Source organism: Ipomoea triloba, chromosome 2 (assembly GCF_003576645.1).
Source record: "Ipomoea triloba cultivar NCNSP0323 chromosome 2, ASM357664v1".
Taxonomy (NCBI): Eukaryota; Viridiplantae; Streptophyta; class Magnoliopsida; order Solanales; family Convolvulaceae; genus Ipomoea; species Ipomoea triloba.
The window spans coordinates 6,225,420-6,286,882 of NC_044917.1; the positions used below are offsets into that span (position 1 = coordinate 6,225,420).

The 61,463-nt window shown below is 35.1% G+C and overlaps 10 protein-coding genes, 1 long non-coding RNA gene and 1 other non-coding gene across 20 annotated transcripts; 7 read left to right on the forward strand and 5 right to left on the reverse strand.

The window, feature by feature from the left end:
• Window positions 1-7,343: 7,343 nt before the first annotated feature.
• Window positions 7,344-11,169, forward strand: LOC116006509 (cytochrome P450 CYP72A219-like). Its single transcript, XM_031246921.1, has 5 exons — window positions 7,344-7,785; window positions 9,263-9,480; window positions 9,553-9,800; window positions 9,979-10,339; window positions 10,511-11,169. The coding sequence occupies exons 1-5, from the start codon at window positions 7,500-7,502 to the stop codon at window positions 10,934-10,936; spliced, it is 1,539 nt and encodes a 512-aa protein (XP_031102781.1). The 5' UTR covers window positions 7,344-7,499; the 3' UTR covers window positions 10,937-11,169.
• Window positions 11,170-12,638: 1,469 nt separating this feature from the next.
• LOC116005373 (cytochrome P450 CYP72A219-like) lies at window positions 12,639-15,514 on the forward strand. Its single transcript, XM_031245657.1, has 4 exons — window positions 12,639-13,035; window positions 13,127-13,350; window positions 13,579-14,211; window positions 14,828-15,514. Exons 1-4 carry the CDS (start codon window positions 12,741-12,743, stop codon window positions 15,251-15,253), a joined length of 1,578 nt encoding a protein of 525 aa, XP_031101517.1. The 5' UTR covers window positions 12,639-12,740; the 3' UTR covers window positions 15,254-15,514.
• A 3,314-nt stretch (window positions 15,515-18,828) lies between these two features.
• LOC116010451 (cytochrome P450 CYP72A219-like) lies at window positions 18,829-22,033 on the forward strand. The gene is made up of 4 exons (XM_031249867.1): window positions 18,829-19,215; window positions 19,378-19,598; window positions 19,860-20,492; window positions 21,385-22,033. The coding sequence occupies exons 1-4, from the start codon at window positions 18,930-18,932 to the stop codon at window positions 21,808-21,810; spliced, it is 1,566 nt and encodes a 521-aa protein (XP_031105727.1). The 5' UTR covers window positions 18,829-18,929; the 3' UTR covers window positions 21,811-22,033.
• Window positions 22,034-22,843: 810 nt separating this feature from the next.
• On the forward strand, window positions 22,844-25,066 carry LOC116009669 (fatty-acid-binding protein 3, chloroplastic). Its single transcript, XM_031248787.1, has 5 exons — window positions 22,844-23,214; window positions 23,915-24,016; window positions 24,150-24,305; window positions 24,394-24,608; window positions 24,737-25,066. Exons 1-5 carry the CDS (start codon window positions 22,989-22,991, stop codon window positions 24,893-24,895), a joined length of 858 nt encoding a protein of 285 aa, XP_031104647.1. The 5' UTR covers window positions 22,844-22,988; the 3' UTR covers window positions 24,896-25,066.
• A 738-nt stretch (window positions 25,067-25,804) lies between these two features.
• Window positions 25,805-28,297, reverse strand: LOC116010155 (peptide methionine sulfoxide reductase B1, chloroplastic). The gene is made up of 6 exons (XM_031249429.1): window positions 28,253-28,297; window positions 27,854-28,106; window positions 27,655-27,766; window positions 26,764-26,829; window positions 26,458-26,655; window positions 25,805-26,068 (listed from the first exon to the last, which is right to left on the reverse strand). Exons 1-6 carry the CDS (start codon window positions 28,295-28,297, stop codon window positions 26,041-26,043), a joined length of 702 nt encoding a protein of 233 aa, XP_031105289.1. The 3' UTR covers window positions 25,805-26,040.
• Window positions 28,298-29,315: 1,018 nt separating this feature from the next.
• On the forward strand, window positions 29,316-33,893 carry LOC116009900 (ribokinase). Of its 2 annotated transcripts, XR_004096864.1 has the most exons (6): window positions 29,316-30,053; window positions 30,842-31,027; window positions 31,337-31,532; window positions 31,607-31,728; window positions 33,442-33,601; window positions 33,689-33,893. XR_004096864.1 is itself a non-coding variant. In XM_031249083.1 (5 exons), exons 1-4 carry the CDS (start codon window positions 29,403-29,405, stop codon window positions 31,696-31,698), a joined length of 1,125 nt encoding a protein of 374 aa, XP_031104943.1. In that variant the 5' UTR covers window positions 29,316-29,402; the 3' UTR covers window positions 31,699-31,728; window positions 33,442-33,855. The 2 variants fall into 2 exon arrangements, 1 of the variants encoding a protein (XP_031104943.1); XM_031249083.1 differs by having other exon boundaries at window positions 33,442-33,855.
• Window positions 33,845-35,773, reverse strand: LOC116009897. Its single transcript, XM_031249081.1, has 4 exons — window positions 35,505-35,773; window positions 34,823-35,409; window positions 34,237-34,752; window positions 33,845-34,101 (listed from the first exon to the last, which is right to left on the reverse strand). The coding sequence occupies exons 1-4, from the start codon at window positions 35,737-35,739 to the stop codon at window positions 33,967-33,969; spliced, it is 1,473 nt and encodes a 490-aa protein (XP_031104941.1). The 5' UTR covers window positions 35,740-35,773; the 3' UTR covers window positions 33,845-33,966.
• LOC116009901 lies at window positions 34,562-35,855 on the forward strand. The gene is made up of 2 exons (XR_004096865.1): window positions 34,562-34,674; window positions 35,640-35,855. It is a non-coding gene; the product is annotated as an uncharacterized LOC116009901 (long non-coding RNA).
• A 223-nt stretch (window positions 35,856-36,078) lies between these two features.
• LOC116009899 (probable sodium/metabolite cotransporter BASS1, chloroplastic) lies at window positions 36,079-39,248 on the reverse strand. The gene is made up of 7 exons (XM_031249082.1): window positions 38,567-39,248; window positions 38,309-38,402; window positions 38,196-38,229; window positions 38,061-38,115; window positions 37,712-37,795; window positions 37,219-37,506; window positions 36,079-36,382 (listed from the first exon to the last, which is right to left on the reverse strand). The coding sequence occupies exons 1-7, from the start codon at window positions 39,092-39,094 to the stop codon at window positions 36,230-36,232; spliced, it is 1,236 nt and encodes a 411-aa protein (XP_031104942.1). The 5' UTR covers window positions 39,095-39,248; the 3' UTR covers window positions 36,079-36,229.
• A 2,353-nt stretch (window positions 39,249-41,601) lies between these two features.
• Window positions 41,602-41,682, reverse strand: TRNAL-CAG. The gene has a single exon. It is a non-coding gene; the product is annotated as a tRNA-Leu (tRNA).
• A 4,058-nt stretch (window positions 41,683-45,740) lies between these two features.
• LOC116011462 (trifunctional UDP-glucose 4,6-dehydratase/UDP-4-keto-6-deoxy-D-glucose 3,5-epimerase/UDP-4-keto-L-rhamnose-reductase RHM1-like) lies at window positions 45,741-49,123 on the forward strand. Of its 3 annotated transcripts, none has more exons than XM_031251035.1 (4): window positions 45,741-45,921; window positions 46,008-46,062; window positions 46,665-48,252; window positions 48,350-49,123. In XM_031251035.1, the coding sequence occupies exons 3-4, from the start codon at window positions 46,678-46,680 to the stop codon at window positions 48,797-48,799; spliced, it is 2,025 nt and encodes a 674-aa protein (XP_031106895.1). In that variant the 5' UTR covers window positions 45,741-45,921; window positions 46,008-46,062; window positions 46,665-46,677; the 3' UTR covers window positions 48,800-49,123. The 3 variants fall into 3 exon arrangements, with proteins under 3 accessions (XP_031106895.1, XP_031106894.1, XP_031106896.1); XM_031251034.1 differs by having other exon boundaries at window positions 46,008-46,083; window positions 48,350-48,799; XM_031251036.1 differs by lacking the exon at window positions 46,008-46,062 and having other exon boundaries at window positions 48,350-48,799.
• A 12-nt stretch (window positions 49,124-49,135) lies between these two features.
• LOC116011461 (alpha,alpha-trehalose-phosphate synthase [UDP-forming] 1) lies at window positions 49,136-60,333 on the reverse strand. Of its 6 annotated transcripts, none has more exons than XM_031251028.1 (18): window positions 60,029-60,332; window positions 56,903-57,335; window positions 56,716-56,813; window positions 56,174-56,562; window positions 55,338-55,452; window positions 55,079-55,180; window positions 54,225-54,375; window positions 53,289-53,377; window positions 52,432-52,480; window positions 51,979-52,079; window positions 51,592-51,779; window positions 51,236-51,353; window positions 50,927-51,106; window positions 50,704-50,826; window positions 50,540-50,627; window positions 50,322-50,452; window positions 50,139-50,249; window positions 49,136-49,912 (listed from the first exon to the last, which is right to left on the reverse strand). In XM_031251028.1, the coding sequence occupies exons 2-18, from the start codon at window positions 57,276-57,278 to the stop codon at window positions 49,508-49,510; spliced, it is 2,814 nt and encodes a 937-aa protein (XP_031106888.1). In that variant the 5' UTR covers window positions 57,279-57,335; window positions 60,029-60,332; the 3' UTR covers window positions 49,136-49,507. The 6 variants fall into 6 exon arrangements, with proteins under 6 accessions (XP_031106888.1, XP_031106890.1, XP_031106892.1 ...); XM_031251030.1 differs by having other exon boundaries at window positions 56,903-57,339; XM_031251032.1 differs by having other exon boundaries at window positions 50,139-50,237; window positions 60,029-60,329.
• Window positions 60,334-61,463: the final 1,130 nt, after the last annotated feature.

Below are 61,463 nucleotides of genomic sequence, written 5' to 3' on the forward strand. Positions count from 1 at the left end.
GTTAGAAATTGGCTAAAAATGCTAGATGAAAAATAATTAGGAGTATAATGACTTAGATGGACGATATTTTAGTTCATGGTGCTGGATGAACAATCAGTGTTAGTACATGGGTCTATTTGACCCTTTTGCCTTCTTTTTTTTTTTTTTTTCTATTAAAATTGGTAGAAAATTATGTTTGTCAAGTATCATTTTCCACATTATGTTTAAAATAAAAAAAATACGAAGTTATTTAAACCTACGTGTTTATCGATTATTTTTCTTCATTTGAACCTACAAATAATGCTATTGGTAGGTGACAATAATATCGAGTAGTGTGGTTATGTTTGTCCATTAGATTGAGTTGGTTATATCTAAATTTTATTTCAAATATTCAAAAATTTGAGTGCTACTTTTCAAGTTTTATTTTGGACGATATGAATACTATTCATGGATGACAATAGATAAAATAATACCGAGGTTGAATAGTTGATAGTCGACTTTAAAATGAGTTTTAATAGTGAAATCTCCGTATCCAATTGTGTGTGTATGCTTTGTGTGTGATAGGATTTGGATTGATTTCAAGTAATATAATGGCACTTTCAATTGGATTTGGAATGAGTACATGTAACATTCATTCATATTTGGGTAGTTCTAAATGTATTCATATTCAAATTTGAAAATGACTAAATAGATAAATACCTACATATTGTTGTCGGGTAGAGTAAAAAAAAAAACAAGAGATACATAATATTATAGGCAGTTATAGTAGTGGATATGTAGATAGTATGAATAATGGCGATGATGGTAAGATAAGTAGATATGAGTGGTGATAGGATAGCTAGGTAGGTGGTGGTAGCTAGAGGTATAACGTAGTATTATATACAATCATAGTACTGAATATGTAGATAGTATGAATAATGATGGTGATGGTAAGATAAGCAGATAGGAGTGATGATAGGGTAAGTAAATGGTGATCTACAATCACTTTATTCACTTTTTTGAAGAAAGAAAGTTCATTACTCTATCTTGCAACATACCGATTATCAAATTGTATATTCTTAAACCTTATTTTAAAAAACAAATCATATAAGAATTGTTAATTACCTCTTGCACTTATGCAGTATGAAAATCTTCAATTACATCATTCTAGCGTGTTGGTGACTAGGTGGTACTTTATATCTCTGTTTATTAAGTGCCACACTTTCTACGGTTTGCATCAAAAGAAAGAAAATAACTTTATTGACACATTTATCACAATACTTTATATATAATAAGTAATTTTTTTGTCTGTTAATTTTATGGCTTTTTCTACAATAAATTTGTAATTATGTCCATATTCGTTTCTTCGAAAAAGATATTCATGTTTCATTTTTAATACTTTACAAATTTTGATTGGAGGAATACAAAATTAGGGAATACAATGGTCCCCCTAGGCACTAGGTGGTAGGGCTAACATGATGCTCCACTCATTCCATTGACCAAAGCAGATTCTTAAACTACATCTAATGTATATTATAATTCACAATTGTACCCAAAAAAATTATAATTCACAATACATTTATTTTGTAGGAATAGGATGCTAAATGTTAGGGATAGGCAATGAATATAATTAAGGAAAATGATAAGGGAAAATATTACTTCGACTTTTAAGTTTTACTCTCTAATTTTTATTTTTATTTTTTTTCATTCAAAATTTTGATTTTTTTTTTTAGCATTTATAGAATGAAAAACGTATAATCTCTTGTCACATTAGATAGTAAAAGTGAAAGAGTGAAGATGGAATCCATGCGAAAGAACTCAACGATAAGTGTATTTCTACAGGGTATGAATCTCTCCGTCTTGATTTTTTTTTTTAAACTTTTTTATTGTTAGTTAAAGCCTTTGAATGGGTACCTTAAAATTTCATGTGGTTCTAATTGACTAGTGGTTAGACCCATAAAACATTATTAGTTTGTCACATATTTTGATTTTAGATGAAAAAAATGAAAGAAGTAAAAATTCTGACTCTTTTTTTTTTTAATCAATCATAACATGCCACGTTAGTGATGAGTGTAAAAAAATGAGTATTTATAGAATCATTTTGAAGTAATGTGCTTTTATATATATAGGGGCGCGCTCATGTGCGAACTTTCGCCCAGGAAATAAATGAGAACGCTTCGCAGCCGTCCACGTGTCCAGATCAACGAATCAGATGTAATTTTTAGAACACGACGCGGTGATATTTTCGTAAATAACTTGAATTTTGGTGCAAGCAATTGTGTTATAAGTGTAAGTAGTTGGTGCACATTTACAATCACTTACAAGTGCAAGTAATTTATCTTGTTAACATTCGTGTACCTAAGTGCACCTAATTATAACGTTAGGTGCAACTAGTTATAACATTAGGTGCACTTAGTATTGATGCTCAGTTTACCTTTTACTTGCACATGTAATACATTTTACTTGCACTTTGATGTTCAATTATTTACGAAAATGCCACCGCAATTTTTTTTATAAAAAAAAATCAGTGTTTCTGATCCGTTAGATCTGAACATGTGAACGGATGACATGCGTTCTCATTTCTTTCCTGGGCGAGTGGTTATATATATATATTAGTGTGCCAATAGAAACAAAAAGATGCCTATGCAAAGTTATTTAATTTGCTTCTTCTTTTTAAATTTTATTTTAAAGAAATGTGCTTCAAGAAAAGAATATAATATAATATAATGGAACTTTAATTTAATTGATGAATGATGATAGATTTAGATCTGCACATATGTATATGTTTCTTCTCTCCTTCCTGCCCCCACCCTTTAATTATTTAATGTGTGATACTGTTTTGATCAGAGAGTTAAGGTATTTATGCAGATAGATATCAATGATTTTTTTAAACAAAAAAAAAATATTTTTTTTTTGTTTTTTTTTTTTTGGTCATCAATTGAAATGGTGAATGTATAGTACTACCATATAAATTTCATTTAGATTACTTCTAGTAAAGCTAAAATTTGTGACTGAATGGGCTTCCTAAGTTGGCATAAGTGTGAAAATGGATCACTTGTGCACAAAGTTAATGACATGGAGTGACTGAGAGGTTGTTTAAGCGACTGGTAAGTGTATATTTGTTCATATTTACACTCCATATTTAAGCTAATATTACCACTAAGTGTTAAAATTATGCTAAAAATAATCTTGATTTTCTTCATTTGTATTAATATTTACAAATTATTATATTATGAAGAAAGTTGAGAAAATTAGGTAAAATTAAACGTAATTGGATGATGCATGTGAAACAAATCTTATTTGTTTTCATCATGTTGAGTCATCCTACACTTCAATTCCTTAGTGGTAAATGGTAATAATTAAATTCCTTAGTGGTAATAATGGAAGATATAAAAGATTTGGGAAGATATTGGAAGATGATGTAGAAGGCCATTTTGCAAGTGGAAGGCAAAAGAGAATGGATTGTGAAGATATCAAAATCAGGCATTGAAGAATTATGGAGCAAGATGTGTTGCCTTTGCCTTTGCCTGCTTAGCTTCTCACTTCTCAGAGAATATTATGTTGGACACTTTACCTATAATCAGTGCCTTTTGTTTGTTGTTTTGTTATTTTACCTTTTAACTTGGCTAATGCAATGCCTAGTTATGTTTAAGGGACAATGAATAAAATAAATCAATTGGATTGAATTTGCCAGATTATTAAACTCTTAAAAATGTAGGATAAATGTTCAAATTTCAGTAAAAAAAATTTCTTTAACTTCGTAAATAACCTTATTGAACAACATAACATCATGCACCAACAACAATAATAACATAGTATGTACTATAACTTCAAGGCTTTGTCCGAGATCACTACTAACAAAAAATTTTCTAATGATGAGTGCTTGAAAGGGTCATATTTTGCCACGGCAATCATACACTCTCACATGGAAGTCAACATATTAAAATGCACAATTTGGTACCTAAAACAACTATAATAAAAACAATTGTATATCCTAGTCAACCATATGTCTGTTCTATGCATCTAGCCCCCCAACAACCAACGGATATATAAACATTAAAAACCCCCAAGTAGTGTACTGTAAAAGGAAATTAAAATTCCCAAAAAGTGGTTTGATTCTTAGTACATCAACTTTGCTAGTTTTAATTTCAAGTCAACCATAACCTTAAGGGGCGTTTGGTTTAAGGAATTTCAGATTACTGTACTCTTAATTACGTTAATTAGATTATCTTCACATACTTCCTAGTACATATTTTTGAAAAAGTGCACAATGTTTGTTTGGTTTAAATTTCAGTAATATATTATTGAAATGTTTGGTTGATGGGTATCTTTATGCCAATTTAAATATTTTATTTTGGTTATGTTTGGCAAATTTAGCAGAAAAGATTGCTGAAAGCTAAAAGTTGAAATCTGAAAAGCTGTTATGCTTAAAAGTATTTGGTAAAATTATTTTTTTGATAAGCTGATAAATGTAAAAAGATTAAAAATGACATCTTTATAAAATTTAAATAGTTTTAATTTAAATAGATTTGTTTACATATTAAAATATAAAATAATGAAACCAATATATTTTAGTAAAATATAAAGTAAGAACATATATTTGAAAATATATATATATATATATATATATATATATATATATATATATATATATATATATATATATAAAGTAAAACAAAATGTTTATAGTTCATAAAATTAGTTAATACAAAAATTAATGTTCAAACACACAAATGTCAAATTGAAATTACAACCAAACATATTGAAGAGAAAAATTCAAAAGGGTTTTAATTGGGAGTGTTAAAGGATGACATTTATTTAAATAATAAGGATAAAGATGACAAAAAAAAGTTAGGAAGCTACTAGATTTTTGAAACATAGTGTTTCAAAATAAGCTCTTAGTTTAAGCTACTAACTTATTTTGGGAACATTACCCAACAGAACTTATACCTTATTAGTAGTTTAAAATAAGTTATAAGCAGTGAGCTCCTAAATAAGCTCTGTTAGTATTTTCCACTCTCAATTATTTAAGCTAGGAACAAATCTCACTTTTAGTCACTATTGTGCCATTGTTACATTTAGTTTTATTCTTTTAATTTTGTCACATTAATTACATCATTGACTTTTATTTGCTTGTCACAATTAGTCTTTCGTTTAAATGTTCGTCATTTCACCATTTAATAAAGATAACTAAAATGTAATTTTATCATTCAAGCCTCTTGCCCTAACATGTAACTTCTCTCACTCTCTTGTAAACTTCTTAAATTACATATTAGTCATATTTATTAAATGATGAAATAACAAAATTTTAAAAGGATGACTAATTATAGCAAACAAATGAAAGAAAACACTGCAATGTGATAAAATTGAAAGGGAATGACTAAATGTGGTAATATACTAATGTCACAATAATCATTATCCTGGTCTAAAAAAGTGAAATTTGCTCTTAGATTATAAACTATTGTTCATTGACATACTTTGACCGATACTTTGTTATTGACTTAACATTATACTTACAATTTATAAGATATTTTAATTTTAGTGATTCATGATTTTTATTCAATTTATTGACGTAATTTTGTAAAAGATGTCAAATAAATTGCTTCATGAGAAATTATTTGAGTATATCTTTAGCTCATATTTTATATATAACACATTTACAATTATAAATAATAATAAGAAAATAAATAAATGAAATTTTAAAAAACCAAAATCCAATTAGTTGGTACTGTATTGTATATATAGAGTGAAAGGAACATACAAGGAAATATGATTAAAGGGAAAAATAAGAAAATATGCTTGAGAATATCATATTACCTGCCAATGACCTTGTGGTCTAGTGGCACTTGGTGTCCCGGTTAACACTCCCACATGGATGATGGGAGTGGGTTCGAGCCTCAGTGGAGTCAACTGTTGACTTCTTGTGCTTCAGTAATAGCTACGTTATAACAGAGTCAGTAGTACACAACGTGACATGCGTTTAACATTTTCGAGGAATAATATATGACGAGAACCAAATATAAGAGTATATTATTCCAAAGTCTATATCATATAATATGAAATTCCTTGATCAGCCAAACACTCCTAAAGTTTGAATACAATTAAATGTTGTGTTTAAAGAATTCCAAATTGGTAATTTAGTTTCTTTGAGAGTTTAATAAATGTTGTTTTGCTTAGGAACCTGAAAACATGCAATTGAGAGGAGTACAACAACATGGTACATTTCCTAATGTAATATATTATCAACATGGACAACTTTTTAATATTATATATAGTTTCATCAACAAGCTAAGTGATTTATGATGAGGTGGTTTTATATTTGAATTCTACGGGCCGGGGAATCTTGAATTTTACTCCATCAATTCTACTACTTGATGTGGCAAACATAGACATGACATTTTCATTTAGTGAGTTCAGGAAAAGTTGTCTACATTCAAACTTTGTGAATGGAATAAAAGTTATTAGGAGTAGAATTTGAGAGTACAAGTAGTATTTTCATTTTTTTAATTAAAGTAAGCTACTTGTTTCAGATCTTTCAAATAGTACCAGTTGGTGTCATTGATGATGTAATTTGAGTCATGTATAAAATGCGAAAAAAAATTAATAGTCAAATAACAAATGTATAAAATGTAGTAGAATAGTTTAGTGACCAAAAATGAGAATTTTTTTTTTTTTTTTAGTTAAGTGTTCAAAGAATGAAAATTTCCATTGTGATATATTATATTAATTTTTAGGTAACTGATAGTATGAAATTTGAGGTAAAAGATTTGGAAAATAAACATTTTCAGTTAAATTATCTGAAATATTTTCTCTTTCCAAGTGGGAGAAAGAAATGCTTATTTTCTATCCAAAAGATGCAGTCAATTAAGGATGGGAATAATTCCTAATTAAAATAGTGACATATTTGTTGCACCACACAGATAAATTAAATGACATTTTTCTCACTCCTGCTCATCTAATCTTATATAGCTAGCTACTACTATACCCTACAAAGAGTGGTCCATAAAAGATAAAGATTCCTAAATCCTAATAAATACTTAACTCCTCAAAAATCATCACTATATTCTCAAACTTTTAGTCTAATTAACATAATCGGAAAGGTGGATTCAAGTCTCAGTACTGAAAGCAATATTGACTGTTTATGTTTTAGAAAGTTAAGAAAGTAATTATAAATATTCTACGTACCAAGTCAGTAGTACTCAAAAAACAAACACACACATCATCCACTAAAAATTAAATGTGGCAAAAGATCATCCACTAAAAATGTGGCAAAAATCAACTAGTGTTCAGATGCATGTGCATTTACAAATTAAACCCATTAAGATATGTCATTATCATGGCTATATAATCAACACTGAAGGGCTCATATCTCTCTCTCACCCTTACCCTTTAGAGATTGAGATAGGTCATTATCATGGCCATATATAATCAACCATGAAGGGCTCATCTCTCTCTCTCTCTTTCTCTGAACTTATTGAGTTTCCTTCAACAGCGCAGCCTTACACCACATAATAAACCTCTCTCATCTCTCTAACCAAACCATGGATAGAATACAATTCTGGGTTTCAATACTATTCTTGTTTGTAAGTGTAGCTGCGGTGGTGATATGGGCATGCAGGGTGGTGCAATGGGTGTGGTTGAAGCCAAGAAAGCTGGAGAAATGGTTAAGGCAACAAGGGCTGAATGGGAGTTCGTACAGAGTATTCTATGGTGATACCAAGGAGATGGCAAACTTGAGCGCTAAAGCTAAGTCTAAGCCTATTAACCTCTCTGACGATATTCTCCCTCGCGTTCTTCCTTTCTACCATCTCGCTGTCACCAAGTATGGTGCGTATGTATGTAAATGCTCATATATAGAACTCCTCAATTCATTATATTCTTCAATAATTCATTCTCATTTTCCACTTTGCTCTCTAATTTTATTTTTGGATTTTAGTACACAATTAATATGCATGCACAAACACAATAAAGTGATAACAAATAATATATGGGCATCCACTAGATTTGGATTAGATTTTCCTAAAAAATTCTAAGGTGTTGATTTACATTGAGTGCTCGATAGTTGATATAACCAAGCATGCACCTAATTAAACATCATATTTTTCATTTTTACCAAAATATATAAATGCCAAACAAGGTAAAAATGTCTTATAATCAGTTATATATAGTGATAATTTGTACATTGTGATTACTTTGTTGTACACTTAGAAATTATTTCCAATTTTACCCTTCTCATTCTTTCTTTACTTGTATGTACACTTACAAGTTTTTTCATAATTTTATATATATATATATTCTTGATATATTGAGTACTCATATTATTTTTATTTTGCTATAATTTTACTATGTATTTCATCGAACATTTATTTAATAGTGTAATATGCAATAACTTAACTAGTAAAATATATAAATGCCAATAAGGGTAGAGCTCTAATGAAAATAAAAACTGTGTTGGTGAACTTATTAGTTGTAATGATAATTTGTGTATTGTACATACTTTTTGTACACTTAAAAATTATTTCTGATTTTACTATTTTTTTTCTCTAAGTTAGTAATGCCGTCAAATACTCAAATGTATTAACTTGTCTTTATTATTATTTCTATTTTTTTAATCTCTTTAAATTTTATTATATTTTTTATTAAACATTTATTCAATGGCATAATATGTGATAACTTGACCTAGTATGTGTGTGAACCACAGAGAAATGAATGTAGTAATTGAATTGGCTTCTTTTGAAGTTCGAAATAAGCAGACTAAAATTAATTAATTATAGAGTTATGATAAGTTGATTGGTTATTAATTTTATAAATAATTTAAATTTTCCTACTTTAAAAAAAAAATTCTTCTACTTTCTATCCAATTAACACGAGCGATCTCTCAGGACCATTAGTAGTTTTGGAACTAAAAATATGATTGGGTTTTGCATGTTTCCTGGCGGGTTGATTGGGGGTGTTCACTGTTCACTAATCAGGATTCAGGACCATAATTTTTGTTAGTGGTCCCACCCAATAATTTTTGTTAGTGGTCCCAACCAATTACTTGTGGGCCACTAATTTTTGTTTCCACTAACGTTAACACTGCAAAAGGAATTGAACGATGTGTTATACTATCAACCAGATTCATATTATTACATTGTGAATACTAATCCAAAAATGACATATTTGTAGTTAATATATGTTGTATATCGTTAGCAATTTATGTATCTGTAAACAAATTAATCATTTAATTACCATATAATTTATTTTCCTATCATTCCATAATTCCATGCCTCTTATATTAAATGGGAACCATGCATGCATGCAGGTAAAAATTGCTTCGTGTGGTCAGGTCCAGCGCCAAGGGTGATTATATCGGAACCGGAACTAATGCAAGAGGTTTTTATGAACAACACCATATTCAAGCGCCCTAAACCTCATCCTCTCGTCAAGTTCCTTGTTTCCGGCTTGGGCCGCTACGAAGACCAGCAATGGGCTCGCCATCGGAAAATTATTAGCCCTGCTTTCTATCCCGACAAGATCAAAGTATTTTTTTAATACTATGACTCTATTACAATGCAATATCTGTTCATAATCTCAGATATTTTTTTCTTTTAGTGTATGGTGCCTTCAGTGACATTGAGTTGCGAAGAAATGATCATAAAGAAGTGGGAATTGTTGACCTCGGAGAAGAATTGGTGCGATTTTGATGTGCAGCCGTACTTGGATCGATTTACCAGCGACGTGATTTCAAGAACTGCTTTCGGATGCAGCTACGTTGAAGGAAACAAAATTTTTAGTCTGCAAACTGAACAAGCAGAACTCACGCGTCAAGTCCTTCACTCTGTTTATTCTCCAGATTGGTGGTAATTAAACTTCCGATTCAAAATCTAAATTTTTTATTTAATTAATCTCAATCAAATTGGTCAGATTGATTGCTTGATAACCACAAAGTGACAAGTTCAGTTTACTGACAGTACACATCATCTGGTAGTTACTGTGAGTTTTCTGGTGACAAACTCAAAATTATTATTTATCTGATAGGTTATTGTCATCGAAGAGAAGCAGAAGAATGCATGAGATCGACAATGAGATTCGAGGCATGATGAAGGGTATGATTGGGAAGAGAGAGAGAGGCATGAAGGAGAAGGTGGGAGATGATGATGAGGAGGAGGACTTAGACTTGTTGGGAGTTCTGCTGAAATCTGGATTTAGCACTGATGAAGTGATTGAAGAATGCCAACATTTCTACTTTGCTGGCCAAGAAAGCGGCTCCGATTTTCTCGTGTGGATCATGATTTTGTTAAGCATTCACCAAACATGGCAGGACCGCGCTAGGCAAGAGGTTCAATCAGTCTTCCGTAACAATAAACCGGATTTTGATGGACTCAACCGTCTCAAGATTGTAAGTGATAGACTGACTTACCTCATTGTAGTCAGTTAATATAAACTTATAAATTCGACTAATTACATGAAATTGGTTAGTTTAGAATTCAATTGCATATTTTTTAAGTTCAATGACCTAATTGCATTTTGGTGTGTAGTTTAATGGCCTATTTGACATTTATTTGTACAGTTGACGATGATTCTGAACGAGGTTTTGAGGTTGTACCCTCCATCGCCCTATACAATTCGAACCATGTACGAGGAAACAAAGCTAGGCGAAATGAAGCTGCCGCCAAATATTATCCTTGTATTGTCGTCGCTCCTTGTCCAGCGAGATCCCGACGTGTGGGGGGCCGACGCCGGGGAGTTCAAGCCGGAAAGATTTGCAGAGGGGGTGGCGAAAGCAACGAAGAACCGGCTGGCTTTCCTGCCTTTCGGGTGGGGTCCACGTACATGCATTGGGAATAATTTTGCGATGATGGAAGCAAAGATCGCCATTGCAACCATACTTCAACGCTTCTCTTTTCAGCTGTCTCCTTCCTATGCTCATTCGCCTTGCTTTGTGGTCACTCTTAAACCCCAGTTTGGTGCCCCTCTCGTCCTCCACAAAATCTGATAGATTCGCCCTAGCTACCTAGCTAGCCTTCATCAACATATATAATAATTCTTTGATCTCTTTCATCTTAGTGGTTTCATTGCTTTAATTTTGCATGTCTGATCTCCGATCCGGCCCCAAATAATCCTTTGTTGATCTGATCTTTCGGAGCGAATTGAAGCAGTGAGATTTTTTGTTTCTTTCTTTTGGGTACTACTCTGCAAGTTATTAAAATCGAGAATTTTAGCCCCCTACCCACTCTGGGGTGCAATTGGGTGTCATTAAAACGCAAGATCTTTAACAACTGAGGTCATATCGGTCACAAAGTGGATCATGAAAAAATGTTTATTTTTAATTTATTTTTTGTGTTATTATTTATTATTTGGTAATATATCAAATAATAAATCTTCCATACACAAAAATAAATAGAACTTCAAAAAATAAGTTTTTTTTTTAGTACTACCCCCTGTTAGAATGTAGTATCTGTTCATAACTACTCCCATCATCCATGTGAAAGTGTTAACCGGGATACCGGATGCCACTAGACTATAAGGTCTTTGGCAAAAAATAAGTATTTAATAACATTAAAATTAAATTTTTATGTTTGTTGGTTTATCTTGATTGTTGATCCATGGTTGATTGTATAATGATTGGTGGCTCACTTCGATCTCTCCCATTTCAGCCCAATTTTACTGATTTTCAAGCCCACTAGACCATCTTGGACCCATTTCTACACTCAATCCAACAATGTGAAAATATGGAGTATATCACCAATCATGGCAAATTATACCGTGCACCACGGTGCACATAGCAATGTACACCACGTACGCAAACGACGTCGTTTTGAGCATTGTAAATTAATTGTCCGTTTTTTTTGAAAATCACGTTTCCCGGTTCGATCGGTGTCTGTATTTATGTTAATATTCTGTGTATTCCAGGCAATCATTCTGTGTATTCTAAGCAACCGTTCTGTGTATTCTAGACAACTGTTATGTGTATTCATGTTAGTAACACATGTTGTGATGTGTTTGTGCATTCAAATGTTTAGGATGATGAATTCTGTGTATTTTGTGTCAATATTGTGTGTATTCATGTTATTAACACAGGTTGTGATGTGTTTGTGCATTTGAATGTTAGAAGGATGAATTTTGTGTATTTTGTGTCAATATTCTGTGTATTATCGGCAACCATTCTGTGTATTCTAGGCAAACGTTCTGTGTATTATAGATAATGATTATGTGTATTATAGATAATGAATTTTCTGGAGTCATTCGCGTCCGCGTTCGCGTCCACTAACATCTGTGTATTTTGTGTCAATATTCTGTGTATTTTGGGCTCTGTGTAGGCAAACGTTCTGTGTATTCTAGATAATGATTATGTGTATTATAGATAATGAATTCCCTGGAGTCATTCACGTCCGCGTCCACTAACATCGAAACGACGTCGTTTACGTTCATGGTGCACATTGCTATGTGCACCGTGGTGCAGGGTATAACGATTGACCAATCATTAGTGTAGATCACGGTCCAAAACGACGCTAATGGCACTATTAGGTTGTTCAATTTTTTTTCTTCACGCGATCTATATTTTCCTCTCAACTGCTGCAAGTCTGCAACATATATTTTTATAACTCACAAAATACATTATTCTAAAACAAGAAATACAATGCATTATTATGTAGTATAACTTTTATACTATTAAATTGGTTCGAGGCAGTAACCGTCCTTGCTTATCCGATCTGATCCGATCCGATCTACACACACTCATCTCACCTTCAGGTCCATTATCCGATCCCCTCCAAAAAACAAACGAACAGACACAGAAAATGGAAGTAGTAGTGGAACACATCAACTCAGTTGTGTTATCACTGGCTCTGCTCATAGCCGGTGCCCTGACATGGGCGGCATGGAGGTTAATAAACTACGTCTGGTTCACTCCAAAGAAGGTGGAAAAATGGCTGAGAGAGCAAGGCTTCAGCGGCAATCCTTACAGGCTATGGCATGGAGACTTGAAAGATATAAAGAAGATGACCGCCCAAGAATACTCCAAACCCATCAGCCTATCCGACGACATCTTGCCTAGAGCTTTCCCCTTCCACCATCAAATCCTTCACAAATATGGTTAGTACCTACAATACGTTTTCTAATTTCATTTCCGTTGTATTATATATACTAAACAATATAATGACACAATATATGATGTATGTTGCAGGAAAGAAATCGTATTTTTGGCAAGGGCCAGTTGCGAGGGTGTTGATCATGGATCCAGAAATGTTAAGAGAGATATTGTATAAGTACACCATATTTCAAAAGCCGCCAGTGTCCGAAAATCCAATCTTTAAGTTGCTTGTTACTGGACTCGTATCTCAAGAGGGTGAGGGTTGGGCCAAGCATAGAACACTCCTCAACCCTGCTTTCAAACTACATAACTTAAAGGTAGGTAACATTATTCTAACTAGTTACACTACCTGTACGGTTAACCAACATGGTTTGCTTGGTAGTTCAGCACCTTAGAGGTTGGGGGTTCAATTCTCACCCATGTAAATGGGTCCCATTTGACCAATCTCCTACCATTTAGTATAAGGACTAGTTTGGGCTAAACATTATAAATTCTTAAGCCTCTCGATCTCACTGTCTATATATGTATCATTTTGCTTGTTATAGCAAATGTTGCCAGCTATGCATGCGTGTTGCAGCAGCATGGTAAGAAAATTGGAGAATTTGGTGAAAGAGAAAGGGACGGTCGAAATGGACCTGTGGCCTCATCTGGGCAGCCTATCTGCAGATGTAATTTCAAGAACAGCATTTGGGAGCAGCTATGAAGAAGGGAAGAGAATATTCCAACTCCAAACAGAGCAAGCTAAGCTGGCTTTTTCTTATACACAATCAATTTATATCCCGGGATGGAGGTTTTTGCCCACTAAAACCAACAGGAGAATGGTTGAAATCTACAAGGAAGTTCGCGGTCTCATGCTGGGAATCATCAATAAAAGAATAAAAGCGATGAGAATGGGAGAAGCTGAAAACGATGACTTGTTGGGGATACTAATGGACTCCAATTTCAAAGCGATTAGGACAGGGAGAAGAAACAACGTTGGACTCACGATTGATGAAGTGATGGAGGAATGCAAGCTGTTCTACTTTGCCGGTCAAGAAACCACTACCAACTTGCTGGCCTTCACCATTGTTATGCTGTGCAAGCATCAAGATTGGCAAGCCCGGGCACGCCAAGAGGTTTTCCAAGTTTTTGGAAACACAATTGAGCCAGATTTCGAGCGGCTGAATCGCCTCAAAATAGTAAGCAAACATCATCCCATCTATTAGGCCTCATCAAACACTTACCACATACTATACCAAAAGTTATACGGAGTAACTACTTCCTAGTAACCTCCTAACCTAATTAGTCATTTAGACCTCTGCCCAACAATTCCGAATACCCATAGCACCTGCCAATCTTAATTGCAAATTTACTTTTGTTAGGGTACTTGTTAGGATCAGGTGTCTTACTACTACACTAAAAGTTATAGCGAGTAACGAATTAAACACATAATTTTATTTCTTTACACATGCATAGCATCCAACGTCACATTTTTGAAATAAATGGTGCTAGACTTAGCCATTCAGGGCCTCCGCCCAACAATTTCCCTAGCCACCAGGGTCTCGACTTACCCTTCAAGCCTCCGTCCAACACTATCTAACCCGTACAATAATAATGTTGCACGATAAAATAGATATAGTATTAAGATTAAGTGCTTATCAGGATAAAAATTATAGATACAATTTTTTTTTTTTATACATGCTTAGTAGTAAACACTTTTCAATGCGCCAAAAATTATAGCTTGTTGGACTCAGCTTTCCAAGTCAGCCGCCTAACAAAATCTAAGAATGAATGAGAATTGAATATGATTTGCAGGTAACAATGATTCTGTACGAGGTTCTGAGGTTGTATCCTCCGGCAGCTATGTTGTTCCGGAAGACGACTGGGAAGACAGAGCTAAGAGGGGTAGCAATACCTAATGGAATGGAATTGGTGTTGCCAATAATCTTTGTGCATCACGACACTGATCTTTGGGGCGATGACGCTAAAGAATTCAAACCAGACAGGTTTTCAGAAGGGCTAGAGAAAGCAACGAAGGGGCAGGCTTCGTTCTTCCCGTTCAGCTCGGGTCCAAGAGTGTGCATCGGCCAACATCTTGCAATGGCGGAGGTTAAATTGGCTATGGCCATGATTCTCCACCATTTCTCCTTAGACCTGCCTCCTTCCTATGTGCATGCTCCATTTTCCCTTCTCACTCTTCAACCCCAGTACGGTGTTAAGATCATCCTCACCAAAGCTTAGGCCTGGAACCCTAAGGCTCTCCTTTAAACTTCGGGGATTGAAGGGAAATTATACATTTATTTTATACATCAAGTGATAAGCATGGTAAGTAGACAATATACTTGCATTGCAATAATAGATTTGGCATGTCCTAGATTTTATTCTCTGTCGGTGTATTAATGTTCATATGTAACAATGTTGGTATTGCCTCTAGTATTCTAAAATGTCCAATAAGGTATACTACTTCTCTTATTGTATAGAATATTATCGGCACTTGTACTAGTAATATTCATACAATTAGGTATATGTCATACATAATTATACCTAATACAATCGACATTGATATATATATATATATATATATATAAAAGTTTTTAAAAAATGTTACAAATTCGACTCCTAAAGAAAGCGGCTTATTGACATTCTTGGTTTGAGTCAATCAGTTATAAACTAAGCAAGTAACCTAGACTGATTTATCTTCTAGCTTGTAGTCATTTGTCGGCTAGGGTTACAAGACGAGGTAGTTTATCCAATACAACTCTTGGTTAGTGGCTGTTATTTTCCCGTCACTCAAAAAAATGCTTTAAAAAGTTAAATTTACATTATAATTATATGTGAGGAAAGAATAAAATTGATAACATATTTTTTTTTTGAAGGTAAACGTAGCTATTCCATTAATTCATAACATAAAACGTTTACATCAACGATCAATGAAATGGTAAACCATTCCTTACAGTCAGACATAGAAACAACTTTTCTAACTATGCTATAGAAAACTTGAATCGCAGACTGTTTCATAACTAGGAAGCTATGTTCCTTCAAGGAGCTTAAAGCTTCATCAAAGATCTGGAGGTCTTCATCATTATTCTTTTTTGCTCGCCCATGATAAGATCAACGCTTGCCGAAACCAAACTAAACGATTTATGCTAATGATAATGAAAAGCTCGTGAAAGTAACGAGAGGAAAAAGCCCGTGAAAGTAACAAGAGAAAAACACAATAATAGAGAAAATAAAAAGTGGTAAAGCCAAAGTAGGGTTGGGAGTGAGACTACCAACACAAACCCCAATACCTACCTACTATTATTTTATTCAAAGGGAAAGAAAACGGAAGAAGAAGATCTATGGCGGTGGTCGGAGGCGGACGGAGCTGCAACGGTGATCGGGGCGGAAGAAGAGCGAGAGTAAACGTAGAAGGTGACCAAAACCACCGGCTCAAAGCTCCATTAGAGCTCCGGCCGGAGGCCGGCGGTGGAAACCGAAGTTGAGCAGCAGAGAAAAGCTTTTTGTTTTAGAGAGAAAAGGGAGGGCAGCAATTGATAACATATATAGTTCCCCTCATTCACCACATAAGCCCTAAGAAAATCACCAACACCCTAGATGCGGGCATGATCAGTTGAGAATTTACTTAATTTCGACACTCATAACAAATACTAAGATAAGATAATGAGATCAAGAAAGCTAAAATTTCTCATTCAATAAAACTCTTCAATTTGTATGAAATAAGTAATTGAATGTGGATCATGGTTCAAGATATAATGAGTTTTATGTTAATGATTGTGTTAACATGCAGGTTTAGCATTCAAAATTCCATGCTTACTAAAACCGTAAAACGGATAAGTTCGATTAAGTAAATGAAGTAAGCTACTAATATACATGTTGCATGGGATGAGAACTGAATTCTGGGAATCATATTAACAATTGAACTGTAGAAGATATAAATACAATACATAACAAGAATAACTTAATGGGGTAGTTTAAGTGGTAAGTAAGTTTTTTTTTTTTTTGTGAGGAAAAGTTTTGGAAGAGCCCGGGTTCGATTCCTACAAGTGTACGTAATGAGAGTGCAATCAGCTGTATAACTACAGGACTCCTGATACATGGATCACAAATTAAATTATTTTGATTTTGACACGCCCTGAAATCCCAAATTCAATTATTTTGAATTATAATAAGACAAATATGCATACGTATGTAGTGACCTGTTTAGCTGTTTAATCATATAACGTCGCTTTCTGTGATATTAAGGCTATACCCATTGAGAGCTTTTTCATAAGTTTTTAGGTAAAAGATGTCAACTTGGAAGAAAGAGAGTGACGAGAGAGAGAGAGCATTGATACCTGCTGTAAATATGAAGTTTTATCAGATATAAAGGGTCCCACTATTTGAATGGAGAGTTGCGCCTCGCGTCTTCTTTTTTTTTTTTTTCACTCTCATTTTCTCTTTCCTAATCACACTCACAAAAATTCCTCTAAAGCAACACCCAAATTTAACTATTGAGGAAAGCCTTATGTATTTTAATTTTTTAAACACTTGCTAAGAAATTAGAAAGAAACTAGACGTCTAGACGTATTAACGTCATTTCAAATTTTAATCATATTATTGTTAAGTAAGGCTACATTAACCTCTTGATTTTCACTTCTTTATATAGCAATATTAGTATCAAATTACTATTTTATTCACACACACATATATAGGTTTGTTGAGATCGGATTTACCATTTTACAGGCCAAGGTACCCCGATATATGAGCTAAAGGTTAGGACTTCAGAACAGGTAGGGTACCCTAATATATGAGCCCATTGGATCAAGGGAGATGTCTTAAGAGGAATTAAGGGTGTCTTATATAGTGTAAAGGATTTTTCAAATGGTTGACAAATGTACAACATTAACTAGTCTTCATTCTTGGGCACACATGCGTTTTCCCACTACCTAGCTTCCAGCGCACTTCCCATGCAGTGAAGTTTCCTGCCTTTTAATACACATGATAAGTAGTGGCTTGGTAGGTTAGGGTGTGTGTTTGCATTGTGAAGGTCGTGAGTTTAGTACCCCTTGGTAGCACATCCTTTATTATTTTGCTCTATGCTTCATTATTCACCTACACACACACACACACACACACACACTAATGTTAAAGTGCATCCAGACCACTTGATCCCGTGAGTCCTGTGATCGAGATCATTCGTAAATGCACACAGGGTAGATGGTGTGTCTTCATGCTGAACGATCCCATGAGACCCTTTGTAAATGCACACAAGCTACTATACGGATGCCCACAGAGTAGATTGTGTGCATTCATGCTGCGCGAATTGCACATAATCTAGTCGTGTGCATTAATGTAGTAGCTTGTGTGCATTTATGAAAAGACTCACGGAAAGATGTGGATGCACTTCAACCTTTGCGTGTGTGTGCGTGTGTATATATATATATATATATATATATATATATATATATATATATATATATATATATATATATATAAACTCTTTTAACATGTTTATTTATAAAATTCGAATTTAAAATGTTTTTTTTTAAAGCTCATTCTAGTTAAAAATATACTATCAATATTAAATTTCGTGTATTTTAGGGGCAATCCCAAGTAAGTTGATAGTTGGTTGGACAATTATAAGATTCTAAGTTTAACTTTCAGTAAAGCGATTTATTGGCGTTATTGATTTAAGCCGGTCTACAAACTAAGTCCATTTATTTTATTTTTAAAAAAATTTGTAATCTTTTGTTGGCTATATATGCGCCTATGGCTATGAATTTATGACTAAGTTAAATAAATAAAAAGCCGAAATATCTCATCACCTATATTAAATTCGTTCGAGCTGAGACAGTAACGCCCCCTCCTCATCCCTCCAACACACACTCATCTCACATTCAGACAACACTGTCCATCCCCCCCAAAAATACAGAAAATGGAAGTGGAACACATCAACTCAGTTGTGCTATCATTGGCTCTGCTCATAGCCGCCCTGACATGGGCGTCATGGAGGATAATAAACTATGTGTGGTTCACTCCAAAGAAGGTGGAAAAATGGCTGAGAGAGCAAGGCTTCAGTGGCAATCCTTACAGGCTATGGCATGGAGACTTGAAAGATATAAAGAAGATGACCGCCCAAGCATACTCCAAACCCATCAGCCTATCCGACGATATCTTGCCCAGAGTTTTCCCCTTCCACCATCAAATCCTTCACAAATATGGTACCTATGATACGTTTTCTATTCTCGGTTTATTTCTTCTTTTTTACAGTGGTTTTGTCATTGTATTTATTATTTTATTATTTCTGTATCATTTAAATTCTGAGTTATATATAAGTAGAGATTGTAAGAAGGGCTGGGATTATATGAGTTTGCACTTTGCAGGAAAGAAATCATATTTTTGGCAAGGGCCAATTGCGAGGGTGTTGATCATGGATCCAGAAATGTTAAGAGAGATATTGTATAAGTACAGCATATTTCAAAAGCCTATATCCGGATCACCAATCTTTAGGTTGCTTGTTGCTGGAATCGTATCTCAAGAGGGTGAGCGTTGGGTCAAGCATAGAACACTCCTCAACCCTGCTTTCAAACTACATAACTTAAAGGTAGGTAACATTAATATTCTAACTAGTTACAGTACCTGTTAACCAACGTAATCTGTTTAGTGTGGTAGATCAGCACCTCTTCCCTTAAATATGAGGTTGGGGGTTTTATTCTCATGCATGTGAATAGAACCCATTTGACCAGTCCCCTACCATTTAGTATAAAGATTTTTAAAGTGCAAAAAAGTTAGCAAACGTCTAGTTAGGGCTAAACATTATAAATTCTTAAGCCTCTCTCACTTTCTATGTATCATTTTGTTATAGCAAATGTTGCCAGCTGTGCATGCGTGTTGCAGCAACATGGTAAGAAAATTGGAGAATTGGGTGAAAGAGAAAGGGGCGGTGGAAATGGACCTGTGGCCTCATCTGGGCAGCCTATCTGCAGATGTAATTTCAAGAACAGCATTTGGGAGCAGCTATGAAGAAGGGAAGAGAATATTTCAACTCCAAACAGAGCAAGCTAAGCTGGCATTCGGTTATACACAGTCAATTTATATCCCGGGATGGAGGTTTTTGCCCACTAAAACCAACAGGAGAATGCTACAAATCTACAAGGAAGTTCGCGGTCTTATGCTGGGAATTATCAATAAGAGAATCAAAGCAATGAGAGTGGGAGAAGCTGAAAATGATGACTTGCTGGGGATACTAATGGACTCTAATTTCAAAGCGATTAGGACAGGGAGAAGAAACAACGTTGGACTCACAATTGATGAAGTGGTGGAGGAATGCAAGTTGTTCTACTTTGCCGGTCAAGAAACCACTACCAACTTGCTGGCCTTCACCATTGTTATGCTGTGCAAGCATCAAGATTGGCAAGCCCGGGCACGCCAAGAGGTTTTCCAAGTTTTTGGAAACATAATTGAGCCAGATTTCGAGCGGCTAAATCACCTCAAAATAGTAAGCAAACTGCAAACATCATCCTATCTCTTAATTAGGATCAAACGCCTCTATGTCAGCCAAATAGTTATAGTTAGCAGCAACGTAACTTTAAGAACATCCGCCCAACCATCTCCTAACTACATACTCAATAGCTAAGTTTTTAAGTGCAAACTAAGAAGGAAGGTAGTTAGCAAAAACAAAAAAAAAGAAAAAGAAAACAATGAATTGTTAGAAAAAAAAATAAAAAATGTAGGCATATATTGCACGCGCCCAATTGGGTGCAAGTGTGAATTCCGCGCAACAATAAGTCTGCTTGTCTTTTTTTTTTTTTTTTTTTTTTATTTATGGGGAGGAGAAAAAAAACTTATCTTCCTACAAGAATCACACATTCTCTCTCTCTTTCTTCTCTCACTTCCGTATGCATCATCCATTTTGCCTATTTTTTTTTATGGGGAGGAGACAAAAAACTTATCTTCCTACAAGAATCACATATTCTCTCTCTCTTTCTTCTCTCACTTCCGTATGCATCATCCATTTTGCCTAAAAAAAATCACCAAAAACTACTAATGTGGATACCCTAAGTCCGATACTATGTTAAACTTTACCCTTCAGGCCTGCGCCCAACATTTCCCTTTAGTACATGCTAGTCTTAACTACATAATATATCACTTGTTAGGATTAAACCCTTAATACTATGCCAAAAAGTTATAGTTTGTAGTGAAGAACCAATTTTATTTCTTTATATTTGTAAAGCAGCCAATGCTACATTTTCGAAAGACAAGGTGATATATAGACTTTCCCTTTCAAGAAGCTTCTCTCAACAATTTCACTAGGGTAGCCATCTGGTGCTGGATTTGTCTTTCAACCCACTCCTCAACACTATCTAACCTGTATTGTGATAATGTTGCAGGTAACGATGATTCTGTACGAGGTTCTGAGGCTTTATCCTCCGGCAACTATGTTGCTCAGGAAAACGGTTGGGAAGACAGAGCTAAGAGGTGTGACTATGCCTAATGGATTGGAGCTAATGTTGCCGATGATCTTTGTGCATCATGACACTGATCTTTGGGGCGATGACGCTAAAGAATTCAAACCAAGCAGGTTTTCGGAAGGGATAGAGAAAGCAACGAAGGGACATGCTTCATTCTTCCCGTTCAGCTCGGGTCCAAGAGTATGCATCGGCCAACATCTTGCAATGACGGAGGCTAAATTGGCTATAGCCATGATCCTCCACCATTTCTCCTTAGACCTGTCTCCATCCTATGTGCATGCTCCATTTTCCCTTCTCAGTCTTCAACCTCAATATGGTGTTAATGTCATCCTCACCAAAGTTTAGACATAGAACCCTAAGGCTCTCTTTTAAACTCTGGGGATTGAAGGGAAATTATACATTTATATATATTTTATACATCATGTCATAAATATGGTAAGTAGACACTGTACTTGTAATAAGAGATTTGACATGTCCTAGATATTATTCTCCGTTGGTGTATTATAATATTCATATGTAACAATGTTCGTATTGCCTCTAGTATTCTAAAACTTTCCAATTAGGTATACTATTTCTTTTATTTTATATAATATTATCGGCACTAGTACAGTAGTACTAGAAATATTCGTACAATTAGGTATGTCATACATTTTTTTAGTACAAGTATGTCATACATAATTACATAATACAATCAACACTGATATTAATCATTAGTTTTAAAAAATGCTACAAATTTGGCTCTTAATGAAAACGGCTTATTGACCTTCTTGGGTTGAGCCCATCAATTATGAGCAAGTAACCTAAGTTGATTTATCTCTTTGTAGTTATTTGTTAGTTAGAGTTACAAGATAAAATTTAGTCAATATAATGTAGTTCCCTCGTCACTAAAAAAAAAAAAGTTAAATTTACACTATAATTAGAATGTGTTTGGTTCGCACATGGGATCGGAATCAGTATGGGTATCAAATACTTGATAAGGGTAATGGGTTTTGGTGAAAATATTTTGCATGTTTGGTGTAGGGCGGAATGAAAATGATTATTAATAGTTGGGGAAGAAAGAAGGAAGGAAAATGAAACCCTTATTTCATTAGGGTATGAGTTTTTCAATTAATAAGGTATTCCAAATCCATAGTATATTCTAAAAACATGTGAACCAAACAATAACAATCTCTGTGATACTCATACCTTATGCCTAAATCCTCCAACCAAAAACACCCTTATATGTGAGGAATGAATAAAATTGATAACATAGTTCCCCTCATGCATTTGACATGATAGTGTCATTACTTGTTAAAACTACACACAAAAAGCTAAGAAAGTTAGGTTGTTACAGGACCCCACATATCTATGATGATACATGCCCATTTGTTCATTCGTTCTCACAAGCTCACCTGCATTCAGAGATAAAGGGCCAAGGAAAAAAATTAGAGGAAAATGGAAGGAAAAAAGATACTTCATACTTAATACTACCTAGGCCTAGGGGAATTCGCCTTCTGTTACCCTCCTCAATTGAGAACAAGAACATGGCTGCAGTTGGGTCAATGCCTGCGTCACTGTGGGTTTCGGTTTCAGCACCTACAAAATTAAAGATCACTTCTTGCAATGTCAAACCCAGATTTTCTCTTCCTCTCAGCAAAACCCACAGTTGTTTCACTCTCTTTTCCACATTTCCTTCTCATTTCTCATTAGGGTCGTCGGATGCTAGGCTTCCCGGTCTATTCTCGCCCAGAGCTGCTTCATCTTCTTCTGGTAATTTGATTAGTACATGTGTTTATTGAATTACTTGTATTCAGCATATATTTCTTTACCCAATGCAGAGGAAAGATGAATTCTCATTTATTGTTGTATAGTTCAAGAGAGAGATTGCTTGTATTTGCAGTGTTGTTAGGTTTCAGATTACTGGCAATTTTCTTTCTCTATGTTGACAAGTTGTATCTCTGAGTCTCTGACAATAATTTAGAGAACTGAAGGCCATAGCTAGAAAGTATACTGCAGTACCTTCAAAATTGGATCTTTTTCTTCAATTTGTATGATAAATGCTTGAATTTGAGCTAGAAATGGGAGGGTGTGGTGCAAAAATGGAAGTGATCGCATGATATTGAACTAAAGTACTCCTGATTATTTACAATTGAATTTGGATGTACTCAAGTGGAGAATAACAAATAGTCACTTTCAAGTTCCATGATGCATGATTTGGTCATATTGAATATAGAGTATTGAATTTGGAAGCGGCTTATTGACTTTCTTCGTTTGAGCCAGTCAGTCTAGGCTGGTTTCCTTTGCCAGCTAGGGTCACAAGGCAAGGTTTACCCAATGAACACCCTTGGGTCCCCTCGTCACCCAAGAATATACAGTATTGAAAATCGATAAAAAGGAGCATATATGTCTACTAGATTGAATATCTCATCCCCCTTTGAGAAACAACTGATTAGATTTGAACTTGTTTCAGTTGGAAATGCAGAGTACGTAGAGGAACCAACAACCAATGTAAAGTTCCAAAGATCATTGAGCCTCCCTGGTTGCTCCACATCTTTATCTTTGCTTGGGACTGGTTAGCTGCTATCCAAAGTCATAACAAAATTTCTTCTAACTTTTGAAGTTTCAGTTTTGCTAAATTCACAGTAGCCGCTATGTTTACACTCGTGCTTTTATGAACTAACTTTGGCAGATACAATTACTTTTAGGATACAGGGAAAAAGTTTTTGCAATAATTGGTGTTAAGGTCTATGCTGCGGGACTATATGTCAATGAATCCATCCTCAATAAGTTAGATGCCTGGAGAGGACGCTCAGCAGCCGAGCTACAAAATGATTCCTCGTTGTTTGAGACCATATTTAAAGGTAATTACGTTTGATTATCTGGTGGAGCAAAGAATTAGAAAGTGCAAAATCCATGGAGAATTTTAGTAATTGATTATTTGTACTGCAGCTCCTCTGGAGAAATCTCTAAGCATCGTTTTAGTGAGAGATGTTGATGGCAAAACTTTCTGGGATGCGTTAGATGAAGCTATCTCGCCAAGAATCAAATCGCCCTCTGCAGATGATGGAACTGCCCTTTCCACATTCCGTAGCATCTTTCAAGGGAGACCTCTTAAGAAAGGAACTTTCATAGTGTTAACTTGGATTGACCCAACCAAAATGCTTGTGAGTATGCATCCATTTCATATAAAACTGTTCATTCTACTGTTTCTTCAAGCTTGAAATTGATGTTAACTGATGGATTGTTTTGGTTGGAAATTTACGAATTTTGAGATTTTGACACTGCTATGTAGGTTTGTGTATCATCTGATGCAACGCCTTCCTCAATTGATGCTAAGATTGAATCGGCAAACGTTACTTCAGCTCTGTTTGATGTATTTCTTGGAGGCAATCCAGTTTCTCCTTCCTTGAAAGCATCAGTTGCCAATGGATTGGAAGTAGTGCTCAAGTGAATTTTGCTGTGCTAAGTTGCAGAGTAGCCTTTTTTGGGTTCCAGCTTTGTTGAGGAATTTTGTAGCATTGTGTAGTCAAGTTACATTGCTTCAAGTTTCTCTTTTAGACCAAGAACAGTAGTTATTGCAAAGAGAATTAATATCAGTTAATTATTTCCTAATTTTCTAGTCTACAATGTTCTTAACTTTCCTAATTACTTGAGTTCTAATCTGTTTCTTAATTAATTAATTCTATTCCTGATTGAGCTGGGATTACTATATAATTTTCAATTGAGAAAAGTTTCCTAATACTAAACTTAATTGGATTGAGAAATTATCCCAACTCCTATATAATACTTTCGTAACCCAACACTGGGGTGGATCATCAATTCTTCATCATCTTACTATCTTAGTGCTCATCACTTCATCAGTATGCCTTGCCAAAAGTTGGAACTCCTTAGCGGGGAGTCTACTACATTGTGTTTCTCGCTCAATATTATACTTTACATACTTTCAATGTTCCGATGAAGTTAGCTGTGAAGTCTTCTAAGGTCGAGTTTTCTGATTTTGTTTGAGAGAAGGGCAAATCCTGAAAAAGTTCCAAGAATGTCCCTATATAATTAAGTGATTTGGAGACGACATGAGTGTATTGCATAGGAACACTATGTACAACCTTCTTGTGGAGTACGCTCCCGACGGAACACTCCAGAGATTGATGAATTCTCGGGAAGGATTCATCTGCTTATCAGCTTCTGAAGGGAATCTTAAAGGTGCACCGTCTTTAATTATCCACTGTGATTTTGAAATTTCTTTGTAAATTCTAATGATTATGAACTATGAAAGTATGAAAGTTTAGTGTAAATCTCTAATGTGGATTGTATAAAGGATATGATGATGGGTTGTTAGGTTATTACAAGAAACTAGTACATATTTCAAAGAAGAGTTAATACTCATTTTGATCCCTCCACAACTAAGTATTGAGTTAATACTCCAACTCCCACAGTTTATATAAATGTGTGTTCATCCATAAGAAGTTGAATGTTACATATACAATGACTCAAACAACTCAGAGGTACATTGAAGTCACCAAGCAAAGCTGGAAAATTACATACATACATCTTTAATGCCACAGATTCACATCCTTCCTGTCCACCCTTTGATAGTTCCTATTTTGGTTTCAATTTCAAGGCAGCACTGCAAATATGAAAATAAATAAATAAATAAATAAATAAAATTGTGAATACCACATCTTTGACATGTTTCAAGTTCATGGGGATGTTCTCGAAACGCAGTGCTGTAAAAATCAGCCTAGGCGGCCGCCGACTAGGCATTAGGCACCCCTAGGCCGAGGGGATTTCACCCCTAGGCGCCTTTTAGTCAGCCGGCCGACTAGGCGCCCAACTCGACCAAGTCAACGCCTAACTCGGCAGAGTTTTTTTTTTTTTAAAGGGTTTAAGGTGGTTACACATTATTATTATTTTTTTACTTGGCCGCCCAAACGCTCTAGACACTAGGTTCCCCCTAACCGCCAACTAGCGCCTAGCGCCTTCTGCAACCTTGTCAAAAGGAAGGAAATTCGGTACCTATTGATGCAGTAGCGCTTTCCGGTAGGTTCGGGGCCATCGTCAAATACATGACCTAGATGAGCATCGCAAGCTGCACACAAAACTTCCTGGCGAGGCATGAAAATGATGGACAAGTCTAACTTTGATTTCACATTGTTTCCAATGGGCTTGTAATACGATGGCCACCCGGTTCCACTATCAAACTTGGTGGATGATCTGGAAAACGCAATACTATCAGCATTGACCTCTGATACATTGTTAAAGGCCTCTTGCTATATCATCAATGGTGTTTCCTTTAACACATAATACAACTAGAATACTTACTCAAAGAGTGGAGTGTCACAACAAATGCAATGATAAGTGCCGGGAGTTTTGGTGTCCCAATATTCCCTGAATGTGAATAAATGGGTTAAGATGTAAGAGGCACTGCCAAAGAAACATGTTTGTAGCATAAAAGGTAAAGTTTCATTAACAGATACACTTAACTACATTGCAGTGAACTGAATGACTCATAGGATGTACTCTCCTCATCTAAGTGGTGGCAGACTATCTACAAACAATATCTAGCACATATAATGAAAAGACTGCAACTTCTCAAGTGTATGCAAGCAAGAAAATTTTCATACCACCCCTTTATATATGATGAATATTGACAGTAAACTCCAATACTCTGTAGATGCAAACAGTTAAATATGAAATAAAATTGGGAAAAAAAGCTGAAAAATGCTCAACTTTGTTTGAATATGAAGAAATGATAACAGGGGCAACCCCAATCAAGTTGGTCAGTCTGTTGGCTTAGTAACCATAATGTTGAAAGTTTGATTTTCCGTGGAAACAGCCTATTGGCCTTCTTGGTTTGACCTAATCAGCTAGCTATGGATAACTTAGACTGATTTATCTCCTTGTGTTACTTTGAAGGCTAGGGTAGAATTTACCCTGTGTACACCATCGGGTATTGACTGCAGGCTTCATCGTCACTCAAAAACTCTATGATCACACTCCTAACCAGCACTAGAATGTAAGAAACAACTCAATCCACATCCTCAAACTTAAAACTTGAGCAATTCTTTCTCTAAGACCTATTGCAGAAACACCTAAACCTAAACCAAACTAAAGTAATATGTTCCAAATATGACAGGATCTCTTAGGAAGCTACCAAATAATATTGAATTACAGGAAAATAAATAGAGAAAGATGAAGATAAAAGGGCAATACCCAGTAAAAGCCCTCTCAGTACCCTTTTGCCGTGTGATGTAAAATTGTTGTGCTGTCAGCTGCTTCTTCCACTCCCCATCACTAACTGAGCTAAAATCTTTATTGCTCACCTCTGCATAACACAATGCATGGAATCATAAAAACAATGAGAAATCCTTTTTGTATGTAGAGAGAGAGAGAGAGAGAGAGAGAGAGGAACCTTGAGCGCTGTCTGGTTTGGGTGAAGAAGCAGAGGAGCCCATACCACGAATCAAGAAGGAAACTTTATTTCTTGGTTTGTTAAACGATCCAAAAGCTAAAGAAAATAGAGGTTTGCGATTCGACCCAGAAAGGGATTTGGATGAAAGGTTAAGCGGTGAGCTGACGCTACTAGTTATGCTGCGAGCAGCCATTGACACCCAAAACCGATTCTTGAGAAGGTACGGCCTCCATTTTCTCGTTATGGACGGAGACTATGTTCCAGTGCAGCTCGAGTGCATTCATGGTGATGCTCCATTCATTTCACCACCGTCGGATTTCATCAGTTTCAATCCGCTTTCAACACGTGGCTATCTTACGTCGGCGTATGTTAAGGCTTTCCCGTTGCCACGTTGACTACAAGAGATCCACAATCGGGCAGGGCCTTTTCAACTTGAAAGCCCATTTATGCTAAATTGTTAAGCCCAAATACAAAGGCTTGCGTCGCTACAATAGTTACACTATGGACTCGGGTCAACCTTAACTTGTAAAGTGGACTTGTATTCAAAATACATAATTTACATACTGAATGTTCATAATTTGAATTGCGAACGTTTAGTATGTAAATTGTAAATACTCAATATATAAATTGTGTATTTTAGGCTCGGATCCACTTGCAAGATAGACTCGTGTCTATAGAATAATTTGTTCTGTGGCTACACGTCAAATTATATCATGGATCATAGTTCATCTTGTAAGTTGAATTTTAGTCCAAAATAATGTTTTTTGTCAAAACTTTTATTTTTTTTACATTTATATGTTCAAAAACAAAGCATTATATTTTCATAAACTCAAAACTTAATTTAATGTTCAAAAAATCAAACATTAATATTCAGACACTATATATTCATAAACTTAAAGCTTAATTTTCATAAATTAGACACTACAATATTTACTTTGTGACATTATATGTTCATCACATGCCTTACATATGTTAAGAAATTCAAAGTTTAATATTCAAAATTTGACGTTATATATTCATAAACTCAAACATTAATGTTCATACATTAGTATATTTAAAATTTTAAAATTTAATGCAAAAACACGCATGACGCGATACAACGTTGTTGTTTTAGAAAGATAGCCTCCGATCATGGTATAAAAGAAATTCACAATCAGCCTTTTTGCCTATTGAAAGCCCATTTATGTTAAGAAAATAATATTTAGATTCTTAAATTTTACTCTCTACTTAACTTCTTTATATAAAAATGTGATGTTGACACTTTAAACCCACAGAATAAAGATAATCTATCATATCTAACTAAGTCAATGAATAAAAGTTAAGTATAAACAATGAGTCCATGTAGTAGAAGTCTTTAGGTTAAGCCAAAATACAGAGACCTGACATGGCTACACGCATTCAAAAGAGCGTAAACTTTATCCCAATCCAAAAGTATAAAATATACTTGTCACCATCACAGTCCAAACCATAGTGGATGACTCGGAGCAAGGACTGAAACAACAAGTAGAAGTCTAGAACAGAAGGGGAAGAAGGAGCAACAGAGGAGAAGATGGGAGGACTCTCAACGCTCTCACAATCACAACAATGGGGCCCAAAGCCGAAGACTATTCCCACACAAATGGAGAATCCCAGGAATTTCCCAGTCCAATTGAACCCCAGACCTAACCCATCCCTAAAAAAACCGAAATCCCTTTCTTGTTCCGCTTCCAGCCCCTCAAAATCCCAGCCCATAGACAAGAATTCCACCCCGCCCTTGGTGGTGGTGGGATCAGCCAATGCCGACATCTACGTGGAGATCGACAGGCTACCACAGGAAGGGGAGACCGTCTCAGCCAAGACTGGGCAGACCTTGGCTGGGGGCAAGGGAGCCAATCAGGCTGTGTGTGGTGGAAAATTGGCATACCCAACCTACTTTATGGGTCAGGTGGGTGAGGATGCCCATGGGAAGTTGATTGTTGAGGCACTTGAGGGTGGTGGGGTGATTCTTGATCACCTCAGAACTGTGGCTCATGCACCCACTGGGCATGCTGTGGTGATGCTCCAAGAGGATGGGCAGAACTCAATCATCATTGTGGGTGGTGCCAACATGTCCTATTGGCCAGAGAGTTTGCCTGAGGAGTACTTGGAGGTGGTGAGGAATGCCGGGATTGTTCTGCTCCAAAGAGAAATTCCTGATTCTGTTAACATACAAGTGGCAAAGGTCAGACCTTTTGTCTTTCTTTTTGAAAAATAAATGATTTTGGCTAAAATAGTTAGCTTTCAGTCAATATTGACTTATTTGACCATTATTAGCTGTTTGACTTGATTAAAAAATTAATATAAGTGTTTAGTTAATTCGCTTTTTAACTCCAAAATGCTTAAGAAGTAAAAAAAATTATACGAAACGGACTAGCTAATAGCTATTTTACCAAACACCTTTCTTTCTACCCTTGGCTAATGTTATCAACTAATTATACTCTCTAACCTAATCAGCTAACAGCCCTTTGCATTAAGAAGAATATTTTCAATATGTTTATCCACTTGATCTTGTTGCATGTGTCTTGCATATTCCTAATGAAGTGTATGTACCTAAACTTGATGAGAATGTCTCTCTTTTAGCAAGAGTTAAGGATAGTGAATTTAACTCAGTTGCAAACATTTGTAACTAGTGGGTTAATTGGCATTTCTGTGCTGCTTCTCAATACACAGAGCATATAACTTTATTAGTTAACATTTCTAGAACTAAATTTTTGTTATAATAAATTACACTTTACAAAATTTACAAGTTCCCGTTTTGGTTATTGGGCTCACTGACTCCTAAAGGCCATTTCCAAATAAGGAATGAAAAAGTAATTGAATACCAATGAGAAAGAAATTGAAATGGAAAAATGGGAAATAACTATGGTTATAGCCTTCTTCTTCTTCTAAGATTCATGTTTTTGTTTGTGGTTAGAAATTTTAAGAACTGCTTCTTGCTTGTTTAATGCTGTAAAGATTCTTGTGTACCAGGCTGCTAGGAGTGCACATGTTCCAATTATTCTGGATGCTGGTGGTGTGGATTCTCCAGTCCCTTCAGAACTTCTTTCAGTTGTTGATATTTTCAGCCCAAATGAAAGTGAGCTTGCCCGGCTAACAAAAATGCCAACGGAAAATTTTGAACAAATCAAGCAAGCTGTGGAAAAATGCCATGACATGGTCAGTTGGCATTCACATTAGTGTTCATAGTTAATTTTATCCCCTTCACAATGTGTTCATGAACGACTATGTTTCAGAAAGAGTCAGTTGCCAGTTTATGTTTTCTATTTTGTTGTATTTACTCTCAGATGAGCTTGGAGTAAAGACAACAATATTATGTCTCCAACTTGTCAAAATTACTCATAACTGTAGCAACAGTTGCCCAGTTCTCTGCGTGAATAACTAGACGCGGTTGTTGTCATGGGACTCTGGCATCACATTATCTCATCATTTAATCATTTTAGATTATAAGTATCGGTTTTGTTTCAGGGTGTTAACCAAGTTCTTGTGAAACTTGGGGCCAAAGGATCAGCTCTTTTCATAAAAGGAGAGGAACCAATTAGACAGCCCATCATTAAAGCTGAGAAAGTCATTGATACAACTGGAGCTGGGGACACTTTTACTGCTGCTTTTGCAGTAGCCCTTGTCGAAGGAAAATCCAAAAAGGAATGTTTGGCATTTGCTGGTATGCACTATTGTCATGTCTCCAATTGTATTATGAGCCTATCAACTCTCTGACAATGTTTGATATTGCCACAGCTGCCGCAGCATCTCTCTGTGTTCAAGTGAAGGGAGCCATTCCAAGCATGCCTGAAAGGAAAAGAGTTCTGAATCTTCTCAAGTCTCTTTGAGGATATTGCATCATTGCCTAGAAATAAGAGGTAGTCATCTCTACCGTAATAAGTTCTTTCACCTTTAAGGAAATAGTTGCTTCATAGGAGTACAAAGGAACTTAAGAAGAAGAAAACTGAGAGATAAGATTAGACATGTAAAATCCATTGTTGGCTTTGTGATTAACTTTTGGAGTTTTTGTCCACATGGTAGTTCTATTTAATACATAATAACCTTTGCTAGTAATCTCCACTCTATATCACACCCAGTTGGTGCATCAAAGGCAAGAATATAAGTCTGTGCTACTGGTTTTTTTTTTTTTTTTTTTTTTTTTTAATTTATTTTTATTTTTTTTTTTTTTTTTATTTTAATTTTTTTTTTTTTTTTTATTTTAATTTTTTTTTTTTTTTTTATTTTAATTTTTTTTTTTTTTTTTATTTTAATTTTTTTTTTTTTTTTTATTTTAATTTTTTTTTTTTTTTTTATTTTAATTTTTTTTTTTTTTTTTATTTTAATTTTTTTTTTTTTTTTTATTTTAATTTTTTTTTTTTTTTTTATTTTAATTTTTTTTTTTTTTTTTATTTTAATTTTTTTTTTTTTTTTTATTTTAATTTTTTTTTTTTTTTTTATTTTAATTTTTTTTTTTTTTTTTATTTTAATTTTTTTTTTTTTTTTTATTTTAATTTTTTTTTTTTTTTTTATTTTAATTTTTTTTTTTTTTTTTATTTTAATTTTTTTTTTTTTTTTTATTTTAATTTTTTTTTTTTTTTTTATTTTAATTTTTTTTTTTTTTTTTATTTTAATTTTTTTTTTTTTTTTTATTTTAATTTTTTTTTTTTTTTTTATTTTAATTTTTTTTTTTTTTTTTATTTTAATTTTTTTTTTTTTTTTTATTTTAATTTTTTTTTTTTTTTTTATTTTAATTTTTTTTTTTTTTTTTATTTTAATTTTTTTTTTTTTTTTTATTTTAATTTTTTTTTTTTTTTTTATTTTAATTTTTTTTTTTTTTTTTATTTTAATTTTTTTTTTTTTTTTTATTTTAATTTTTTTTTTTTTTTTTATTTTAATTTTTTTTTTTTTTTTTATTTTAATTTTTTTTTTTTTTTTTATTTTAATTTTTTTTTTTTTTTTTATTTTAATTTTTTTTTTTTTTTTTATTTTAATTTTTTTTTTTTTTTTTATTTTAATTTTTTTTTTTTTTTTTATTTTAATTTTTTTTTTTTTTTTTATTTTAATTTTTTTTTTTTTTTTTATTTTAATTTTTTTTTTTTTTTTTATTTTAATTTTTTTTTTTTTTTTTATTTTAATTTTTTTTTTTTTTTTTATTTTAATTTTTTTTTTTTTTTTTATTTTAATTTTTTTTTTTTTTTTTATTTTAATTTTTTTTTTTTTTTTTATTTTAATTTTTTTTTTTTTTTTTATTTTAATTTTTTTTTTTTTTTTTATTTTAATTTTTTTTTTTTTTTTTATTTTAATTTTTTTTTTTTTTTTTATTTTAATTTTTTTTTTTTTTTTTATTTTAATTTTTTTTTTTTTTTTTATTTTAATTTTTTTTTTTTTTTTTATTTTAATTTTTTTTTTTTTTTTTATTTTAATTTTTTTTTTTTTTTTTATTTTAATTTTTTTTTTTTTTTTTTTTTTTTTTAATTTAATTTTATTTGCTTGTTTTACCTGAAAAGTTATGTTTCACCTTCTTGTGATAGCAATTGTGTTTCAACATTTCTCTTGATCTGATATTATTACTTTGGGCTTGGCATCAACAGAATTGAAGGTTTGCATCTTTACAAGTGATGATTAAGCTGCTCATAAATCTTTTTATCGTGTCCCTCTCGTTTGTAATGGGACTCCGGACTCCTGCTTTTTCTGAAGGGAGATGCTCAAGTTGATGAGTTGATATTATGAGGAATGGACTACCTAGATGAGGTTAGCAATTGAGCAGTTTGTGTTTTTCACTGTTTCTTTGGGACGACATGTGCTCTTCCAATGAATTACTCTTATTTTTTATTGAAGTAAACATGCTCAAAGGAACAAGTGGCGTGCTGTTTATCCTGGATTGATTGGATGTGAGACGTTTAATAAAATATTGAGTTTCCGTCTTTTCCTAATCCTTTTTCTTCTTAATGCTATGACTAAAAATAAAGTTTTTGACTAGCTGAGGCTGTACAATTTTGGGTAAATATTGCTTTTCTCATATAGAAAGAATTTTTATGAATTATATCATTGGTTCTCTCCCTTGTAAAGTCATGATAAAGATAAGACGATAGAAACAGTAGTGGAAAATCTTGAAATCAATTATCACTATTCCAAATAATTATGTCAAAGTCACCAACTCTCCATTCTGCGTGTTCATTCTCACTAATGAATATCTCTGTTCCCAGATCAATAGATGGCCATGATCTCTTAGCTGGGGAAGTCCCTGGATCCTGCAACATCACAAAACCATTCATCATTAAGAAAGCTTTGCATTGTTTATGTATTTATGTGCATTGAATTACTGCTTGTGTTCATAGTTTCAGTCTTAAAATGATAGATGACTAAACCAAAAAGGAGAGAAAAACCTGGTAGAAATAAAGGGAGTCTGAGAGCTTCCCAACATCAAGTTCCCATGTTCTTGGGTCACCTATCCAACCTTCACCCCTCTTGGTTGGATATCCATATACCCCCCAGACAGGATGAGGCAAAATTTGCAGTATTTCCTGAGGTTGAGGATTGCTATATGGGTCACACAGGTTATAGGGCTCTTCAAGATGCTCAGCATTTCCTGGAGAGCAGTACAGGTGATAAGCTTCATAGGGGAAGTTATCTTTGTCTGTGCGATGGATGCGGGTCCCATTTGGGAGGGTGTGGTATGGTGGACATGACCCAAGGCTCTGGGGATTGCACCATGAGTCTATGCTAGGATTTAGGATCATCTCACTATAGCGAGTAACATCTGAGGTGACATCTCCGCTGCATGGATGCCCATTGTTCTTCCAACAACTGCCGATGTCCATAAGGTAAAACTGGCTTCTTGGTCCCCCTCCATGCATTACTTCTAATGTGAATCTCACTTTGAAATTTGGTGATTCTGGAACCTAAAATATGTGAACTTTTAGACAAGAAAACTAGAGTTATGTGTGTTTTCAAAAAAAAAAAAGACATTACCCTTTTCAACATTCCTCTTGTTTGATAATGATATCCACCAGAAAATCCTACCGTTGCATCTGATCTTAGGTATAGCATCAACCATGGGTATTTCTTTGATGTCTTCAAGTAATGGTGAAAATTCCAACTTCCTTTCTCAACTTCCTTCTCCCATGTCACTGCATAATACGAGTACGAAGAATTTTTATCCGTTCTTGCCTTCTCAATGTCATCATTATCCAAATCCCATGTTCCATAGAAGCTCCCCTTCAGTTTGCCTTCCTGAATAGTAGTATAGTTATGATAAATCTGGGGCATGTTCATACAACCTTTCCCAAAGCATGGGAACCCAGTTTCTGGTGTGGGAAGGAACACTTTCCTGCCATTTTTAGGGCACAATGCTGCCATTGTATCCATGTTTCCACTCTTGAGCATTATCATCCAGAACTGCCATGGCTTTGGTTCATCTTTAACTTCGCATTTATCACCCAAGTATAGTTCCTTCCACGCCGCATATTGATCAACAGTGGTGGTCCAGAGTCCTTGATAGAAAGCATCTGATATACCAAGCTTGTTCTCCCTCTCAGTCACCCTATGTATTAAGCTGACTTTTTTTCCAAAAATAATGTCAAATTTAGATTTCTTTTCAAGAATAGGCTAACCTTGGTATTTAAGGAAATGTGGTAGAAATAAGGGAACTCACTGGGTGAAGTAGAATTGTCAATGTCAAAGCAATCTGCCTGCCTTGGACTCCCCATCTCTGGAGCTTCTTCACCAACCTCATTGCACTGATTCCATGCTTCAATGGCTATTCTAAGACCATCTCTTCTCATCCCAGGATCACCAATGGCTGAAAATTGTTCTTGATTGGAAGAGATCACTGAGTTGAAAAATGCAATTGCGAGAACCGATACAACACAAAACTGCTGCAGAAACATTATTAGCAAGTGTGTTCAAAACAAATTTTCTGACTTCATAACTAGTTTGGCAGCATAGTATATATACAGGAACTTTAGATAATAAACGAAGCCTTTGTGTTTTACACATTTTTGCACTTAAAGGGTTAATGGGTTGTCCACAAGTAGCAGCTTTGACGACAATCAAATATGGTTGGTGAGAAGTTTATTTTCAAGCATTTTTTTTTCTTTTGGTAATTCTCACAAACAAGTTTTCTGCATTACCTAAAGTCAATCAATATTCAAAACTAACATGGGATTACTTTGCAAATGCATAAAATTCTTCAATATAATTCATGACTGAGCAAATTGCAAGCAAACTTAAGCTCAAACACAGACGAAAATCCTTCATTGATGACTACCAAACTCAACTTAAGGAATTGATTCAGATTTGTTAATGCCCACATAGTTTGCAATTAAGTACGAGAAAATACAACTGGTGTGAAGATTGTGTGGACAGCTACGAGATTACTCAGTCCCGCATTTCTGAGGGAACAGAACGCCTCCAGATTCCAGCTAAAGCACTGCCAAAGATTGAGTGGCAGACGCTAGAAACAGCACAGGGCACTGCAGTAAGTGGATTCCCAAAGTGTTGGGTGGCAAGAACTACTCCAAGAACTGAGTTCTGCACCATAAAATGATGAGTTAATCGCGGAAAGGTTAACAATTGCTATTAATTAGCACAGAAATGGAGAAATAACAATTTCATAAAAATGTAAGCAACACAAGGAAAAATGTGTAAATATATTTTTAAAAAATTATAAATATTAATTATCTATTAGGTTTATGATAAAAAGTACTCCATAATAGACTAATAAATAAAAGTAAGTAATGTACTAGTCTATTAGAGTTGCTACTTGCTGGAGTCACAGCTACATGATTTGCAACTTGAATAAAGAGTCAAAAACTAAAGAGTCTTTCTGAATAAGTTAGGAGTAGGGCTTTTGGTTTTGCATATTTTCACCCTAATGATGGGCTTGGTATTGCAATTTTTTTTAAAGATGGGCTTGCACATAGCTTTACCAAAACTAAGTGATTTTTTGAAGTACTAAAGTGGATTGTAAACTCATGGTCATAGCTTGTCAGCACTTTTTTTTTTAATAATAGTTCGTAATCGTGACCAGTCCAATTTGAACTGTAACCGATGGTTCATGGCCCTCATGCCTTCATCGTTCGTCAAAATAAAAAACCTTAATTGCAACAATAGTACATCTGGTTCGAACCTTAAAACCTTTCATACGGTTTAGGTTTAGGTTTAGTTCACACAGTGCATGATTCGGTTTTGAAAAACTGAACTGTGGCCACCTCTATAGTAATCCATTAGCACATCCTTTTCATTTAATTGCAAGAATTTTTTTTATGCAGTCCAACATTGTGCATTGAGATGATTTCAAATATGAAAAAGATATGCAAATGCCCATTAAAAATAAACCTTTCACAAGTCATTGTATTATTGCATACCTGCATACCAACTTCAATAGAGATTGTCCTTGAAGATGATACATCAATCCCAAGCATCCTGGCGAGGAAATAGCCAAAGAAGAACCCAGAGGAATGAAGAAGAGTGGTAGCAAGAACCACCTGTAGACCTGATGTGAGGATTGCAGAAGAGCTTTGTGCAATGGCATTTCCACAAAGAACTGCAACAGTTGCTACAGCAATCGGAGGCATCACGGGAGAGACAACTTTGACAAGGCTTTGGAAATACTGATTCAGAAATGCGCCTGCTAAAACAGGAAGGAGTACCACCTGCAGTTGGCTTGTAAAGTAAGATTATGGTCCTAACAAATAAAAGATATGTTCCGTCTCAATTAAAAGTCTAAACTGCTCTTTATCAAGTAGTGCAGAAGTTCGAACTTCGAACTACATTCAAATTCTATGACCTTTTTTGTTTTTGTTTGGCTATGGTACCACACTAACACGATAGAAATAACTGCTTGACGAGGAATGTTACCTGCAAAGTGGACACAAAAAGTCCAGCTGCATCCACTGCAACATATTGCCCTGCAAGCTTGGCTGTGAGAAAAGGGGTCATGACCTGTAACCAACTTAGAATTACTTGAGAGGTTTTGCAGGAAGATAATTGCAACAAATATAGGCTAAGGCTAGTAAGAGTGGCCACACAGAATGTCCTCTACAGATCATATAGATGCATTAAGGTTGAGTATTACATGGTTGTAGTATGCATTAACTTGAAAATGCTAAGTAAAGAGAAATTGCAGTATGGATTAACTTGAAAAGAACTGAAATTTCTGTAAGAAATGAAGCAAATACACAGGAAAAAAAAAAATTGAGCTACCAACCACAGCAGATAGGGTACTTGCAGCAGTCATCAAGACTGAAAGAGCCACATTTCCCCTGCACATATGAAGTAGCCAGGAGTCCTGTCTTAGTGAAATAGAGGGAAAGAAATTATATCCCAAAAAACATTCAAATACCTTGCAATGTAAGTGACAATGTTGCTTGCTGTCCCTGTGAAGTGACGAAAAACGATTTAAGGAGAGCAGAAACCGGAAGGCCATAAAACAAGTATCTTAGTTCTAATTTGTACCTCCAGGACAGCAGCCAACTAAAATTAAGCCCGCGGCATAATGGGACGGCAAGTTCAACAGCTTACTTACAAAAAATCCTGATAAAGGCATTATCTGCATTACAAATTTTTCATGTTAGTGGTAAGGAAAGCAAACTGGATACTTCTATAATAGCATGCATGCTTATACCACCAGTTATTCATGCACACTTTTCAGCTTAATATAAGAGCACCAATCATTCACCCATAAATATGATTGGAAAAGAAAAAGAAAGAGACCGAGTACTGAAGCAGAAAACCAGACAGCAATTCCTTGGGCATAGCCAATGCAGAACGAAGATCATCAAACGTCAGAGTCATGCCCATGCCAAGCATAGTAAGAGTGATTCCCATGACGGTCCATTTGGGCTGGACCCAACTGAACGAGCTGGGCTTCACTAAGCCTAAAAAGCAGCCTAGTGCAACCCAAACCGGGAAAGCAGTAGATACGGCTTCACCAATTACTTCAACCCATTCCCTAAAACTTCTCTTGTTGTCATCACTTCCGTCTGCAGACAAAGCGTTCGACGAATTGCCACAAAGAAGTGGACATCTAGTTATTAGTCCGGGCTTGTTCCTGATAAAAGGTGATCGATTTACGGAGTTGGGCTCGTCATTGGATGTTGACAGGGAATGGGAGATGAAGATGCGCGGTGATTTGGAGGGCGATTGAACTTGGATTCTTGAAGTGAGATTTCTGTAATCTGGAGTGAGAAATCTTGAAGGATACAGGTAATTGGTTATTGGATATGACTGCGAAGATAGCATTTCTCCGTGCTGCTTTTGCGTTTCGGAAGAATATAACGCCCCCACTCCCAGTCCAGTCTCTGTTCGTTCTCAATGCTCACTGTTGTGCTTCACCGGGAAATGCCATTCGAATACTGATTATTATATCACCGATCCCAGTTTGTTTAATACAGTTACTTTTTCGCACAATTTTAAATGCAACTTGACAAATGTTACTAACTTCTCAATATTATCCTTTAAGTAACATGGCGTTTGGTTGGTAGGAGGGAATTAGGGTGGAAAATAATAGTAAATATACCCCAGGACCGGTCGGATACACTCCAGAATCGGTCCGAGGCCGTGAGGTCGGGAGGCCGGCTGGTCGGGCGGATTGGTGCGAGGTCGGGTGTCACGGGCCGAACAGTACCTTCAATCGAGCGACAATGTGGCATGCCAAAGGCCACCACGTGCTCCTTCCCGCTTGGACACGGAGTAAGGCGGGCGCATGCGCGCCACGTTCCCGTCATGCCGGAGGCCCGGCGTTCACGCCTCTCTCTCCTCATAAATACTACGGAGTAGATGATAGTAAATATACCCCAGGACCGGTCGGATACACTCCAGAACCGGTCCAAGGCCGTGAGGTCGGGAGCCCGGCTGGTCGGGCGGATCGGTGCGAGGTCGGGCGTCACGGGCCGAACAGTACCTTCAATCGAGCGACAACGTGGCATGCCAAAGGCCACCACGTGCTCCTTCCCGCTTGGACACGGAGTGAGGCGGGCGCATGCGCGCCACGTTCCCGTCATGCCGGAGGCCCGGCGTTCACGCTTCTCCCTCTTATAAATACCGCATTTATGAGGAAAGAGAGGATCTTTTGGCCAATTCTTGACTAAGTCTTGAAGTGAGCTCGGACAGTAGGGAAGCCCACTGCCGACCTGCCGAGCCCTTCGAGCCCATACTTGACTTGTAAACCGGGTTTGGATAGGCAATAACAGATCGTATTTTCCGGTTCTAGCTTCGTACCCGTATTTTACCATATCAGAAAAGAATTGTAATTCGGTGTAATTGCAATTCAATGAATAAAGTAAGAATTGAAATTACAATGTTTGGTATGCAGAAATAGGAGTACAGGGAATTGAAAAGTAAGCAATGAAAAATTACTAAAATACCCTTATGTTGTGGTAGATGTTGTAATAATAGTAGTAGTAGTAATAATAATAATAACAACAACAACAACAATAATAATAATAATTATTATTATTATTATTATTATTTCAAATTTAAAAAAAAAAAAAAAGACAAAGGGTATGAGAAGAGGGGCAAAATTGTCTTTACACCAACAAATTGCCCCTCCTCTCCACCGAATTTCAATTCATCATTTGGAGAGAATTGCAATTCCCTCCAACCAAACACTGTAATTTGGAATTCATTGAATTGCAATTCCCTCCAAACTACATCCAACCAAACATGCCATAAGTGTTATTCGTGCAAAGTAGATGTTTCAATCTTGGCTAATTCAACATCTTTTGGAGCAGTTGCTATCTTTCACATGGGATTATTCCTGACAACTATTTCATTATCTTGGTGGAAGAATGAGAGGTGGAAGAATGAGAGGTGGTAGAAAATATGTGTCCAATCAAATTGTTAGCAAGTGTCGGCTCTTTACTGACTTTTTCTAATTTTCAGACATATGTCATTAGTCATGTTAACATATCAGAAAATGTGCATGCTCATACGTTAGCTCGTTCATGCAAACACTGATCTTAACATTTGAATTGGTTCACCCTCTCAAAAAAAAAAAGTACAATTGTACTTCCCTTATAGATTGTCTAGAAAATAAAAATAAAAATAAAAAAGGTAAATTGAAAAATGTGAGAATGTTATATGGAGTATTTAATTTTGGAACAAACAAAAAATGAAAGTAAAACATGTGAAATGAGACGGATAATTGTCTGTATCCTCTTAATTCTTATAGTTGTCTAGTTGAAAAGATAAATAAATGGGATAAGTGGCAAATAATCTCGAGCGTAATTTATCATCAATTCAACTTCTATGAGTTTCAAATGTGATTCATATGCCAAAGATCTTGTGATCTAGTGGCACTCGGTTTACACTCCCACATAAAAGGGAGTGGGTTTGAGCCTCCTCCTTCAGTAGATTTTAGAAAGAGTCAGAATTTTACTGTTTTAGAGAAAATTTCACTTTAATTATTAAACTTTTATAATTGAGTGTATGACTATGTAATTTGTATTATATTTGGTCATGTCCGGACTAAGATTATCCACAATGATATAGGGCACACATACTATAACTAAGCGACATTGTTATACAATAAAATTTCAGCCAAATATTTTTTTTTTTTTTTTTTTTGAGAAATCAGCCAAATATTATTGACACCACCAATTTCCTGTCCAGTATTTGGCTCGTCCGGGTTTGCTTAAGCCCAATATAAATGGGTTTGACCTCTCTTAGCTAATTTTGGGTCGGTCCGGTTTGCTTTGGAGTTTGGCCTAGTACAAACAGATTTTGCTTTTGAAGTGGGAAAAATTTAATGTCAAGAATGGGATTCGAACCCATGCCCTTTCGGACCAGTACCTGAAACTGGCGCCTTAGACCAGCTCGGCCATCTTGACCATGTTATTAGTTTTTCTTCATTTAAGTATATAGAGCGTGGTTTTGCGTTTTATATATCTGATGTTATATAATCCACCACAGCTTCCAATGTGGTCATGTGGACACGTCTGTCAATAATCACAAGGTTATGCGAAACCTAAATTTGGATCCCTATGAAGGTGAAGGTTGTTTCAGATGACCGCTTCCCCTCAAAACGGCTATTTATTTTTTAATCAGAAAGGATGAGACCCCAAACAAATATAAGAGTTATGAATCATTTTTAGGCGAGTTCTAGGAATACCTCACTTGTTCTCGCTAAGAATTTGCTTAAGGGTCTTCGAGGGATGTTCAATGACTTTGTATCCCTACTCATGATCATTATCCCTCGTTGCAAGTCAATGTGCTGACTAATTCTGTTTTCTGAGAATATCTATTACTTTGGCACTCTATCGTTGTTGCATCATTTTGACACATTCTAACATTAAGAATTACCACGAGCATTGTCCTATTTTCCTCTGCTAGTTATACACCACCTTTAATTTTTAGAGTTGCTCTGAACTAGAATGTGTAGCACTCCTCTCTCCCAAGCGAGCTTAAGACTATGCATAATACCTGATAAGAGCATCCATAATAGTAGAGATTTTTTGTGGTTTTTGAAGTGTTTTTGTAAGTGTGATTATGAAATTGAATATGAGTGAGAAGAGGAAAAAAAAAAGGAGGGGGGTGGGGTGGGGATAACATTAAAGCTATTTTTTTTATAACAAAACTACAATCTGTTAGCGCCTGTGAGTGCACGCACCCGTTGGGCGCATTTATCTCTGTCACGCGAGTGTTTTGCGGCTGGAACATTAATGTTGTGGGTCCCACTTTTTGCAATAAACTCAGCTCTTGCATAAGAAACCCTTCTCTTCTCTCTCTTCTTTATCTCTCATCCATGTTGGCATTGTTACCATAAAAAACCGTGAATAATCCATAGATGTTGATGCTCTAATTCGACTTATTCAATCGAACACGGTCCTAGGCTACACGAGAACCCAACTAGTCATGATTCAGTGTGATCACGTAGCAAGCCACCACATCCTCCCTGTTGCCCTGTGTTGCTTTTGCTACCATCAGTGTGCAGCGCCACCCATCCCTGCTCTAGTTTGAATTTATTTTTTAAAAATAAATAAATAAATATTTGTACACTAAAATTCACATAAGCACTAGATATCTGTTGAATCGGCGCTAATATAAGTTATTTTAGACCTAAAGACGCATTTTTATCAATTTAATGAACTTTGATGGAATTTATTTTTTAATTAAGGATCGAATAGCACTATTTCTTTTAGTTAGTACGTACTTCTTTCATTCATTCAAAAAAAAAAAACAAAAAAATTGCCTATGTCATGTGATTTAATTTAAACTTAAAACCTATACTTTGGAGAGTTAAATTACTAATATTGGGTGCACGCGAATTCACCAAACACAACGTTAGCCAATATAAAATTAATTTAAATGAAGTCCATACTTATCCAAACTTCTCAATTAGGTTAAGTGTGCAATCATTAGCAACGGTGGAAGCATAGATTAGTTAATTTGGAAGGAGATGGAGAAGACCATATATGTTGCGATTTTAATTTGCAACGTTAAGTACGTATGGCGTCGTTTTCACTTTTCAACCGCTGGCTACAGCCTACAGTTGACGACCAATTTATGAGAAAAATTGAAATTAAAAGATGGGAAATCTTGTAATTTTGTGTTCCTAAGTTTTTGAATTGTTGTTATTTTCGTTTGAGTTAATACCACAAATGGTCATCTGACTATTGGGCTAATACTCCTTTTAGTCCTCGACTTTCAATTCGACCACAAATGGTACTTTCATTTTTGACCACAAATAGTCCTCCATTAAAAATTCTGTTAAATAGATGTTAAATCTAGGGGTATTATCGTCAAATTGATATATATAATTGTCATAAAATAAAAATGTTTACAATTTTTCACCAACAAACATAATTGAAAAATTAACAAATATAAATAATCCTAAATAAAAAGACAATACACATTATTCTTGTAATTATGCATACAAAATGAAAATTTAATATTAGAGTTATCTGTTTTTAATTTAACCAACAAATTAAAATGGAAGAATTTTTTTAAAACCTTGTTTCCATAATTTTCATGGTTGTTCATACATGGATGATTAATAGTTTTCACTCTTCATTAATCGATCAAACATTTTGTTTGGGACATAACTGAAGGTCGCCACCGTTGAATTAATATAATTAATCAAGTACAAATTGCAAACATTAATTATGGAATTTTTTTTTAAAATTTGTTCATTTATGTGATTTGTCACGTCCATTTTGTTATATTAACTTAATGTTTATTAATGTTTGAAATTAATTATGGTGTCATATAATTCTCAAAAAGAAGTAATCATAATAATATTAATCAATTTGACGATATTACCCCTAGATTTAACACCTATTTAACAGAAATCTTAGCGGAAGACTATTTATTGTCAAAAATGAAAGTCAGAGGACCATTTGTGGTCGAATTGAAAGTCGAGGACTAAAAGGAGTACTAGCCTAATAGTCAGAGGACCATTTGTGGTATTAACTCTTTCCGTTTCTAATTCTGACTTATATTCGAATTTCATTCTTAGACTTTTATTCAAATTACTAAATTGTTATTTTCATTCTTACGTCATGTTTGGTTCACGGAATGAGATGTAATGCACACAATAAAAATGCTATTTTGAAATGAATGGAATATGCAAAGAATATAACATGAATTGTATTATGTTGTTTGGTTCATTGAAATAATAGACCTTAAGAATAGTATTTAATTAAATGTTTTTTTTAATACTACTGACTCTGTTACATTGATGCACAAAGAGTCAATATCGTCTCCACTGAAACTCAATCTCATGACCTCCTATTTAGAAAAGTCAATACATGCCATTTGTCCACAGAGAATATCATTTCACTCCAGCCTTATTCCGTGAACCAAGCATGTTGTTAGTTCTTGAGCAATACCTTTTTATCGGGATTTGTTTCACTTCAAAACATTTTAATTGTTTGTAAGTCTCTACATTTGCAGTGTGAATCTTTAATTTGAAAATTTGATGATATAACACTAGATTAGTACTTTATAACTAAATTGAGACTTATATGCTTGATTTGCAATATAGATATGCATTTTAAATGTCAAATAAATTATTATATTGTTAAATTTTAGTAGAGATAGAAAAAAATAACTTTTTTGATTTATCTAATTAGCTTTGATATTATAAGTTATAGATGCAAGTGTATAAATAAATTTCCTCAAATTAATAAAAAAAAAGTTCTTTTGAAAAAGATTTTCATTCAACCAAACACTACATAAGTTTTGAATAAGATAATCCAAAATACTTCAACAAATAAAATCCCAGAAAATTATGTCAGACTGACCGGATTACAACGAATATACTCCTACCACGCATCACTAGTTTGATGATGGACAAGTCGAGTTATAATATGTATACTATTTTTAATACAAATCATACAATTACATGTCACATTTAATATTGGACACATCAAATTACAACAAATATACTCCTTTTAACACTCACCACTAATTTAGTGCAATTACGTATCACAATTAAGATACACAACAAAATAAAACTCTGTCATAGTCTACACACATCTTTATAGTCGCATTACGAACCACCACCCACACCATACACACATGTATAACTAGAATCTTGTATTCAAGAGGCAAATAACCTCTTTTTACTTGCTATATTTTTGAACTTCCAACCAACCTCTCACATCATAAAACTAACAATTTAATTAAATAATAATAACTTATAATAAAATGCACCAATACAAATAACTCATCAATAAAAAAAAATTGTAAAAACATAAAAAAGCATGAAAGCAATTTTGTAACTTGACATGATGATTTGATGACACAATAGATAGCAATAGGGAGTGGGAAAATGAAAAATAAAAAATAAAAAAATGATTTGCATGAAAATTGGGTGGTAAATGCTAATAATGGTTAGATTTCCGAGTTCCGAGCCGCATATGTATAAATACTACGACACGTTTGGTCGATTCTCCTCGTTCCTCGCTTCCACAGCCTAGCACCTCTCCGCAATCCTTCCTCATCGTCGCTTTGTCTGAATTCCTTTCTCTCTCTCTCTCTCTCTCTCTCTCTTAACTCTAAATTTTCTCTTGCTTTCTCTCTTTTTGGCACCGACGTTCATCTTGATCCGGATTGACGCAGAGGCAGTAAGTAAATCAAACTCTTCATTTCCTCTGTGCTACACTTTATCTTTACGGTTCATGACTCGTGTGGTGTTTCTCATTGCGTGTAGATCTGTTGCCGAGTTCTACGCTTTTGTTGGCATTGCTTCATATTATCTAGATCTGGTATGCGCTGCGCCTGTAATTGTATGTGCTTTCTGTTCATATGCATTGCGATTTGCGTGCATATATTCCAGCTTGTGAATTGCACATTTTCTGTAAACCGCGTTGGATCTGTTGATTATTGTTGTTTTTTATGTTCTGATCCAGAAATTACTGGAAAGTATATACGGCAATCACTTATTAGAGTTTTCCTTTTCATGTCTTTATTTTCAGTGTTTTTTTCTATTACACCTGTTCATGAGAATATTTCGTAATGTAGGAATATAGAGTCATAAGTAAAATTTGCATTTCTGTTGGGAAGTATTATTTATTAATTATTAGTCCTGGAACATTTTTTTGTCAACTTGTAAGTGATACGGAGTAGTTATTTGGTAACCAAATGGTGTTTTTTTTTTTGCGGCATTGGTTCATTATTTTGAAAGTGATGCTGTGATATTACTGTTCAAATTGACTGCTCTTGAGAAAGCATTTTTGTCCTATTGGGCTGTCTGAAGTTTTTAGTGGCGCTTATAGCTAAATATTTGAAGTTAGTTTCATGAAGTTCTGTTGCAGTATGCTTAGTCACTTTAGTATCTAAGTATATGTTTGAATTCTGTTTTCTGCAGAAGCCCGGTCAACATGACAACTTACACCCCAAAGAATATCCTCATTACTGGGGCTGCCGGATTTATTGCATCTCATGTTGCAAATCGACTTGTCCGGAGCTATCCTAATTACAAGATTGTTGTTGTTGATAAACTAGACTACTGTTCAAATCTTAAGAACCTTCTTCCCTCTCGCCCATCCCCTAACTTCAAGTTTGTTAAGGGGGACATTGCAAGTGCTGATCTTGTTAATTACCTCCTCATCGCTGAGTCCATAGACACAATAATGCATTTTGCTGCTCAGACCCATGTTGACAACTCGTTCGGTAACAGCTTTGAGTTTACCAAGAACAACATTTATGGCACCCATGTACTATTGGAAGCCTGCAAAGTTACTGGTCAGATCAGAAGATTTATCCATGTCAGCACAGATGAGGTCTACGGGGAGACTGATGAGGATGCTGTTGTGGGAAATCATGAAGCCTCACAACTCCTTCCCACGAACCCATATTCAGCTACAAAGGCTGGGGCTGAAATGCTTGTTATGGCTTATGGTAGGTCATATGGCTTGCCTGTTATAACAACTCGAGGAAATAATGTGTATGGTCCCAACCAGTTCCCTGAAAAGTTAATCCCTAAGTTCATTCTTTTAGCCATGAAGGGAAAGACACTTCCAATTCACGGAGATGGTTCTAATGTCCGAAGTTATCTTTACTGTGAAGATGTCGCTGAGGCTTTCGAGGTCATTCTTCACAAGGGAGAGGTAGGCCATGTTTACAACATCGGAACAAAGAAGGAGAGGAGAGTGATTGATGTTGCTCAAGATATATGCAAGCTTTTTAATATGGATACAGAAACTTGCATTAAATTTGTAGAGAATAGGCCATTTAATGACCAGAGATATTTCCTAGATGATCAGAAGTTGAAGAATCTGGGCTGGTCAGAACGGACTCTTTGGCAGGAGGGTTTGAAAAAGACAATTGAATGGTATACCAATAACCCTGATTGGTGGGGAGATGTCTCTGGTGCATTGCTTCCCCATCCTAGAATGCTGACGATGCCTGGTGGGATAGAGAGGAACTTTGATGGGGCCGAGAAATACGACTCTGGATCCTCTGAATTCTCAGGAAAATCAAATCAGACTGAGATGGTAGTTCCAGTACCCAGAATCAGCAACTCAGCTCAAAAACAACCTTATAAGTTTTTGATATATGGTAGAACTGGCTGGATTGGTGGCCTGCTTGGCAAGTTATGTGAGAAACAGGGGATTCCTTATGAATATGGTAGGGGTCGCATGGAGTATCGCTCACAGCTCTTGGCTGACATTCAGTATGTGAAGCCCACCCATGTCTTCAATGCAGCTGGTATTACTGGTAGACCCAATGTTGACTGGTGCGAAAGTCACAAGTGTGAGACAATCCGCACCAATGTTGCTGGTACACTAACTTTAGCAGATGTATGCAGAGAGAATGGTCTGTTGATGATGAATTTTGCGACTGGTTGTATATTTGAATATGATGCTGCACATCCAGAAGGTTCTGGGGTTGGATTCAAAGAGGAAGACAAACCAAATTTCACTGGTTCATTCTATTCAAAGACCAAGGCCATGGTAGCATCTCTTGCTCATTTTTGTCTTTTGTTTCTTAGGCATTAGATGCAGGTAGCTATATTATATTAGTAACTTTGTCGTTGTTTTCTTGGAGCAGGTTGAAGAGCTGTTAAAAGAGTATGAAAATGTTTGCACCCTGAGAGTTAGAATGCCAATATCGTCAGACCTCAACAACCCTCGCAATTTCATCACCAAAATCGCGCGTTATGATAAGGTGGTAAATATTCCCAATAGCATGACAGTTTTGGACGAGCTACTTCCTATATCCATAGAGATGGCCAAGCGTAACCTGAGAGGCATATGGAATTTTACAAACCCCGGGGTTGTGAGCCACAATGAGATTCTGGAGATGTACAAGAAGTACATGGATCCAACGTTCAAATGGTCCAACTTCACGCTGGAAGAGCAGGCAAAGGTGATAGTTGCAGCCCGAAGTAACAATGAGATGGATGCATCAAAGTTGAAGAAAGAGTTCCCTGAGTTGTTGTCAATAAAGGACTCAGTGATCAAGTATGTGTTTGAACCAAACAGAAAAACCTCCGCATAATAAGCAGGCAGCTTCAGTGGAGGGTGGGTGAAATCTCATTTTCTAGACGACTAGACTGTGCTAGCCTTAGTTATTACTCATTCTTAGCTTAAGCTTCTTTCGATATTGAATAGAGTGCTTCCACTAGATGGTTCTGGTTCGGTATAAATTTACAAATACTCAGCAAGCAGCCAGCGATTGTGTGGTATGATGAACCTCTGTCGTTATTATTATTATTATTATTATTGTTATGTAAGGGCATGGTTCTTGAATGTATATCAGGATTACGTTTAAAAATAATACATTAATACGTTCTAGTGCAGTTGTTTCGATCTGCACTTGCAAGTCGTCTCCCACTAGAAACATTTCTTCTACTCAATTAACTGTACACCAAAAGGTCTAAAAAAGATTTATCAGTAACTAGAATTCAAAACACAAATAGGTAGTAGCTTTAGGAATTAGGACTACATTCTCTCTCTTATCATTGACTAAAAATCAGCACTAGTATTGGGTCAGAGATTGCTCCAATTTGGTCGGGAAGGCCTATATGCAACCAACCGCTCAAACATACAAGCGCACACAGCATATATAGTTACAAAAGTTGTCTCTCTGGGTCTCGATTCTAACATTGTTTGGGTCATCAGTGAATGTACAAGCAGCTTCATCCTGGATGGGTTGATGGTTGAGGGCGAGGAGCATGGATATAATAGATGCTTCAGCTAGTTCATCCTAATGTGAGTATGATGCGGTTGATGTAGATGATTCAGCCAGTTGTCTTAGAAATGCAACCACATCACCCGAGCCACTCATAACATACCGAGCGTTTGTACGATTCCTGCCAACTGAGCAAGAGAAGTAATTCTCCTTCTTGAGATCCAACACATTCCATGAAGCATTTTCGGGTGTTGGTTTTGAGTTGTTTTTGCTCGATGCATGGTTTGGTGTTTTCTTTTCCAAGTTTGGTATTGGTTTAGTCCTGCTCTGTGACGATTTTGAGTTGCTTTTGCTCGATGAAAGCTTTGGCGTTGGCCTCCTGTCTCCTGGTACCTTCAATGCATCGGTTGTTTTCGACCTTGGAATACTCATTCCATCACAAGGAAGATCTGGCTCAAAAAATGTATACACATCCTCATCCTGAAGCACAGACACAAGGACAACCAGTTAAAAGAATGAACTTCTATAAAATATTTGCCATATCAAATGTATGTTTTGACATGAGTTGTTTAATTACAGTTTGTTCATCCGATCCATTACTGGCACTTGTAGCATAAGGGGATGATGCTTTGAACTAAATAAAATGAAAAGACACAATGATATGCACCAAGTCAAGAAGCATTAATAAAGTTCCAGGAGAGAATACCTTTCCTAGAAAATGCCCTATGCACAGAACATAATCAATTGGTGTGGTAATGGCTTTATTATGAACTATTTCTCCCAATATTCGATCAATTGCTGCTCCCTGTGACACGGGCTAACTAACCACTTTCAGTGTAAGGCTGTGAAGAGGGGATTTATGAAAATATCATAAGATAAATCTCATCACCTTTGTAACACCTACTGCTCGAACCTCAACAGACCGTTGCCCTTGCACAACATCAACAGATGCATTAGAAATTGGGCCTGTCCATAGGTGCTGCAACATATCTCTAGCTTGCAACCTTCCAAATTCAACATCTGAAATTTACACCAAACCAAGCCTAATCATGACGACAAGGCATGGAAAATTATTTGGAGGCAAAATGGGTTACAAAATTCAATTACCTGCATACTTGTAATTCCAAACAAGTGAAGTTTCACGAAGTTCAAAATGAGATCTAGGGGTCCTTTCAGTGAAATACTCAAACACATGCTGTAACAAATAAATAACATAATAATTTAGAGTTCAAAGATAACAGAAATATAATGAGCCTGCATATGGCCCATACCTTTACACTGTCAACCCAATCCATGTTTAGAAGCTCTGGCATTGTAGTCATCCATTCTCCCTTTGTAGATCGCAGAAACATCCCATGCTCTGCTGCCAACCACATGTTGTATTCACCAAAGTTCTGCAAAGGCACTTATCCAGAATTAAGAATAATTGGCATTTTTTGTGGGGCCAGGAGAGAGGAGAAGGGAGGGCGGGGGGAGGAAAGCTAGATGCAGTACATCATCTAAGACATTTCTGTCACTTCCACTGAGAACAACAATTGTCGTCTTTGGATCCATACACAATGCTGATAGAGGTCCATTCAAATTTGGATGCAGTTTAAGTTCCATTTCTTTAATTTGATCGCCACCTCTTCTTCCAGCGGTATCCACCATTTCTGTTAGCACGGCATTGAAACCCTGTTGGTTTTTATCATAAGTTCATTAATTTAGACGGTTATTGCTACAACGTTTAACAAGGAAGAAAGAGAAAAACAAAACAATATTATGTATGCCTTGCAACTTCAGGAAAGAAAATAATGAGGATACCAATATGAGTAATCGGTTATTGGACTGCAAATAGCGCTCAATCGCATCAGTGATGTTAAGTCGTGGTGGAGCTTTTCTTACCCTCTGCTGAGCTTCAATAACAGTGTCATTTAATTCACTGCAACCAAGAGAAAAAAAAAGTGGAACATCAGAAACTTTGGCAGGGAAAGCAACACAAACAACCTACCAGGACTTTTTCTATATGATATTCTGCATGTTCACCATTCATTCTCTATCATAAAGATTTTGAATAGCAGTATTCAAGGAAAAATATTTGTTCTCGGGTAGCAAAAAACTAAGCAACTATATGCTGTAGCCCATAAAGAAAAATGTATCATTTAGTTAGTTCTACAAACCTCACAAAAGTTTCAGCCCATTCTTGGGCAGTATGGGTTGTCACATGTGTAAAGTTATGCAGGTGACGTTTTTCTCTTTCTTCAGCAGACATATTTAAAGCTTGTTTTATGGAAGCAGCAACTTCTGTGATGTTCCAGGGATTGACAAGGATTGCTCCAGCACCCAATGACTGTGCAGCACCTGCAAACTGCAAATATGCCCAGAGCAAAAAAGAACCTACATAAGTAAACAAAACCATGTAGTGTAGTGATAATTGGACTGCTGTCAAATGAGGTTTTAAGCATCAGAATATTGATTTTTTTTCTCCATCAAACTGAGTCTACTAGCTATGGTGTGATGTGTCAAAATTAAGAGTAGAATTTAAACTAAAAGAGTACAATAATTACTTCGCTAAGAATAAGAACCCCTTTTTTTGACTCTTGACATGCCACAAACTCATAGCTGACGAGATTCATTCCATCACGTAAAGATGTGACAAGTGCTACATCTGATCAATAAAAGAAGCAGGCTTCAAACAAATTGAAACAAAAATGTCATCAAAAACTTCAATGTGGATTTAGAGGATGAGAATTAGATGATGTTGACTATTACAACTATCATGCTGTAGTCAGATTATGGTAAAAAAAAATATCCTAGAGAGGGACTGCCCATGCAGAGCAGGGGAGTGGGGATGGGAGCCACCCAAGCAGACTTCTTTAACTGACAGAATATATTTAACCAAATTCAAAATATAATTTTATCAACCAAAGAATAACTCTCTTGGGGCATACAGAACATAACTAATTTTGTAAACTACCAAAGAAACTAATTATTGCAAAGGGAGCTTTTGGTATCAGTACCAGTAACTGCATAAAGTGCGCATAAAGCATAAAAGTCAAGAGAACGATCCTGCAGACAAATGGAATATCAATTAAGAAGTTGCATAATTCTGGACTAAGAAATTCTTTCAATTGTTCGTTGTTTATTTACTAATTATAAAGTAAATTTCGGATTGATGATTTTCAGGAAATTTTGTAACTGTCAGGTGCCAACATACAGACAGAAATATCCAACAAAAATCCAAATTTGAAGCAGAAAAAAGGAAATTACCTACCAGGATACCATTAAAAGTAATAAAGCAAAAAAGACCAGTTTTCTCAAAACTTCAAGTCAAGTTAAAAATTATAAAGAGTGGCTTTATGAAGCTAGTTGATTCTTACATATCAAAAACAAAAACAAACAAACAAACAAAACAAAACAAAACAAAACAAAACAAAAAAAAAACAAAACAAAACAAAAAAAAACAAAAACAAAAAAACATAGCATGGCATAGGAACAACTGACACAAAACTATAACATTAATCTCATCAGCAATGAAATGGTGGCAGGGAAGGTTGGTGTAAAATAGTGAAGCTTACTGAAAGGTCAGCCAGGTAGTTTCAGATATGTTATACACAATACACCAGACTCATTTATGCATGCAAAAGGTGGTTACCACAGTATGATGTGAAACTACAAACAGTTTAACATCATACTAGAAGTGCATGGAAAAAAGAAAGAGAATAGCGTCATCATTTACATATATACAAAAGGTGGTGGGTTACCATGGTGTGTAGTGAAATTTGATCAACGTCTTGATGAGGGGTAAACACATACATTTGAAGGACAGTAAGTATTACTTATATACATAGAATAAATAAAAGAAGACATGACAAACCAGATGATGAATAGGAACAGCTGACAAAGACCCAAATCTGCCATTGATGCGCCCAACAATCTCATGGACCTGACTGGTTAGTTTTTGATCTGCAAAGATACAGAAATTACCAAATCAGCTCTAATTATTTGGGCATGTGCTCATTAGGCATGTAATATTTAGTTCAGTTAAATGTTGGAAGAGAAGATATCAAGATAAAAAAAATTTCTTCACAGGAAGAAAAAACACTAGCTTCATTAGTGTTTTTCCACTGTCAGAAATGTGAGCAGGTATATAAGGATATTGCTCTACATAAAGGAGTAACTGGGAGGATAGTGATCCATGTTTTACAGTGCTGGCTACAATTCATTAGCAGTGGAGTCAGCTTCACCGAAATATTTGAAGTCTATATGTATGGATTCATTGATTATGAATATGATCAACAGTATTAAATGACCCCACTTTAAAAAATGTAAAAGTTATATACAATTGAATCAATTTTTAAATTGATCCTTGATAGAGTAGAAAAAATAGGAATATCAGTAAGAAATGAGGGGCAGGTCTTAATTTTAATAGAGAAATAACATTTCATTCAACTTTCCTCCAAATTTTCTTAGTGGTTTGTTATTATTAATACCATAGAGATATATATAGATTTTAAACTATTGAATCAAAATCCTTGTGGTGATGCTTTATACTGCTGTCTCAAATTTACCTGACATTGTAACAGGGGCTATGCCATCATTTGAATAGGACAGACTCTTATTCATAAGGGTAGGATGTAGTCTCAAAACTAGCAGGCATCTTATTTACAAGGGTAGGAGGTGATACCAAAACTTCTTATGATCTTCCAATGATTTGTAAAAGTAGATTACCAAGCATGTCCCCTATGGAGTGCAATCCCCTCAAAAGGTGGAAATTCCAAACAAGGAAACAGAGAAATGTAAGAGTACATACATTCAGGAACATCTGTTCTTGTTGGCACTGCAATTTGAAGCAAAACCACTTTATCACGCCAATGTTGATTTTCCTCAAGAAACTTCTCAAATGCTAGTATCTTTTGGGGAATTCCTTTAATCATATCAAGCCTATCAACCCCTAACATGACCTGTAAGGAAATAAATAGGTAAAAACGGTTAAAAGAGAAATTATATATACAACATCTCCATAGGATATATGACTAACAACCCAGAAAAACAAAGAAAATGCATGATCCTCCCCACCTTTCACGGAGGACTGTCAGGTTAAATATTAGATAATGTTTTCACATTTAAAAGTAACAAGACCCAGGTGGTGAGTTGTCAAGCTATTGTAACTGATTTTACATTACTGTGAATCCTACAGTCCTACTAGGTGTGAGGAAAGGACACAATAAATCCATAACTCCAGGAATGGTACTAATTTTAGAAAATGTATGCTGGGATATTCTAGCAAAGTGAATCCAAAGCTAATAAAGTTATAAACAGTGCTCTATCTGTTATAGCCCCAAGTCATTAGTAGCAACAAATATGAGATAACATATGATTCTAAATGATGAAAGCAAGTCTATACTAACAGGCCTAGATAAAAACAGATAAACCCCATACTGAGGGAAGACGATAAATGGAAACACATTGACCTCATGAAATATCTTGTCAGGTGAAAGTTAAAGATGGCTAAATCCTAGGTCAAGATTTTACAGTTCAAACCAGGCTGATTTAGGGAAGTAGCTCCTGAAACAACTTTTCTCGTCTTGTAAAACCAATAATTTGATGATTTCAAGGAATAGAGTTCTCCAAATTCCAGAGGCCTTTTAGAAAAGGAGAGTATACCTTTCTCCCTGCAAATCTGTCTTGCAACTCTTTGATGTTATTCTGGACATCTTGTGTTTCAAGCGCTCGAATGAATCGGTCAGAATCTATCCCAATGGGAAACTGAATACATGGAAATGAATAAACAGAAATAGAAGTAACTGTCAACAAACTTAAAAGGAAGACAAATGCATAGCAACACACTCATGGAAACAAACAGTTTTCCCCGAACAATTCTTGTATCATGGTAATCAGAAGGATCAATGTAACTATAGCATACCGCAGCTACACGGGTAAGTCTCCCTTGATCCTCAACTCCTTCAGGAGTACCTTCAAACCCAAGGATGCGAGTACAAGCACTAACAAAATGTCTTGCATAGTCATAGGTGTGAAAACTGGAAAACAAATTTAACCCGTTAGCAAGCTGCAAAGAATTATCATATCAGGTTTAGGAATACTGAAAATATAAAGATTGTTGTATTGACATCCCAAACATAGATAGGCAGAAACTTAAGTACAAGTTTCAAAGTGGAAACTAGCATCAGTCCTTGAATTAGTGGAGATTGAATTGTACTTAGGTACTGTCTACTAAATTAAAAACCCATGAGCTTCATAAGAAACGATGACTCAATAAAATTATTATCTAGCAAAGCATAATCTGTGAAACACACAAGGATATTGGAAACAGAAATATAGCATACCCACTCTGATAGTACAAGCCATCCAATACACTATTAGTTGGACATATTGTCAAGCTTTGATAGACAATGCTACCAGTATCAATTATGAAAACGTATTTTTTCCCTTACTCCAGTTTCCCCAGGAACTTAACTATCACTGTTATATCTGCAATTCCATCAAATTTGAACCTAAAATCTTAACTATCTGTGCTTGAATATCAACATTGCACAAGACAAAATCTTAAGCTCATGTGGACAGACCATTTTAAAGCTAAGAAAACAGACAAATGTACACAACAGGGAGCACGAGAGAGATATTTCAAACCCTTACAGCTATGGGTTAAACAACCAAGAATGGGTAATTAAGACAACAATTGATTTCACCCAAAGTGAGTTGCAACATGATAAGATAATTTGGTATTTAAGGCTGACTTACCCAACCAAATCAGCAGCAAGAACTGCACGTAGCAGCTCTGATCTAGATGGCAATGTCCTATGGATTTCTGAAGATGGGAATGGTGTATGCAAAAACCAACCAACTTTCATTTTTCTGTTGTAGTTCTTTAGACATTCTGGGAGGAACATAAGATGGTAGTCATGACACCAAACAACATCGCCATCTTCATAGTGTTTATTCACTACATCAGCAAACATCTGATTTGCTTTTTTATATGCAGCAAACTGGGACTGAAAACTTCTGGTAGTTGCTAGTCGATCTTCTTGTGGAAGTCCAAGATAATGGAAAAGTGGCCACAATATATTGTTACAATAACCATTGTAATACTGATGAACAATCTCTTCATCCAGGAAAACAGGAATGCACCTCTGTTATGATTCATGTTATAGTGGAATACAAATGTAAGACATAGGCTTGTAGGAATTATTCTAAAAGTGATATTAATAGTTACCAGAGGCAACACAGAATTCAATAACCAGATAAAACTGAGGCAAAAAAGACTAGGAAGACTAATACTACACCTTTTCAGCCAGTGCTTTAGTAAGTGCCCTCTGCCCTGCCTCATCAGGCACATTCACACCTGCCCAACCAATCCATCTGGCCTCAAACTCCTTTACACCTACAAAAAGTTATTCTCAAATTAGCCCTATTCATTGAGATTCGGATGATATTATCATAAGAAGAAGATATAATCACACAAATACTTACCAAGGAGAGCACTAACTAGACCTCCGGCACTTATCTCCAGCGACCAAGACTCCTCACCTCTCCTCACTGCTGAGACTGGCAGCCTATTTGCCACAACCAAGAGCCTTTGTCTAATAGGCCTCCCATTATGCCCTTCCCATCCTTCATTATGTGCGAGTGCAGCTTCTTCTAGATAGTGCTCCACTTTGTAATTTCCTGAGATATCGGCTTCTCTTTGCCGCAAATCATGTTCAGAGAGCACTGTTCCTCTATTACTATCAACAGAATCATTTGACTGAGAAGCTCTAGTGCTTTTCCGCAGTTCTCTGTCTCTCAAGAGTCTCTCCAACCGTGTGGGGGGGACCACTGAGTTTCCATTATACATGTTCCCCGGCATTTGTCCAGCAGACCTCCTACGCTGATTTTAATAGAGTTTCAATATCCCTGAGAACACCTGTCTTGCATTTTGATTAAACAAATTAAAATTTTCACATCCAAAATCTACTGATTAATAAGATGGTACATATTTAACATAATAATAGTAACATGAATCATAACACAAAGTAGTAAAAGTTGAATTATACAGCTGAGAAACAGCTTTATAAAGGCAAATATGAAGAGGCATTAAAATCCTTACTAAGCAATGCAAAACTAGGAGAGATAAATCAACATAAAGAAAGAGATAACAAAGGCAACGGGATCCATAGAATGCCATAAGCTGGAAAATGGGGTCTACCACCAAGTCCTGGTTGTTTGTTTGTGACTCAAAGATTCTTAATTACCCACTTTTAGGAAATTAATGGCATATCTCAGGCCCCAAGCAGATTTCAAGAAAACGAGTGAAAGCAACAAAATGATTTATTCATACATCATACAGAAACATAGGCAAACATACAAAAATTACAATCATTGAGCACAGTAAAAGGTCTTAAACTAGACAACTAAACAAAGGCATTTCATGCAAATTCTACTGAACTCAAATCAGAATAAAACCCTCCATAGACTTCACGGTCATTTTAAGTTTAGCCAATAAAATTTTCTTTAATAGGTAAAAACTCATAGCCCACTTGAAAAGCCGCGCGGTAAATAGCAGTAAATTGGATAAAACGAAATCGAGACTCAATCAGACTCAGATTGTAAAACTAATGCCAAGAAAACAACAGAAGAAGAAATGGGTATCACCTGATTCGATCCCGTTATCAATTCCCGCAGAAGCCTTTCAATTTTGAGTCAAATATCAAGAATTTAAATCCGTAAATGATTTCTGGGAAGTAAATACATACGGGTGAGAGAGCGAGAGGTCTGAAATGATTTCGGCCGGGTGGCAGTGAATTATCATAGTGAGAGAAAAGGAGGGAGAGAAGACGAATCCTCGTGTAAGCTATGCAGGGTACTACATAAAGCCTTACAGCCATGCAGGTGAAACCAAAAAGATTTTGATGTGAAAGAAATTTTTATTTCTTATTTTTTCCTAAAATTTTTGTATGCCGAAGATGCAACCGCTAAACGCAATTCTCAAGTTGGCAAGGGGGTTAAGGGCAAATTATTCTCTGAACTCTGTTCCATCGCACAAGGTATACTCGCGTCCAAAATACATAATTTATATATTTACTGAATGATTATATTCTTAACTTACTAAAATACAATGAGACAGTACTTGTTATGTTGTTCATAACTACATTTTCGAACTATTGAAACACACAATATAAATACCACTTCCACTAAATCGAACTCATGACCTTTTATTTGAGAGAATGACTTGTCATTAGTGTTATTCACATTTTCCTACTTAAATTCTAAAATTTTGTACAAAAATTAATGCTATTGAAGATGTTCTAATATAATCTAACACTTTATGAATCAAACGCCCATATAAAATCTTTTGGAATCTTCCCCACCGATGCACAGGAACCAAAGGCCCAGGGTAACCAGTTCTATGGTCGGATCGTACCCGGAATAAAGCCTATAATTTTTGCATTTTATGCCTAGCTAGAATCCCTAGCCCATATATTAATCATGTACTCTGTAAAATTAAAAGAATCCAAGTACAGAACCATTTCATTATTTCAAGAACAGAAACAACACAAACAGTGGCACTATGATTAGTTGTTCTTTAATTATTCTCTTCCATTAATCTAGTATTCCGCAATATTCATTTTAAAATGTATCATTAATCTATTTATACCGTGTTACTGTGTATCAGTAACTCATTTAAAACAGTATAACATAGCAGCATATCTTATTAGCGCCCCTTATATTATATATATATTAATATTTTATATGTGCGATGCATAAAAATATATGTTCAATATTAATAGTTAATATTAAAATTTTAATTATATTAGTTTCTTTTTTTTATAAAAGTATAAATTTTTTTTTAAAAAATTATAATCGTAGAATTCATAGTTAATAAAGTCAGGATATCATATTATCACTGAAAGACAAATAATTATGATATGATTAATGCTATTAAAGTGAGAATTTTAGATATGATAAATTACTAAATATAATTATGGTATATTTGTTTATTTTTTTATTTATAATTTTAAACACAAAATTTCAGGTTCAACCGAATTTCCCATATGTACTAAGTCTTAACAAGTCAGATAATTTCTACAGTTTTTTTTTTTAAATTTGTTTTATAATTCACACAATTTCAAAGATCTACCTACTCTTCATGTTGAACAGATGTTGACTAGTCCAGAATTAATTGTACCTAAAAGTTGACCGGCTTATTGACATTACCTATAACTGTTTGTCTTTGATCACAAGTACTACTATGTATGTACGTAGAATTTACAAGCTAACTGCGAAGAAGAATATTGAAATTTTTTGTATGCTTCTGGAGCATTAATACTCAAACACGTATGGAGAAATCAAACAATTAAATTAATTTGTTCGTACAGTACAAAAAACAGTTTTAACACCTTCGTAAATTTTTCTACAAAAAGTGCAAGCCGATCGGGGAAAAAATGGCAATATGCGCCTGATCAGTAGTCAGTAGCAATCAATGAGTACTGTATACTACTAAGGCATCTATACATACAATCTAACACGCATATAGACAGAGAGGGAAATACAACGTGAATAGTGAATAGAAGCGTATATATGCGAATTGATTCAAGCCGGTGAGAAGAGGAAGCAAACCTGAATTACGGTTACCGTATGTACGTCGGAGAGCCGGAAGGCGAAACTCCGGTTCCGATTCACTGTCTCGATCCTGGAGCAAGCTTGAGCGAAGCTCCCTCTCTGATTCCCCTGTCTCGGCTCCGAATTCAGAATGTATGCGGGAAGTGATGAAGATTATCTCGGAGAGAAAAAGAGGGAGTGCAGTTGTTGGAGTAAGAAATTAAACGGGAAATGAGATAGGGAGCGTTTAAATACGGAGACGTAGAGGGTGGGAGGTATGGATATAACGGAATGTGAGTAAGCGATCGATAGCGGTGTGATTTGCAGAATCCTAAATTGATTTTGAGCTTTTTGCAGAGCAGATAGTGATGTGAAATGTGTTGGTCAATCATTTGGAGGGAATTTGCACTACAATTCAGATTAATCTGAATTTAACTCAAAAATATATTAATAAATTTATCTTTTAAAAAAATTTTGACCTTATAATTATATTAATAGTTCATTAATTAACCACACAAGTTATTGGGTTAATACTTTTATTTATCTACTTTACTTTTTCAATTTAAAAAGTATCAAATTTTAAGTCAATAATAAATATCTTTATCTTGTGAAGATTTTACCAAACTTTATGTTATTGTATTTAAAGATATTTTGAATCTTTGTAATTAAAAGTGACACGTTTTTTAAGTCAAGTACTAAAAATTTAATAGATTAAAGTCAAAATTACATAAGAGATTAAAAAGTAAAATAAATTTATTTATTTGTTTTGGTGATTTAAATTTTCACATAATAAAATGATGAGAAATGGAATTTGACCTACACTTTTTTTCTAAAGAAAATGAGAAAGTTTGGTTCGAGAAATTGAAAGATGATATAAAGTTTGATAAATCCCATTCAGGACTGTATGAGCTTTACAGCTAAATTTTAGGTATGATCTTTTTATTCCTGCTTATGCTCATTTTGATATAGTGTAATAACTTTTACAGGTCAGGGTTATATACAGTAGTTAGATGCTAAAAAAGGTTTATTTTATATTCTAATTTTTGCAAGCATGTTGTTACTTTAAAAAAAAAAAAAGTGATATGATTATCAAATTCATATATTAAATGTTTTTTTAATAATAAGTGTTATAATTTTTTAATGGCATTTAAAAAATTATCCACCTAAAATGGCAAAGTATTTTGTGGACCCGGGTCCACATTATAAGGTGGACCCAAGACCAAAACGGCATAGATACACAATTTACATACTAAGGGCATGTTTGGTTGGGAGGAAAAACATTTTCAAGCGTTTTTCTCCAAATCATAAAAAATGCTCATTTCTTGCGTTTTGTTCATGGAATTCACTTTCCATTTGAGAAGAAGTAAGGTCGGACACTGTCCGTTCAAAGGAAGTTGGAACAGAATCGTCATTAGACTCCTAACATGATTTAAAAAAAAAAAAAAAAAAAAAA

What these genes read in the sequence shown, in the direction of transcription:
- LOC116006509 (XM_031246921.1), top strand. Translation starts at nt 7,500, where the DNA reads ATGGATAGAATACAATTCTGGGTTTCAATACTATTCTTGTTTGTAAGT. An exon ending in TCTCGCTGTCACCAAGTATG is followed by an intron (nt 7,786 to 9,262) that starts GTGCGTATGTAT and finishes GCATGCATGCAG; the next exon opens with GTAAAAATTGCTTCGTGTGG. An exon ending in GTTTATTCTCCAGATTGGTG is followed by an intron (nt 9,801 to 9,978) that starts GTAATTAAACTT and finishes TTTATCTGATAG; the next exon opens with GTTATTGTCATCGAAGAGAA.
- LOC116005373 (XM_031245657.1), top strand. Translation starts at nt 12,741, where the DNA reads ATGGAAGTAGTAGTGGAACACATCAACTCAGTTGTGTTATCACTGGCT. An exon ending in TCAAATCCTTCACAAATATG is followed by an intron (nt 13,036 to 13,126) that starts GTTAGTACCTAC and finishes TGTATGTTGCAG; the next exon opens with GAAAGAAATCGTATTTTTGG. An exon ending in GGCTGAATCGCCTCAAAATA is followed by an intron (nt 14,212 to 14,827) that starts GTAAGCAAACAT and finishes TATGATTTGCAG; the next exon opens with GTAACAATGATTCTGTACGA.
- LOC116010451 (XM_031249867.1), top strand. Translation starts at nt 18,930, where the DNA reads ATGGAAGTGGAACACATCAACTCAGTTGTGCTATCATTGGCTCTGCTC. An exon ending in TCAAACTACATAACTTAAAG is followed by an intron (nt 19,599 to 19,859) that starts GTAGGTAACATT and finishes ATTTTGTTATAG; the next exon opens with CAAATGTTGCCAGCTGTGCA. An exon ending in GGCTAAATCACCTCAAAATA is followed by an intron (nt 20,493 to 21,384) that starts GTAAGCAAACTG and finishes ATAATGTTGCAG; the next exon opens with GTAACGATGATTCTGTACGA.
- LOC116009669 (XM_031248787.1), top strand. Translation starts at nt 22,989, where the DNA reads ATGGCTGCAGTTGGGTCAATGCCTGCGTCACTGTGGGTTTCGGTTTCA. An exon ending in TTTATCTTTGCTTGGGACTG is followed by an intron (nt 24,017 to 24,149) that starts GTTAGCTGCTAT and finishes AATTACTTTTAG; the next exon opens with GATACAGGGAAAAAGTTTTT. An exon ending in GTTTGAGACCATATTTAAAG is followed by an intron (nt 24,306 to 24,393) that starts GTAATTACGTTT and finishes TTTGTACTGCAG; the next exon opens with CTCCTCTGGAGAAATCTCTA.
- LOC116010155 (XM_031249429.1), bottom strand. Translation starts at nt 28,297, where the DNA reads ATGGGCTTTCAAGTTGAAAAGGCCCTGCCCGATTGTGGATCTCTT. An exon ending in CAAACCAGACAGCGCTCAAG is followed by an intron (nt 27,767 to 27,853) that starts GTTCCTCTCTCT and finishes TGTGTTATGCAG; the next exon opens with AGGTGAGCAATAAAGATTTT. An exon ending in AAGCGCTACTGCATCAATAG is followed by an intron (nt 26,069 to 26,457) that starts GTACCGAATTTC and finishes TCATATTTGCAG; the next exon opens with TGCTGCCTTGAAATTGAAAC.
- LOC116009900 (XM_031249083.1), top strand. Translation starts at nt 29,403, where the DNA reads ATGGGAGGACTCTCAACGCTCTCACAATCACAACAATGGGGCCCAAAG. An exon ending in TTAACATACAAGTGGCAAAG is followed by an intron (nt 30,054 to 30,841) that starts GTCAGACCTTTT and finishes CTTGTGTACCAG; the next exon opens with GCTGCTAGGAGTGCACATGT. An exon ending in TGGAAAAATGCCATGACATG is followed by an intron (nt 31,028 to 31,336) that starts GTCAGTTGGCAT and finishes GTTTTGTTTCAG; the next exon opens with GGTGTTAACCAAGTTCTTGT.
- LOC116009897 (XM_031249081.1), bottom strand. Translation starts at nt 35,739, where the DNA reads ATGTTTCTGCAGCAGTTTTGTGTTGTATCGGTTCTCGCAATTGCATTT. An exon ending in TGACAATTCTACTTCACCCA is followed by an intron (nt 35,410 to 35,504) that starts GTGAGTTCCCTT and finishes TTGGAAAAAAAG; the next exon opens with TCAGCTTAATACATAGGGTG. An exon ending in CAAGAGGAATGTTGAAAAGG is followed by an intron (nt 34,753 to 34,822) that starts GTAATGTCTTTT and finishes CACATATTTTAG; the next exon opens with GTTCCAGAATCACCAAATTT.
- LOC116009899 (XM_031249082.1), bottom strand. Translation starts at nt 39,094, where the DNA reads ATGCTATCTTCGCAGTCATATCCAATAACCAATTACCTGTATCCTTCA. An exon ending in AGTTGGCTGCTGTCCTGGAG is followed by an intron (nt 38,230 to 38,308) that starts GTACAAATTAGA and finishes GTCACTTCACAG; the next exon opens with GGACAGCAAGCAACATTGTC. An exon ending in CTATTGAAGTTGGTATGCAG is followed by an intron (nt 36,383 to 37,218) that starts GTATGCAATAAT and finishes TTTATGGTGCAG; the next exon opens with AACTCAGTTCTTGGAGTAGT.
- LOC116011462 (XM_031251035.1), top strand. Translation starts at nt 46,678, where the DNA reads ATGACAACTTACACCCCAAAGAATATCCTCATTACTGGGGCTGCCGGA. An exon ending in ATTCAAAGACCAAGGCCATG is followed by an intron (nt 48,253 to 48,349) that starts GTAGCATCTCTT and finishes TTCTTGGAGCAG; the next exon opens with GTTGAAGAGCTGTTAAAAGA.
- LOC116011461 (XM_031251028.1), bottom strand. Translation starts at nt 57,278, where the DNA reads ATGCCGGGGAACATGTATAATGGAAACTCAGTGGTCCCCCCCACACGG. An exon ending in ACAGATTTGCAGGGAGAAAG is followed by an intron (nt 54,376 to 55,078) that starts GTATACTCTCCT and finishes ATTTCCTTACAG; the next exon opens with GTCATGTTAGGGGTTGATAG. An exon ending in CGCACTTTATGCAGTTACTG is followed by an intron (nt 52,080 to 52,431) that starts GTACTGATACCA and finishes TTTATTGATCAG; the next exon opens with ATGTAGCACTTGTCACATCT.